Source organism: Ananas comosus, linkage group 14, assembly GCF_001540865.1.
Source record: "Ananas comosus cultivar F153 linkage group 14, ASM154086v1, whole genome shotgun sequence".
Taxonomy (NCBI): domain Eukaryota; kingdom Viridiplantae; phylum Streptophyta; class Magnoliopsida; order Poales; family Bromeliaceae; genus Ananas; species Ananas comosus.
In genome coordinates, this window is record NC_033634.1 from 168,565 (window position 1) to 231,556 (window position 62,992).

Genomic DNA, 62,992 nt, shown 5'->3' on the forward strand with positions numbered 1-62,992 from the left:
TTCTAGAAAATAATTTTTGCGATTTTTCGATATCATTTACCTAGCAATCGAAAGGATTCAAAATCAATAATTTTTAACGGCTGAAAATAAAAATAGTATAAAAAGTGGTGATATAGCACTAAAATTTTCGATCAGAAATATTGATCGTGTTGTAGATAGTATAAAGAATTTTGTATTAAAATTTCATATCAAATCAGATAAAATTTTGATACAAAATTTTTTATACTATCTACAACAAGATCAATAGTTTAAATAGTTTAGATCATGTTTAACGGCGCCGATCATCAATTTGGAAGCTCTATCATCGAAAACAAATCGGTAGTAAACCGAGCCGTTTACTACCAATAGTATTCTAGCAAAACTCACTCTCTCTCTCTCTCTCTCTCTCTCTCTCTCTCTCTCTATATATATACATATATATAGCAGGGCTGCTGTGCTCTCAAGAGCACGAAGGCCTCCGTGCTCCTGAGCCGTTTTCGATGATGAAATTTTCGAATGGACGATCGGCTCCGTTACACTTGATCTAGGGTATTTGAAGTGTTTAGAAAATAATTTTTGCGATTTTTTCATATTATTTACCTAGCAATCGAAAAGATTCAAAATCAATAATTTTTAACGGCTGAAAATAAAAATCCTATAAAAAGAGATGATATAGCACTAAAATTTTAGATCAGAAATATTAATCTTATTATAGATGGTATAAAAAATTTTGTATCAATATTTAATCTGATTTGAATACTTCTATGACGAAGGTGGCGAAAATAACAATGTGCTGGTGTTGACGATAACAATATGCTACGATGTACTGGTGCTAGCGATGGGGATATATGAAAAATATTTCAGAAAAATATAGGTGAAAATAAAAAAGATGTTACTAAAAAAATATTTAAGAAACCCCGTAGATATGATATAATAGATAATTTTAAGTTATGACGGGAATTACGTTTGAGAAAATGCGTAGATAGGAGATAACAGATATTGAGGGTATTTTTGTCAAGAAAAGTGACAGATACTTTTATTATTAATCGTTGGATGAGATCCAATGGTAAAAATTTAAGATCTATATTTGAGAATAAATTATTATTTGAAAAATTATTTGAAATGAATGGTTGCAAATTACTCGACATAAAAATATTAGTAGAAAAGATAGAGGTATTTTTGGAAAGAGGACAAAATTTAAAACTCACACTTTTATAAGTAGTATAGATATACATATATATATATATATATACATATATGTATATGTATATATATGTATATATGTATATATATATATATATAGAGAGAGATATATATATATATATATATATATATATATATATATATATATATATATATATATATGAGTGAGCTACTATGCTATCGAAGCACGGAGCCTTCCGTGCTTCCAGCTCGTTTTCGATGTTGCGACTTTCGAATCGTCGATTGTCTCCGTTAAACTTATCTAGAGTATTTAAGGTATCTAGAAAATAAATTTTATGATTTACGAATATCATTTGGCCTAGTGAACGAAGGGGCTCAAAATCAACGCTGAAAATAAATCTTACAAAATGTAATAATATGACATTTAAATTTTAAATCAAAGATATTGATCTAGTTTTATATTAGTATAAAGAATTTTCTATCAAAATTTCACGTGATTTAGATATTTCTACACCGTTAAACTTGCAAACCGGCTCACTACGGCCATTGAAATTTGTGATTTTGAGCCATTCCATCACTAGGCAAATGATATCAAAAATAATACAATTTATTTTCTATGTACTCCAAATACTCTAGATCAAGTTTACGGCAGCCGATAGACGATTTGAAAGTCGCCAACATCGAAAACGAGCTGGAAGCACGGAAGCTCTGTGCTTTCCGATAGCATAGTAGCCTCACTCTATATATGTATATATACATGCTCATATACATATACATATTACATAGAGTGGGCTGGTATGCTTATGGAAGCACGCAGCCTCCGTGCTCCAAGTTGTTTTCGATGTTCGACTTTTGAATCGACGATGCTCTCGTTAGAGTTGATCTAAGAGTATTTGAAGTACTAGAAAATACAATTTTTGTGATTTTTGCGATATCATTTGCCTAGTGATCGAAGGGGCTCAAAATCAAAATTTTAACGGCCGGTGTGGCCGGTTGCAAGTTTAACGGTGTAGAAATATCGCAATCACATGAAATTTGATAGAAAATTCTTATACTATATAAACAAGCATAATAACTTTGATATAAAATTTTATTGACATATCATCATATATTGTTAAGATTGTTTATTTTCAGCCGTTGATTTTGAGCCACTTCGATCACTAGGCAAATCATATCGAAAAATTGCAAAATTTATTTCTAGATACTTAAATACTCTAGATCAAGTCTAACGGAGCCGATCGTCGATTCGAAAGTCCGAACTCGAAAACAAAGTCGAAGCAGGAGCCTCCGTGCTTCCATAAGCATCCTAGCCGCACTCTATATACATGTACATATATATATATATAATAATAATATAGAGAGAGAGAGAGAGACGAGAGAGAAGAGAGAGAGAGTCCAGCTGCTAACTATCGGTAGCACGAAGACCTCACGTGCTACCAGATTGTTTTCGATGATGCGGCTTCCAAATTGACAGATCGCTGCATTAGACTTGATCTACACTATTAAAGTATTTGGCAAACTAAATTCTCATAATTTTTCGACATCATTTGACTATGATCAAAAGATCTCAAAATTGACCATTTTAATGCCGATGTGGTGTTTGAGTTTAACGGTGTAAAACAATCCAAATCGATAAAAATTTTATAGAAAATTCTTTTCACTATTTAGAGTAAGATCACGTATATCTGATCTTGAATTTAAATTTTTTATCATCATTTTTTATGAGATTTTTATTTTCAGCCATTCAATTTAGACTATTTGTTTGATAGTAAATGATATCGAAAAATTATGAAATTAGAGTCTTCAAATACTTAAAATAGTGTAGATCAAGTCTAACGGCAGCGATCGTCGATTTGGAAGCCGCATCATCGAAAAAACTTGTAGCACGGAGCACCCGTGCTACGATAGTATAGTAGCCGGACTCTATATATATAATATATAGTATCTATATATATATATATTATATATAAATAATTAGCTGGAATACTATTAAAGTAAAACGTTCTTTTGCTATCCAAGTTTTTCAACCCTTGGATGAAAAATTGTAGATTATAGATTGATATTAGTCCGTTAGATTGAGCTGTCCCCACTGGTTGTAGTAATGAGGTTTTGTACTAATAGTAGCTCCAGTCCTACCTCATATATATATATATATATATTATATTATATATATAGCTAATTCTATATATATATAGAGTTGGACTGGGCTACTATTAGTAGCAAAATTTCATTGTTGCTATCAGTTTTTTAGCCTTTGGATCAACTCTTTTCATTATTTCTAACCATTGGATTAAATACTATAACTCAGTGGGGACCACTCAACCCCAGGGGGACCACTCAACTCTAACCGACAAATATCATCCTGACCCTACAAATTTTCATCTAAGGGTTAAAAATTTGATAGCAAAAAGAACGTTTTACTGTTAATAGTATTCCAGCCTAATTCTATATATATATATATATATGTATTGAATTTTACTTGGGGATGTATTAACGGGACAAAAGTACAGGAATAGGAAATCAAGGTTTCTGGAACTTGTTCCCATTTCTTCCTGAAGCATCTGCTAGCATGCAGAGCTTATGGAAAGCATTCTGCACTTAAATTTGATTTAGATGTCTATCAAGAGTATCCAGTGGCCGCAGATTTCCTGGATACAAAAGGAAGGAGATAACAATGCTGCGTTGAATAACTTGAAAGGCATCAAATGTTATACTTTTTAGCTGTATAAGGAATTTTGATATCTTATAATGTGGTAGTCGCTAAATCGTGCTACAGCTGCTCTGATTACTAGAGCAAGGAAGGTACCCAGCAACCATAACAGGAATATAATGAGGATTTTACAAGAACCGAAAAATGAAAGGATTTCTATGTTCTGAACATGTGTAATTAGGGGGAAACTACATATATAAATAGGGAAGCATGTTCTGTCTACTACATCTATTATTAGAGGGAGTCTAACAAAGGTCCAAATTAGGAACCGTACCTAATAACTGTTTTGAGATATAAGGATGATCTTGGATAAAGAGGTTGTAGCGCCACAAGACAGGAGAAAAATGTTGCGCCAAAAATAACCAAATGCACCTGAGGTATCTTTCCAAATATGGCATTCAACTGTACTCCTCATTCCGCCGAGAACAAAATTAGATTATGGTAGCTTTTCCCTGGTCATCATATCCGTTGATGGATAATTTGGCCAGCTATCACAAATTCACCGCGTCTTCTTTATATATATGTACACCCACATATACATCCTGTTCCCCATAAGCATTGGACAGAAGAAAATCAAAATCCTCTCCTCTCCATTTCTGCTTCTTCCCTGCCCTCTTTGAATAGAAGAGGAATTTCGACATCTGATCCAATGGCGGGCNTATATATATATATATATATTTCAAATTTCGATCTGTCGGCAGATCTATTTTTTGGCGGAAAAAAAAATTGATTCCTCTTTTCTTACGTAAAATAAATAATAGAATTAAAAAAACTTTTATTTCCTCTTTATTTCTACAACATAAAAAAAGTTATGTTTATCCAAATTTTTACCAATCTGAGAATATCTACTGTGAATTTTTATTTAATTCGTTTTTATCTCTAACTATAATATAATATCTATACTATCTAGCACGTATTTCAAATTTCAATATGTCGGTAGACCCATTTTTAGGTGGAAAAAAAATTTGATTCCTCTTTCCTTACGTAAAATAAATAACATAATAAAATAAACTTTTAATTTATCTTTACCTCTAAAATAAAAAATATGCATACTTATTCAAATTTTGCCAACTGAAAGATATCTATTGTTAATCTATATTTTAATTCAAAATTTGCTTAATTTCTTTTTATCTCTAAAATAGAAATAAATTCATGGTTATCCAAATTTTTGCCAGAATATTAATATACTCTATCCATTTAATTTACATTAAAATTTAAATTTGAGTTTAAATCGTGAATTAAATTTAATTTTTGATTTTGGATATCAAATCTATCAATCTATTTTATATTAAAATTTAAAATTGATATTATAGATATGTTTTAATAAAATATAACATATCAATTTATAAAATATTTTATTCTAAATTTTTTAATAAATATGATTTACAAATTTTTACTGATTTAAAATAAATTAAAATAATTGTTACGTGCATTTCCACGTACGCTCAACTTATATATATATATAGAGTCCGGCTACTATACTATTATGAGTACGATCGTCCTCGTACTCATAAGTTGTTTTCGATGATAGAGCTTCCGAATCGACAATCCACACCGTTAAACGTAGATCTAGAGCATTTGAAACATCTAGAAATCAAATTTCATAATTTTTCGACATCATATTACTTACGATCAAAAGCTCACAAAATTGACAGTTTTTAACGGCCGGTATGGAATACTTGCTAGTTTAACGGTGCAAAAGAATCCGAATAGATTGAATTTTTGATAGAAAATTCTATTCACTATCTAGATAAAGGTCAATAACTCCGATCTTAAATTGAAGGATCCGATCATTCATTTTTAAGACATCGTTCGATTTTGACCGTTCATTTTATGCCTGCTTGATGGACTTTATTATGATTTCGAAAAATTACGAATTTTTTTTTCTAGAAGTTTCAAATACTTTAGATCATATTTAACGGAGTGGATCGTCGATTCGAAAGCTCCATCATCGAAAACAACTTATGAGTACGAAGGGCCCAATACTCATAATAGTATAGTAGCCCTACTCTCTCTCTCTCTCTATATATATCTATAGAGTCCGGCTATGGTGCTTCTAAAAGTACCAAGCACTTGGTAATTGTAAATTTTTTACCGTTAGATCTCTGCCTTTGATCATTTTTACCCATTAGATTATACTATTCAACCAACCACCCACTCAACTCTAGGGGGCCCACATTATCTTAACCGCACATCCTTTAATCCAAGAGCCGAAAACTTACAAGCACCAATAACTTGGGACTTTTAAAAGCATAGGAGCTCAATTATATATATATAGAGTCCGGCTACTATGCTATTAATAGCACGAAGCACTTGGTGCTACCAAGTTTTCTGCCGTTAGATCTATCCTTTTGATCATTTTTACCCGTTAGATCATACTATTCAACCAACCACCCACTCAACCCTAAAGGGCCCACATCATCCTAACTGCACATCTCTTAATCCAATGGCCAAAAACTTGGTAGCACCAATGACTTGGTGCTATTAATAGCATAGTAGCCTAATTCTATATATATATATGAGTCTCGCTACTATACTATTAGTAGCACGAAGTACTTGGTGCTATCAAGTTTTTCGTCATTAAATCTACGCTTTTGATCATTTTCACCCGTTAGATCATACTATTCAACCAACCACCCAATCAACCCTAGGGGGTCCACATCATCCTAACCGCACATTTTCTTAATCCAATGGCCAAAAACTTGGTAGCACGAATGATTTCGTGCTATTAATAGTATAGTAGTCTCTCTCTCTCTCTCTCTATATATATATATATATATATATATAGGGAGAGAGAGAGAGTGAGGCTACGATGCTATTGGAAGCACATAGCCTTCTATGCTTACAGCTTGTTTTCGATGTTGCGACTTTCGAATCGTCGATCGGCTCCGTTAAACTTGATCTAGAGTATTTGAAGTACCTAGAAAATAAATTTTTTGATTTTACGATATCATTTGCCTAGTGAACGAAGGGGTTCAAAATCAACGGCTGAAAATAAAAATCTTACAAAATGTAATAATATGACATTAAAATTTTAAATCAAAGATATTGATATTGTTTTATATAGTATAAAGAATTTTCTATCAAAATTTTATGTGATTTGGATATTTCTACACCGTTGAACTTGCAAACTACTCACTACGGCCATTGAAATTTGTTGATTTTGAGCTCATTCGATCACTAGGCAAATGATATTAAAAAATAATAAAATTTATTTTCTAGGTACTCTAAATACTCTAGATCAAGTTTAACGGAACCGATTGACGATTCGAGAGTCGCAACATCGAAAATGAGTTGGAAGCACGGAAGGCTCCGTGCTTCCGATAGCATAGTGGCCTCACTCTATATATATATATATATATATATATATATATATATACTACTTATAAAGTGTGAGTTTTGAATTTTTTTCCTTTCGAAAAATACCTCTATCATTTTTACTAATATTGTCATNAAAATATTATTAATAGTAAAATTCTTATTTTGCTATTAAGTTTTTAATCTTTGGATGAAAAATTGTAGAATTAAAATGATATTAGTCAGTATATATAGAATTAGACTGGAATATTATTAATAGTAAAATTCTTATTTTGCTATCAAGTTTTTAACCCTTAGATGAAAAATTGTAGGGTTGAGATGATATTAGTCAGTTAGAGTTGAGTGGCTGAATGGTCCCCACTGAATTATAGTATTTAATTCAATGGTTAGAAATGATGAAAAAAGTTAATCCAAAGACTAAAAAACTGATAGCAATAATAGGATTTTACTACTAATAATAGCCCAGTCCAACTCTATATATATATATATATATATATATATATATAGATATAGATAATCGTCCATTATTAGTGTTCTTGAAACTTGCATGCTATCGCTAATTCTCGCAGCAGCGGCACAGAGCAACATCTGAAGATACATATATATATTCTTCTCTTTCAAAACAGCAAACTAATTAATATGCATGAGATTAACTTGTTTCTAAGGCTGCGTGCGTGCATACTCTATATATATCCGCCGGCACACGACTGCATGCAGTCTGCAGCTCAATCTGGGCCCCAACAGCTCACGTAGAAAACCATTCGTAATGACTCGTCGCCTGCCGCGGGCTGCCTTGAGCCATCAGCTTCGTCATTATTCCTGCATGCCGCAGCATCGGTGCACGGGAACCGCACTTGCGACGCCGACGGCGAGCTCCATCGGAGAGACGGGGAGAAATTCCATCTTTTCGCCTTTTCTTCAAGCTCGAGGACTGCACCTAGTGCGACAGATATTGTCCATACCTTGTTTGCAAGCCTCTTCATCTTTTATTTATTTTTTCTTTTCTTTTTTCTGTGAATTAATAAGCTAGCTGGATGAGCATGAACCCAGAAGAAATACAAAGAAAGAAGGGTGACTGGGATAAGAGTTATGGATGGATAGAGCCGGAGTAGCTAGTGAGCGTACAGACACGTGTTTTTGTATTTATACTCGAAGCTAGCATTATAATTTACTTGTGTTGACAGGTAAGATACGTGGTTGAGGGACACTGGTAGGTTGAGGAAGGGGGATTGGGGGAATCTTATGATCTCTTTGCCTTGGAGGATTACTAATAATGCTTATAGAAGATAGCTAGACAGATATATACGGTGGGTATGTATTGGAGCGTGGGGAAACCACTGGAAACAGCACGTTGGTTTCCTCAAAACCGGGAACGGGTTGAGCGGGTTGGTTGGATGCGGTTGTCCTTCTTTGTTACGTCCTTTTCTTTGTCCCCTCCGATTCCTCTCTCTCTCTCTCTCTCTCTCTCTCTCTCTCTCTCTCTCGGTATATACTAATAATAATAATATATATATATAAATTAGACTCAAATATAGTAAAGTAAAATTCTTAATTTGGCTATAAAGGTTCTTTAATCTTTCGACTGAAAAATGTAGAATTAAAATGAATTAGTCAATATATAGAATAGATACGAATATATTAATATAAAATTCTAATTTTGCTACAGTTTAACCCTTAGATGAAAAATTTGTAGGGTTAGATGATATATCATTTGAAAGTTGAGTGGCTGAATGGTCCCCCTAATTATACGTATTTAATTCAATGTTAGAAATGATAAAATTAATCCAACCAATAAAAAACTGATAGCAATAAGGATTTCAACCTACAATAATAGCCCTATCCAACCTATATATATATATATTATATATTATAATATATAGAGAGAGAAGAGAAAGAGTAGAAGAGAGAAAGTAGGGAGTATGTACCTAACTAGCTATCGGAAGCCGGAAACTTTCCAGCTCGTTCGATCTTCGGATTTTAATCAGTCGATCGCGCTCCGTTAAACTTGATCTATAGTATTTAAAGTACCTAAAAATAGAAATCTTTTGATTTTAACGATATCATTGCCTATAAGCTTAAGGGCCTCAAAATAAACGGCTGAAAACATAAAAATTTATATAAAGTAATATATGACATTAAATTTAAATCCAAAGATATTGATGCTGTTTTAATTGTATGTAAAATTTTCTATCAAAATTGTCATGCGTATTTGATATTTCTAATATCCGAAATACGTCTTGCAACGCTTACTAACTCAATTGTGTAGCTATCGAATAATTTGTGTTTAAAGCCCAGACATGTTTGCGATCACTAGCAAATAATATCGAAAAATACATAAAATTTCATTTTATAGGTACTCTCACATACTCAGATCAAGTTTAAAAACCAAGCGATCGAACGATTTCGAAACCGCAACATCGAAAACGACTAAAGCACGGAAGGCTTCCATGCTTTCGATACAATGTATACGAACTCTATATATATGTATATAATAATAGCGCTTTGCGTACCCGGTTGGCAACGGGCTTGCAAGCGGCTTGGTTGAATGCCGGTATGTCCCTTCCTTTGGGTCTACCGATCCGTGTCTTTGTCCTCCGATTCCGTCGCTCTCTCTCCTCCGTCCCGTGGTTTTCTCTCTGTCTCTCATATATACCTATACTATATACATTACGTATAGTATCGAACTATATATAGCGCACATGTAGACTCAAAATAGTTCAGTAACTCGACGCACGAAATTCTTATTTGGCGTATTAATTTTGTAAATCTTTGGACTGGAAAAATCTGTAGAATTAACAATGATATTAGTCAGTATACTAGGAATTACACGACCTTGGGAATATTATGTAACCTAGTAAGAATTCTTATTGTTTGCTACCAAAGCTTTTTAACCCCTTAGATGAAAAAGATTGTAGCGAGTTGCACGATGATTCCATGTACGTCAGTTAGAGTTGAGGTGGCGCGTCTGAAATGGCCCCACTGAATTAGTCGATTTAGATTCATGGGCTGTAACGAATACTGAATCGCAAAAACAGACAAAAAAAAACAAAGAAAAAAGGGTTTTTGTAAAAAGAAAATCCCAACAAGCACTAGAAAACTGATGCAATGAACCTGGAGGCATTTTACTACTAATAACATACCCGCCCAGTCCCAACTCTCAATATACTAATATATCCAGTAATATATAATAATAACTCAAGCGGAAGAGAGAGAGAGAGCAGAGAGAGAGAGACGACCGAGAGTGGAGCTGCTGACTATGCTATCCGGAAGCAGGACCTTCGCACGCTCGGTTTTCGATGTTCGCCGACTGTTCTGAAGCGTCGATCGGCGCCTCCGCTTACAACTTGATCCCAGGAGTATGGTGTGGAAGTACTAAGAAAATAAATGTTTTTGAATTTTCCCGATATATGGTAGGTGAGTAGAAGGCCCGCTCAAAAATCCAACGGGGCGTTGGAGAAATAAAAATTTTATAAAATCGTACAATAAATTACGACATTAAATTCTTTACCTCAAGATAGTTGACTTTGTTTTGATATAGCGTACTGAAGAATTTTCCTATCAAAAATTGTCACCCGTGATTGTGGATATTCTACTATTACCGTTGTTAAACCGGCTTGCAAAGGGCTGACTACAGCGTTATTGAAATTTGTTTGGATTGGTATAGCCCCAGTTCCTGATCACTAGGCAAATGATATCGAAAAATAATAGCAAATTTATTCTTCCGATAGGTATCCAAATATCCTAGATCCACGTTTAAACGCAGCCGGATAGAAGGCCGATTCGAAGTCGCAACATCGAAAACCGACTGAAAGCACGCGAAAGGGTCCATGCTGTTCTCGCATAGCATGAGTACGCATCGACTCCTAGTAATATCTAATACCATATAAGATTCGACCGTGACCCTTTGACTCTCCCATTTCCCTTTGAGGTTAATTTAGTTTCTCTCATTGGTCGCGATCTCTTCTTACCGTCGGTCCGGCAAAAAAAAAGAATAAAAGAAAACAAGGCCTTATTGATTACGTTATCCTAATTTGACCAGTGTTCTTTGTCTCGAATTGCCGCAGGCAACGAAAAAAACAGACAAGAAAAACGGAAACGGCCCAATGACGTTACACTGAGACTGGTGGTCCCGTTCTTCTGACTCGGCCGAAGCACTCATGAACACAAGTCTTTCTTCATACACAACAAGTAGAAAAATTCATCCAAGCCGATAAGGACTGACACTGCTTACGTCTATCTCTCGTCCCGACCGAATAAAATTAGAAAAAAAAAACCGTGTTTCTCCAAAAAAGAGAAATTAACTGATACCGTGCTCTGAACACGTGGCCCATATTTGTGGGCATTTCCAACGATTAATCATTTAATCTGATCACTGCGGAAGAAAAGGCGGATGCGACAAGGATGCCCGCCAGCATCCGCAGCGGACACAAAGTTTTGCTCACTTAGACACCATAAGCAGCCGAGCGTCGTCATTAACTCTATAGTGGACCGACCCGACCTGTCGCATTGAACTCGGCCCTGACCCGGCTGATGACCAACCTCGATCCGATCGCCCCCTGCCGTTGAAAACGGGCATATATCACGATAATAGTATTATATATAATACGTATATAAGTACATATAATATAGGCACGTATAACTATATATATAGGGTAGGAGTAGCGTAGTACATCATAGACCCCGCGGGTTGCAGTATCAACTATATCACTATACACCCGTAAGTAGGTACCTATATCAATATACGGCGTACACACCTCTCAGTTGGGGCCGAATGGTCGTGTTCGTTGCCGAACTCAGATTTGCACATACTCACAGAACCGCGAGACAACCGGCGAAACAAAAGACCACAGTTAAATCTGTACAAACACCACCAATGCGTGCTTAAAATTATGCTATGTATTTTTGTATCTGCCAGTAAGATATTATTCGACGCTAGGATAGGATTAGGCATACCGATACGGGCCGTACGCATCGGCGAGGAGCTCCTTATTCAACCGTTCACATACACTTATGTAAGGCGCTTATTAGGCACTTCTCAACGTTCAAAACACCACGCATATATAGTAGGTAGTAATCAAGTACTCATGATCACGAGAGAGAGAGAGAGAGAGACGAAGAGTCCGCCTAAGAATCTGTCTTGCTGCTGGCTGGCTGTGCTGCTGCTGCTCGCTGGCTGCTGCTGCTGCTGCACCGTCCAGAACGCGGGCTCTAACAGGCAGTCGCGTGCATGCTTGGCACATGATTGCTGGAGGACGATATATATTCACAGCAGCTCTTTGCAACGTGGAACTAATTGTCTTGCTCTCCTCCTTTGCCCTCCGGAATGGAGGAGATCGCGCGAGGTACCACTGCCATTGGTCGCTCCGTATGTATGCAGATGCACAGCTGGCCATACGTACAGTACGTATGATAAATACATGAGAACCCGTTGGCTTCTGCTAATCAGAATATTCTAAAAGGGCTGTTTTCTAATGGTTGTTTTTTAAAATTAAATTAATATATACGGCTCTACTGCTAGCTTCGACCTCTGAATTCTGATGGAGGAGGACTTAAAATTAACGAACTTTGTCCGGAGTTCAGGCCGCTTGTATACATACATTTATTATTATTATTATTATTATTTCTTTTTATGCATACAAGCTAGCAGGCTAGCTGGCTCGCTCTGTTTACATAACTTCAAGTTTGATAGATTGCGCCACCAAATAATAAATACATAAATAAATAAATAAACATTTAGAAACTGGGGATCAATTAATATTAAGTTTTGAACATGTGTATATGTGGCAAATTTCTTTCTTTTTTTTTAAAAAAAAAAGTAGCATACTATTCGTTCCATTTAATGGAGAGGTGAATTAGACTATATGAGTGAGACAGCAGGGCCTCAAAAAGGGTGAGAGAGTAATAAAAAAAAAAAAAGAAAAAAAAAAGAACCGATGATCTATTTAACCGGAAGTAGACCGTCAATCTGTTTTAATCGCTGTCAATCTGTTTATTCAAATAATAACAATGATAATAAAACGGCAGCGAACCACGAACCATTTCATTTCAGCATAACTTGATGACGCGTATCCTATTAGCATGGAAATGCAGCAGCAGCAGCAGCACACATAGACAACTATTTTAACCATCAAAATCGGAAATTAATTAATTAATACAATAAATGTGCAAGCAATTTGTTTGAATAGAATTATGATCCTCACTAATCATCAATATCTGGACAAACAATCCTTCCGTCTGTTAAGAGCCCAAAGTACCAGAACCATAATTAACCGGGCAATAATTAACCTCCATCTCTTTAACTGAGATGAGCAATGTCAATCTCTTCGGGAATTTTGAAAGTCTCCGCCGCACCAAATTTCCGCCTCTCTCCCTCCCATTCATCCTCAGAATCTTCGCAACTGTCTTCATCAAAATGACCACTGCTGCTACCCGCCGATGGCGTCGAGGGGTCGTTGATGCTTTTCGCTTTGCAGTGCTGGGCGGCGAGCATGTTCACCTGACCGAGGTGAGAGATCTCTACCACTACGGTGTCGTCGTCCTCGGGAAGCGGCTGCTTCCACGGCTCCCCATCAATCCTCATGAATGTGTGGTCTGCTGCGCCTTTGTGGAACTCGAAACGAATCCGATGCGCCTTCAACAAGCAAATACATTTGCATTATTGTGTAACACGACAACACAAAATAATGAAAACTATAGATACGAAATTCAATCAGCAAACTCCAATTCTAGAGGATAACTTATATTTCTCGTCGCATATATGAGAGTGACAGCTGCTTTACCTGTGCAAGACGAGTGCCATGACCATTGGGAGCAATCAACACCAGCCCATGCCAAGCATCTCGGAAGCCGACAACCTCGAGAAGGCCATCATCAACATACGGTGCGGTAAGGTCCCTCTAAAGATTGTGATAATCCAATTTTAGAATATGCACACAATACCAGGAAAAGGATTTGATATGACAACACATGGATACGGGAAATTATGAGGACATCAGACTCACATCTCGCACTTTTTTCTTATTAGGAGTTCCCCAAGGATTTAAACCTCCAGAAAAGCTCGGTAAGTTGAGGCAGACGATGGATCTAATGCTGTAAAGGATTGGAAAGCGTTAGGTGAAAGGCCCGGCTATTGGCGTCCTCAAAGTATGGTAATTATCATTCTTTGGAATTGCTAGTTATCAAGACTTTTTCGTTACAGAAACTACTGTATGATGGGCGGTGGGGGGGGCCGGGGGGTGTGTTGGGCATAAAGAAAGTGACCATAAGCTACAATCAGCTTTGACACCGTATACTACGTCGCATGCTTACAGAAAGAAAAGGCTATCCATATTTCATACTACGTATTCAGTAATTATATGAGAAAAATCCAAAAAAACTAATTAGTCACCTAGACATTTAATTTTCTACAGGACTAAGGGACCTCTCTCTACATTGTTAATGGTAGAACAAGATGAAAGTAAGAACAAAATATTCTCTTCGAATGAAAGAGACCAATGTGCATTAAGTTCATCACTGGTTCCTTTTGAGGAGTTCTAAGCTCATCCTGAAGTACAAGTATAATTTTACAGTCAAAGTGAAAATATTAGAGAAGACAAATGAATGAATATATGCGAATATCACAGTCAATTTAAAACAAAGTGCCACAGTAAAATGTACCTCCGAGGGATGTGAAGATCTTCCCACTGACTAGGCTTTTTCATGATCTTCACCTTTGCAAGTTGAGCAATATTCCTGCAAGTTAAGCACTTTCATAAACAAGAACTGAAATAGAAATAGACTGATAATTTCCCTATACCATTAATCATAACGTAAAACATAAAGACTTCTTCTTTCCTTGAAGTGCGAGTAGCGTAACTTTGGAAAGCAACAACAACAACAACAACAACAACAACAACAAAAAAAAAAAAAAAAAAAAAAAAAAAAAAAGAAAAAAAAAGAAGGAGAAATCTGATTTGGAGTAAAAAAAAAGATAACAGCATGCCGAATTTTGGGTTTATCAGGGAAGAAATGAAGCACAAAAGAATAACTCAGTAACGGAAGTTTTTATGATTTTATCATGTGGATAACCAACAATGAGAAAGGAGCCTAAAACTATTAGTGGATTTAACCAATTTCCAATCTGTCATAACTTTTCAACTTAATCCCTTAAAAAAGAAACGTTTACCTTCTGTTCAATTGTACATTTCTCTTTATCTTCCTAATCTTATTGAGTGGATGAGGTTTGCAAGAGGTGATTTACCACACTTGCTATAAGTCGAGTATAAATTTGTTATCATCATCTGAGTTATTATAGCAAATAAGAAAAACAATAGATACCTTGAAGAAGGATGAAATAGAGAAGCCAAAAACCATCCTTGCGTGCATCCAAGCTTAGCATATGTACCCTGCATTGAGAAGATGCACTTTAAATAGTATCTTCTTTAAAACCTATTAATTGTGCATGAGGCAGCTTATTTAATTTCATTTTCTGCAGACATATTGTTCCCTAGATCGGAACCCACAATCACAAAATAAACATGTTGCAAGTACTTAGTTTCTACTATTAAATAGTCCAATATGAAGGATAACAAATAGGATAGAGCTTTTTGAACAAATTTTGAATAGGAAAATCATAAACCTGATTGATTAGCTGATTTTTGAACTTCTCAGGGTGCAGCTTCCGCTCAGAATGAAATGCATAGGATACTTGGGCATCCATTCCTGCAACATTACACAATAGATACTTAGATGCATCTCAATGTATCTCTTAATTAGTTTTATATATATATATATATATATATATATATATATATATATATATATATATATATATATAGTGGTAGCTAGGATGATTTTTGTTACACCTAGAGAAAGGAAATCAAACTATAGATATGAAAACAAGAGAGCATGATTGTCAGCCTAAAATTGCACGTTTACACCTAACCTACTTCGAATGGATACTTACACTTTTCATGGTTTATATGTGAATAATCATTGATATTATCTACTATTTCTCTTTAAAGATTAGGACTTATAGATATAATCTCATACCCATACTGAAGTAGTTCCAAAATCCGCCGCGAAATGTGTGATAGCCTTCCTGGAGGAAACAAAGAAGAGTGACAAATTAATATAAATGAGAATAAGTTAATAAAAAAAACAAGACGTATGTAATAAGAGAAGGGACTGAGAGAAAGTAAGAGAAGAAAACTGACAGAGTGAGAAAACTTGATTTCAAAAATAAAGTAGAACATAAAACAGAAAGTGATTGCATTACCACATTCAATGAGTCTGCACTTGACACACGCTGAAATGCATGCAAGGAATGTGGTAATTCAAGCGGCGCGATTGGATCACAGGTACCTTCCTTGGGAGCCCTCATCCTCATAACAATATGCCAACTGAAAGAAAAAATAAAAAAAAAAAAATCAAGTAACTAAACATGAGTTTTCTTTTAAGTTATGAAGAAATTGTTAGCAGGCCAGGCTGAGTGGACTGTATAGTTCCCTAATGTCAGATAATAGGAATGTTCATCCTGGCATTAAGCGCTTAAGCAATGGTTTTTACCAAAGAAAAAAGTTGCAAGCAATGGTTTTTCTGTAGTACAAGCTGGCATCAAACTATAATTACAAAATCACAATACAAACGAGATCACGTTGGCCCATCATAACATTATTATTCTGCATAGCATCATATGATTCGGTAAGAGTTAGAGCTGATACCTGTCAATTTTCATGTCTGTTGCTTTCTTCACTTGAAAGAGGAAAGACTTTACAGACTCATGATCTGTACCAGGATTTTTCTTACCCTGCAATTGTAGTCACCAGTAAGAGAAAAATTAAATCTCATTCCATCAAATGAGAAGGAAATTGGAAACAATATCCATGAACACTATAGAAAACAACCAGAAGAAACAGTGCAAAAGAACATTGTGGAGCACATTCATGAAGAATCAAACACTCGGATAACAAAATCAGCTTCAAACACAGAAGAAGTTTGGCAAATCATTTTCATATTCCTCTAACTTTGCTTTTCAGAGTTTTTTGGTGTTTACTCACTAATCATTACAAATGACAGGAAACAGATGCTAGAATTTAACATAGAGAAAGGGAGAGCAGACAGAACTTATCCATCATTATGACAGTGCTATAAAATAACAAGATACTACTTTGACGAAGCTCGCAGGAAGTACAAAATTGTTCTTGGCCTACCCATCCGAAAGAAAAGGGAAGGTTGTTTCCTGTTCCCAGAGGCACTGTAGCAATGGGAGGTGGTTGAGCAAGTTTAAGATCGCTGACCACTCCAAGCAGCCAACTTGCAGTGCCATCACCACCCGCAACCTATTAAGATAATAGTGTGTTGATAAGAAAATCATAATAAGCTTCGTGGATGCCAGCAAATATTAATATTTCAAGTAATAACTAAATCTCAATTCAAGAAATATTCCACTTTATTCCATCTTAGAGCCTTCTCACTAACAATTAATCTCAAATTCTTCTGAATATTTGCAGCACCAATATCTCCGAGGGACTTGAGTCTTTCGAAGTTGCGATATAATTTGTGCAGCACCTTATCTGGAGCCTCCTCTCCGAGGTCAAAAACCTGGCAAAAGACCAAAAATATGTAAACGCACCTATAACACGGAGGCTTTGGTTTGATTATGATCTTTAAAAAATAAAAAGCAAACCCAATCGTCTAATGCAATAAATCAGTAGGTACCTGTAATTTATTAAGAAGCTCGCGATATGTTTTAATTAGATCACCTCCAAGCTGACCACCGCTTTTAGAGTTGATGAAGACTATCACAGGGCAAGAAGGTTCGGAACTAATGCTTCCTTGTTCGGACTCTGGTACCAGTATGTAATCAGGGATATAGAAGTCCTCCAATGGATGGCATGTCCCAGCACCGTTGTGGTCCACTTCCGAATCCATCCTGTATAAAGTACGTCAAACCAGTGAATGGCATATTCAGTATTTAACCCATCAGGTGAAGTAAAACAACGAGTAAATTAATTTAGCAATGATTTAACAACACAGGAGTGAACAATAATCACATATTCACACGCATCACTCGTCAGTTTCTCAAGCATTCCCAAATGGTAAAGTGAGAAAAGATAAGAGCAAATAGTGGAGTTGCAGTTCAAAGCTTAAAACGATTCACTAGTTCCTAAGGATATGATTTGTATGCTCTTCTTTCAACAGAAAATCAAAATATTTTATTGAATATAAAAAAAATCAAATATTTAACAAGAGACTTAGCACTAAGATCCAGCCATCATGAACACCGACACCCTGGAAAAATTCGATCGTGCATGTCGGCGTCATTAAGATGCCAGAAATTCTACGTTTGATTATGTCAACCGTAATTCAGAGCCATGATTCGTTATAATAGCAAAATGAAGATTCTGGAGAAGTCCTAAATTCAGAGACGAGCATGCAATGGCGATACCGGCCATTCAACTACTGGAAAGAACGCAATCAAATTCAAGTCGAACAAATGGGAAAACGAATTACATTAAACGTTCTTCTTGTAATGCAGGTGAGTAGTCAAATTCAGCAACAAAAAAAATGAAAAAAAAAAAAACATTGGTAAAGCGTTCTTCGAATAGTAAATATTGGACTGTTGGCAGTCGAACTTATGTTCTGTTGATCAAAATGGCGATGTTATATAAATAAGCACAGAATTAAACAATAAAGGAAAAAAAATAAACAAAACAAACTTGCATTTCGTTTGCAAAAATCTTATTTTCCAAGTTGTAACAAACAGAGGAAGAGGGGGATCGAGCAGTAGCGTGTGCGGGATACGGATCAAACAACAGATCACTGTGACAACAACATCAACGAATCCATTAAACGTATACGCCCAAAATCCTCCTCCCTAATCCCCGGAGGTCGATCGATTCAAACACCGCAAATTCGACGGAATTCCACTGAGACGCCTTGGATCCCCAGATCCGCAGAGGAAAATTAGGAGATTTTGTTTTTTTTAAAAAGAAACAAAAAAAACAAAACAAAAGGGGGATCGGGAATCCTCGGACGGGAGAAAAGCTTACCTGGAAAGAATCTGGTTGGGGGATTCGCAGAGATGGATCGGGCGGTTGAATCGACTCGCGTTTCGGTGCTGCGGATACGAAAGTCGCAACGCCCAACTAAACTGCGACGAGGGAGGGAGCGAGGGACGCGGAGTCGCGGACCGCGACGGGTTTGGCCACCTCGATTATTTTAATGTGAGAGAAAAATATTAATATTATTATATAGAAAATACATGCGTAAACCCGCACACGTAAGTTTTTTACTTTTTAAAATTTTACTCTTAATATTTATATTTTATATTTTATTTATATTTTATTAAGAAAGAACAGAGAAGCACTCACCAGTCCAATTAATTAAATGCAACGAAATACTTTGAAGTGACGAATCACGTCCGCTGGTACGTAATTTTAAGCACAGAGCTTTGCCCAGCTATTTTAACTCAAAAGCAATTTGATTGCTTGTTAAAATCATCAAATTGATAAATCCATTTAGTAATAAAAATATATATTTACATATTTAGAACAGATTTTCTGAAAACATAAAAGCATGCGGACCACACCATCCGGGAGCAAATAGCCAGAAGGTCCCTTCATTAATAAGAAATTTCTGCCAATCAGCTGAAAAGGGTCATTCAAAAGATTATACCCCCCACCCAATAAGCTTTTATAAAAGGACGATTCATTTCGGACGCTTTCATCAGTGCTTGTGAGATTGTCGGATGGAGAGCTAAGAATTTTGTGGAAAGCGTAGGTGTGAAAGCTGATTTCAAGAAAGCTTACGATAGAATTAACTAGTCATTTTTACTACAGATTATGGAGTGGTGGGGTTTTGACGAAAAATGGCACGAATGGATGATGCAATGTGTCGGTAATGCTAAGGTTGCGGTTCTTGTAAACAGCGAGGCGACTAAATAGATTAAGACTAAAAGGGGAGTACGACAAGAGAACCCTATTTCACCATATCTTTTTTTGATGGTGACAGAATGTCTAGCTAGAATGACAGAAGAGGCTGGTAGGAACAACATGTTAAGAGAGGTCGAACCTTCGGACGCGAGTCGGATAACGCTCATACAATACGCAGACAACACGATTTTTTTCTGCGAGGCCAAGAAGAGATTTATTAGGAATCTCAAATTCTTATGGAATCTTTTTGAATGGGCTTCTGAATTGAAAATTAACAAGGAGAAATCGAAGTTTATTTTACACTGGGAGAAGAGAGAACAAAGCATTTAGGTTGGCCAACATAATATCATGTAAGGTAGGTAGCTTCCCAATAAGATACCTCGGCTTACCATTATCAAATAGGACTATAAAGAAACATGATTGGCAAGGGGTTATCGATAAAATTTATAGAAGAATCGACAGATGGCAAGCAAAATTGTTGTCAAAAGGCGGTAGACTTATGTTACCAAACTCGGTCCTTTCGAATTTACCGCTATATTTTTTTTCAATTTTCAAAGCGCCCAAGTGGGTAGTTAAACTTATCGAGGCACTACGAAGGAATTTCTTTTGAAATTGGGGGACGACCTCAAAAGGTGGAGGGTATTTGGTAACTTAGGAGGAATTTATGCAAAGGAAGAGAGGATGGAGGACTGGGAGTGCTAGATATTAAATTGATGAATGAAGCTCTTCTCGTTAAGTGGTGGTGGAGATTCTTTTTAGAAAGAGGCTTGTAATGGAATAAGTTGGTTCAAGCGTTGTATTACACTAAAAAGAGGCCACTTAATAAAGGAAAGATATTGTCACGCCCCGGGACCGGCGGAAGCCCTCCCGGTAGCGTGCCCAGACCCGCCATATGTCTACACATATAAGACGTCTAGAAGAAAAGCGGAAGTAAAAGCAAGAGATGGAACAAATAAAAGAAGTGAAATAACTAGCAACTAATGATATCAGAGCGAGCAGTACTAACATCTACATCAAGGTAGAGAAGTAAAGCTAGACAATAAAAGAAATCATAAGCAGTACAATATCTGTCACTAGCACAAAAATGGTGGTCTCTAGTACACTGGTAAAACTCTCAACCTCTCCAAAATAAAATACAACGAGAGGTAGACCACCTAGCAAATCGTCCTCGAAGGAAGCTAACTCGAAGCAACTCCCTTCCCGCGGTCCCTGGCCTCACCCTGCGTGGAAGGCTCTGAAAAATATCGAGAAAAAGAGGGCGTGAGAACTATAATTTATAGTTCCCAGTGGGCAATTACTGACCCCAGCTCCTGCTCCACTAGGCCCCAAAAACAAGGGTAAGTACAAGATAGTAATAGCAATAAAGATAATAGTAACACAGTAAGAAAGCATAAAGAAGTGCTAACCCATATGTCTCAAGTAAGCATGATGCCATGTGATGTACATCTACATTATCATAAGGTAACATGTCAATGTATAAGGGTGAACTCTATCCAAACAACTGAGTATTCTACGATGCAATAACGAAACCGGCAAGTATACTAAATGTACCAATGCTATATCATGAGCGTGTCCAAGTAATCCAACTACTATTCCTATCTAGTAGTGATTGTTCGTATTCAACACCGTGTCGATTTCCATTTCCAATTTAAGGATCTACCCAAGGTAGTCCAGCTTGTGCCGCCTAAGTGCCTGTGGTAGCCCAACATCCCCACTCTTGGAATGTGTCTGTCCCACTCGACCCCGTAGGCTTCTCAATACCGCACGAGCGAACAAAAGTCGCGTAGGCTAACTCCGGAGTGCCGGCTTGTAGGGAGCGACCCTCACAAGTATGTGCGAATGAGCACAAATGACAAGCAAGCAAAGTCCAAGTCTCAAGTATCCAATCCTCATGTCTCTAACATGGTATAGTCACTAGCATCCCGAAGATCTAGTTTAAGTCACAATGTGAATTTTCAACTTTTGCTACGCCTAGTGCCCCTTGATGACACTTAGGCAATTTGATATCCAACATGTATCCCAAATCCCTCAATGGCCCTATCCACTAGGTTCACACATGTCCCGAGCTCAATGCCGCTTGATGACATTAGCTCGCTAGTTCACATACTTCTATATGGCAATTTTGTCATCTTTCATGTCACAAGTAAACTTAAGTTTAAATACATGAATTCGAACTCATTTACACTATAGAAACATGAAACCAAATCTCGTATAGAATGCTAAATGCAACCAACTCTCTCTCAAGCAACTCTCTACTACATAGAGGTCCAAAATTTCATTACATATAACATGGGCATTTTAAGCATTCTAAAATTCACAATAAATACATGTAACAAGAATATGCATGCTTTTTCATTTAACGATACTTAATTAAGCACAAATGAGAATTTCTCATAGTGTGGCTAGGTCAAACCCACCGAACCGTCGCGTAGGGTCTCGATTCGCCGAACAAAGTTGTCCCCGAGTCTCAAAATACCCTAAAAGTAATCAGCGAAGAGATACGAGGGCATTACGACCATCTTATAATATCAAACATTAACCTAGAAGCAAAAAGGGCCAAAACTAACCTCAAGAGTAGAAATCTCTTCCAAAGCTCCAAAAGAGAGCTTGAACCCTTCCAATCCAAGCCCTAGGAAGGTTCTAAACCAACCAATCAAGCCTCAAAAGCCCTAGGTTCAAAAAGCCCAAAATAAACCCTAAGTCCCAAAACTAGGGTTTCATCTCCCAAAAAAATCACCAAAACAAGAATCTAAAGGAGGAAACATGTCACTAACCCTTTGGAAGCTTCAATCCAAGCTCAAAATGCCCAAGGTTGAAGTTTGGTCCACCACCAAGCTCCAAAAGTAAGCTCCAATCCACCAAAAGGGAGAAGAAAGGGTGGAGGTGAAGCTCCAAGTCCTCTACAAGCTCTTCTTCTCCTTCCTCTCCCACTCTCTCCCTCTCTCTCTCTCTCTAGAAGCAAGAGAAATGGTGAAGTGAGGAAGGGGAGAAGGAGAAGTGGCCATATAAGCCTTCTCTTGTAACAAAATCCTGTGAGGCCCCTCAAAAATCTAATATTACATCAGCCCGGTCTGGGCAGTTTTCGCCCAGAGGGACCGGTCTCTCCCCAGCAGGGACCGGTCTCTCGCTGCGAACCCGAAAAACCAGCGTTCGGGAACCGGTCTCTCCCTGCGCGGGACCGGTCTCTCACTGTGAAGACGCGTTCGGGGACTGGTCTCGCCTGCCAGGGACCGGTTGCCTCAGGCTGCCTCAACACTGCTCACTGGGGGACCGGTCTCTCCTTCCAGGGACCGGTCCCCGAGAGTAAAAACTCTCAGGACATATCCAGAATTCCGATTTTCGAACTTTTTAGGTCAGCAAACATTCTACCACCCTCCACCAAGTGTGAAAAAGCTCGAAATACATCCAAACACTCGAACCTCGCAATTTGCAAAGGTCTAGTGTGTTACAGATATTCAGGCCAACATCCCAGTGGTGGAAAAGTGTGGTCCCTCTAAAAGAAGTGTTCAAATGTGGAGTAAATTATAAGTTGCAAGACGGTCAGTTAATAGATTTTTAGAATGATAAAGGTGTACGTGGGAAAGTATCACTACAGTCAATCTTTCACGATATTTATTTTAAAGTGTCTCGAAAGTCGTCGAGAATTAGCGAGTATTTATCCGAGAATGGGTGGAGGTTGAGAAAGATCTTGCGAGGAGCGACGGCAATGCACACAGAACTACGTATGAGAATACGTGATCTTAAAAATTTAGTTTCTAATATTAACGTGGAGAGTAGACCTGACGAAATTTGGTGGCGATGGAACTCAAAGGTGCGGTTTACAGTCAAATCTATGAACACCATGCTAAATGATGGAGGAAGAAGAGATACACAGCTGGGGAAGATATGGAGTTTGAGAGTACCATTAAAAGTAAGGATTTTTCTTTGGATAGTACTCAAGAAAAGATTCCCTACAGTGGACAATTTATCCAAGAAAGGTTGGACGGGAAACCTATCTTGTGTGTTCTGTGGATCCTCTTTAGAGACGGTAGATCACATCTTCACAGACTGTATTTTTAGTAGATATCTTATGCTTATGATGATGGTTGGTGAAGGGGATTTAAAGTGTAACCTTAGTGAAAATGTTCAGGAAGTATGGAAAAGGGCAACTCGGGAAGATCGTAATAGAAAAAAGGTGACAAGAACACATATTACTTATAGCTTACTGGTGGGTTATATGGACAGAAAAGAACATTTTTATTTACAGAGGGATCAATATTGAGCTGTTGGCGGCAGTAAATAGGGCCAATTCGCTAGCAAAGTAATAAAAGAATTTTCTAGTGGAATGTCATAAATTACCTAGCTTGTAATTGTTTTTTTCTTTTTTTTCTTTTCTTTTTTTTTTCCTTTTTCGGGCTTTTGTTTGGGACTTTTTGATTCTTGGGGTCAATTGTCTTACTTCTGTAGCTCAGTTCATATTCGTTATGAATGAAGTAGATAGTAAACCTATCTTTTTTTTTTTTCCCCTCGAGTCAAAAGCATCCTGTGTTTGACCAAAAATATGCACCCGATCGAGGAGTAAATTATTATTATCGTTTACGTTTACGGGTTGTAGTAACACTCTCCGATATGATGTAAACAAATTATTTTCTTTTTTTTGAGAGAAATAAACAAATTATTTTCTGCCAGGATTGATAAGCGGTAGCTAGATTGGGCTGCATATCTGGGGCGAAACTCACAGGGCCGGGCCTACCACTAAACAGGCCTTTTTAACCACGAGGCTCTGATTCAAAGGCCTCGATATTATTATATTATAAATAATAAACCACCACGTAGGCCCATGCTACCTATCTCCGGTGGCATAGGAAAGTTGTTTCGTGTATAAATTTATAGTGAGCGATTAATTAATCGAAACGACTTGATGAACAAATTCAGCTTTCATGCCCTTCTCCGACCATTACGCCCGCAAATAAAAAACATAATTGATTGCAACGCTGGTTGGTGATCACCGCGGCTATAGATGATTTGACTACGGTTCCACGTCGATGTTGCAGTACGTTAACAGTGTTTTCGATTCACATGGTTATTAATTCTCCTCCTCCATGTTTGTTCTTCTCCATGCACGACGTTAATGATCCTTCTTAGTTATTCGCATACGTTTTGCCTTTGCCAAATACTATCCCTTCTCACTTAAAATTTAATTTCTATATATTTTGATGTATTGGCGATCTAATTTGGCACCAACTATTCCTAACATAAAGGGTAATGAGCTTACTTTTCTGGAAGCCTAGTTGCTTATGTTATAATTTCAACATTGACTACAAGGTACAAGAACGATCAAATTATAAAAGCTATTGCAAAAGTAGTATGAAAAACTTTAGCGTTACTCTTTGCCCTTGCGAATCACATATATAGTATATCAATAATCTTCTTTTGATGTTGTTGAAAGAGATATTAACTAGGGTGCCCTGCCTAGCTACTACAATGAATCTGTCGGTCTAGGAAAAGGCTGGACTACACCTACTGCACTAAATAAGTTATTAGTATAAAAGTAATTCCACCTCAACTCCAAAGGAAAATTTAGTATTATCTTTTTCTTTTTTCTTTTCTTCGTGCTCGGTTTTTAAGCAGCAGCAATTACGTAAAAATTTAAAAAAAATGGAGCATATTATATCATATATTATGATAGTAAACTACAAACTTACAATACTAAAGAAGAGCTTCTAAGTTTTTTTTTTTTTTCTGGATCAATTTAATTAATTACATGATCGACTCGAGGTGCCGACTTTCTGGTCCACTGGCTTAATTGTCAAAATAGGTGCTCTGTTGCTTTGCATTTTAATTAGCTGCTCGATCGTGAGAGGCCCTATAATATGCTTCATCTTCCTGTGTATCTCATAGCACTCACATCTCCTCCTCTTTTTTTTCTTTGTTTTTTTTTGTTTTTTTGCTTTTTGCAGTTTCTTATTAATTTGGAAACTCCTCACTTGTAACCTTTACGGTTAATTGAGTGCTTGATGGTTGATATCCGAAATCTTAAATTTTAAATTTAATTGTTTTATATTTTTAGCTAATTTTTTTAAAAAAACTTATCTCTCTAAAAAAAAAAGAAGAAGAAGAAACTACTCATTTGCAGACTCGTCAGCCTGAAAGCATTTGGAAAAGAAATGAAGGTATTAGCCAACAATATTGGGACTCGGCGGTCCGGACGTCTCTTAACCTAACATTCAAAACATGCACATATATATAACAGAATTGCAATTCATGCCAACTGATTAACGCGCGCTTAATATAAATTACTTTCGGACCATTTCCTACTTACATGGATTAAAATTAACAGCACGCAGACTTAGCAAATTAACTGTCAATACTGATCCTATTTAAAGGCCAGCTTTTCTCTAATAATTTTATTGTTCTTTTTTTTTTCTCTCTTTTACTAAAAACTAAAAAAAATTAGTAAATCTTAGATGTACAGTCTTTTGTAAGGGGTCACAATATATTTTTAGTTATACAGTTAGTATTTCTCTATTATTATAGAAGCGATATTTTGAGTGACGTACTTGCAGGGGTAGCACGCCGTGCATAAATGTAAAGTATAAATTATGAAATAATTATTGTAATTCACAATATAAAGAATAAACTTTGATAATTAAATATTAAATTTTATAAATTAGTATAAAAATTATTGGAAGTAAATTATTTTCCCATAAATAATTAAAACTGTGGTAGGTGGAGAGCTTGCGGTCTGCGTCGTCACATGAACATTATTAGTCTGTGAGACGGCGAGGTGCAGGATTTCCCCGCAGGCGAGTTCCACGTTCTTCACGGCCGGCTACCATCCCTGCGGCCGGCGTGCTGCTGCTCCATTCCTCGGAACCTCAGCCCCGTAAGCTGTTGTTAATGCAGCAACCGCACGTGATCCACGGCAGCTGCACGTACTGCTGCTTGAAAGTTACAACTGCTGCATGCTGATGGAACTCGACGGCCGGTTAGACGTCCTTCTGACAAGTGCCGAGGCCTACCATTCTTATTCATGCATGCACGTGAAAAATTAAGTTCTAGAATACGTCAGTTATATTAATAACGTGATATTTTCAATCAATTAAATATATTTTTTAACGTTATTATTGTAAAAAAAACATTTTTTATATATTTTTAAAAAATAAAAAATATATATAATTGATTTGTTATAAATAATATGGTATAGATGTGACTCGGCAGACTTCTTCCTTCCATGCACCCTCCACGTAGAGCGGAGGGCCCTTTCCCTCCCTCGTCATTAATTTCCTTGCTAGCTGCTCGCTCTCGCGGTTCCGATCTCCTCTCTGCCCCTCTGATAGTCCCATATTTACGCCCATACCCCACCCCTGTACACCCCGCTCTCCTTAATTTCCTATCTATATAAACGAGAAGTTGCTAGTTTTTCTAAGCTCAGCGCCTCACCGTAAGTAAATAAATTAATGAAACGGCGCCTCCGGCTAGCTCTTTCTTTCCAATATCATCATCGTACAACAACAACAACAACAACAACAACAACAATAATAATAATAATAATCATTATAATCATAATAATAATGGGGAGCATCGACGCCAACCTCGCCACGTCCTTCCTCGGCGGCTTTAAGCCGTTGGATCTGGACGACCTCAGGACCCAGCTCCACCAGGCCGTGGACTTCATCACGGACTACTACAAGCACGTCGACTCCCACCCGGTGCTCGCCCAGGTGGAGCCCGGCTACCTCCGCCGCATCCTCCCTCCGACGCCGCCCGGCCCAGCCGCCGCCTTCGACTCCGTCCTCCACGAGCTCCGCCGCGGCGTGCTGCCCGGGATGACCCACTGGGCCAGCCCCAGCTTCTTCGCCTACTTCCCCGCCACCAACAGCGCCGCCTCCCTCGCCGGCGACCTCGTCGCCTCCGCCCTCAACCCCGTCGCCTTCACGTGGCTCGCCTCCCCGGCCGCCACCGAGCTCGAGGCCCTCGTCCTCGACTGGCTCGCCCATCTCCTGCGGCTCCCGCAGCGCTTCCACCACGGCGGCGCCGGCCGCGGCGGAGGCGTCCTCCTCGCCACCACCAGCGAGGCCATGCTCTGCACCCTCGTCGCCGCGCGCGACGCGGCCCTGCGCCGCGCCGGGGGCGGTGCCGGTGTGGCCGCGCTCCCCCGCCTCGTGGCCTACGGCTCGGACCAGACCCACTCCACGTTCGTCAAGGCGTGCAGGATAGCCGGGTTCGACCCGGCCCTCGTCCGCTGCGTGGCCACCCGGCCCGAGTCCGAGTTCGCGCTCGAGCCCGCGCGGCTGCGCGAGGCCATGGAGGCGGACGCGGCAGCCGGGCTGGTGCCCGCGTACGTGTGCGTCACGGTGGGGACCACCTCGTCCACGGCCGTCGACCCCGTGGGGCCGATCGCGGAGGTGGCGTCCCTCTTCGGCGCGTGGGTGCACGTGGACGCGGCGTACGCGGGCAGCGCGTGCATCTGCCCGGAGTTCCGGGGCTACCTGGACGGCGTGGAGCGGGCGGACTCGGTGAGCCTGAGCCCGCACAAGTGGCTGCTCACGTGCCTCGACTGCACGTGCCTGTGGGTGCGGGACACGCGCCCGCTGACCGAGGCGCTGGAGACGGACCCGGAGTACCTGCGGAACGGGCCCAGCGAGTCCGGGCGCGTGACGGACCTCAAGGACCTGCAGGTGGGCGTGGGGCGGCGCTTCCGCGGGCTGAAGCTGTGGATGGTGCTCCGGGCCTACGGGGCCGACAACCTGCAGGCCCACATACGCGGCGACGTGGACATGGCCCGGGCGTTCGAGGGGATGTGCTTCCGGCTGAGGCCGCGGGGGGGGATGGGGGAGGAGCAGGCGGCGGCGGAGAACCGCAAGCTGCTGGAGCTGATCAACGCGAGCGGGAGGGCGTACATGACGCACACGGTGCTCGGGCCCAAGTACGTGCTCCGCTTCGCCGTCGGATCCACCCTCACGGAGCACCGACACGTGGCGCAGGCCTGGGAGCTCATCAAGGAGATGGCTCATGCTGTCATCATGAGTACTACCGTTACCACTACCACTACCGCCGCCGCCGCTTTGCCGCCACCACCACCAATGCTGCTGCTCCTGCTGCTGCTGCAGCAGCGCGGTCGGAGCCTCACGATCCGCCGCATGAAACCATATTGTTATTCACGATTAATTAGCCAGCTCGGTGACTATTGATTAATAACTGTCATAATAATAATAATAAAGAATTATGAAGGTTTTAATACATATATGCTTCTACGTACTAGAAAAAAAAATAATTTTATAATAATATATATATATATATATATATATATATATAGAATTAGGCTGGAATACTATTAATAGCGCCAAGCTGTTGGTGCTATTAGTTTTTTAGTCCTTCGATTGAGAAATAGGTGGTTAGGATGATGTGGGCCCCCTAGGGTTGAGTAGGTGGTTGGTTGAATAGTATAATCTAACAAGTAAAAATAGTCAAAGGGTTAAATCTAACGGTGGAAAATTCGATAGTACCAAATCCTTGATGCTATCGATAGTACCCCAACCGGACTCTATATATATATATAGAGAGAGAGAGAGAGTTGAGCTAGAATACTATCTATAGCAAACGGGCTCCATTGCCACCTATTTGTTTTCGATGATGGAGCTTCCAAATCGACGATCAGCATCATTGAACATGATCTATACCAATTGAAGTGTATAAATAAAATTTCATACATTTTCGATATTGTTCTCTTATCCATCGAGTGGACACAAAAATGAACGGCTGAAAATGAATATTTTTTAAAAATAATAATAGAAGTCTTGTAATCAAGATCAAGAGTATAGATCTTGTTTTAAATAGTTTAAAAAATTTTCTAACAAAAATTCAATTGATTTGGATATCTTTACGCCGTTAAACGAAAAAACGCCTCATATCGACCATCAAAATTATAAATTTTGAAACTCTTTAATCATTAGGCAAATGATGTTGAAATGATTTGAAATTTAATTTATAAACACTTTAAGTAGTATAGATAATGTTCAACGGTGCCGATCGTCGATTTGGAGGCTCCATCATCGGAAACAAATGGGTGGCAACGGAGCCCGTTTGTTATCGATAGTATTCTATCTCAACTCTATAAGTCTATATAGAGAGAGAGAGAGAGAGAGAGAGAGTCCAGCTATGGTGCTTGTAAAAGCACTAAGCACTTGGTGCTTGTAAGTTTTTTACCGTTAGATCTATTCCTCGGATCATTTTCAACTATTAGATTAATTATACTATTCAACCAACCACCCACTCAATCCTAGGGGGCCTACATTATGCTAACCATATATCTCTTAATCCAATGGCTAAAAATCTACAAGCACCAATAACTTAGTACTTTTAAAAGTATAGAAGCTCAATTCTATATATATATTTATATATATGGAATTAATCTTACTAAGGTATTATGTGAATATATATATACTTCTCTCCCGTACATCAAGTAGCAGGGGAAAAAAAAAAAACTAAAAATAAAAATGTGAGGCATAAATCTGAGATACGTAAAAGTCCTTTCAAATTAGGAGGCGTTTGGATTGACGAATCTGTAGATCCAATGTAAGTCAAATATAGTGGTGTTTGAGTTTCCCTGAAGTGTGATTATTTTTCTATTGTTTGTTTTAGCGTAACTCGTACGGTCTGAAAGTTAAATTCAATTACTTCTTCTATTTGTTTTGATATAACTTGATACTGATAAAATTAGTTTTTTGAGTTTCATTGTTTGTTTTGATGTAAGTAAGTGGATCTCATTATTTTCTAACTATAATAGTAAATTTACCACTATAAAATTTAACTTATTATATAATTAAATTTTTTATTATTATTTAAAAGTAATCCTAATTTATTATAAATAAGGTAATTCTAATCCATTACAAAGGAAGTAAAGTTTAGATTTTACTATTTAATAAATTTTTTAGAGGAGGTTGAGTGTGGCGGAAGTCGAGTTCGGGACTTTAGAGGAGGAAGTCGAAAGTAGGTGAAGTGAAGCTCTAACGTAACTTGAGTTACATTATATTTTTCACTTGCACCAAAACAAATAACGAAAGTGATGAAATTTGAGTTCTATCACTCCACGTATACCTAAACAAACAGGCTCTTAGTGAGCTCGGTCAGAGGAGAATTCGATCGATCTTATCCTACAAAGTTTTGTTCAGTTAGCTAGCTTGCTGGCTTTGTACACGTTGTGCTCGCAAACCAACTCTACACGATTGTGCAACGGATTCCACCCTCAACGTACGTGCACCATGTTGCAAATTAACTCTGCTGAAATTTTGTACTATCATAAATCAAATAGAGTGCAATATGCCAATATGGATACGTTCTGAAAAAATTATGATCAAAATATTAAACAGTGCCCAGGCTGACTGGATCAGTCCGAGAATTAGTGACCTACTAGTGAATTACCCGCACGATGCTGCGGATATAAAATTATTTTTATAATAAATTTTATTTTTTTAATATTTTTATAAAGTTTTATAAGTCTAATTATAATTAAACAAAAATTATATAAAAATAATTTAGTAGTTAAATCTATTTAAATAAAAGTCATTAAAATTGATATATGCGCAAAGTAAATTTATATAATCATTTATTTTATAAAGATAGGTATGAAAAGAATTTTAGATAAATCTATCAAAATAATTTTAAAAAATCAATAAATAGAAGAAAAATAAAATTGTAAATGAAATTGTTTAATAAATTAATTATATATACACAAAAATACACTATATTTCTAAAATTTTACTCCTAAAATTTAAATACTATATTTATTTTATACAACGATATTTTACGTGATTTAAATTGTATCTATCAAGTTAGATTTTATTATGTGATTTATTACGCATATTATTAATAAATTAATTAATTATATTATAATTTAATTAATTATTATAATTTAGAATTTAAAATTAAAATTTTGAAAATTTTAAAATTTGAAAGTATCAAAACTTTAAATTTTCACATCAAAATTTAATTACTAATAAGCTGTTATACAATTTATTAATAAAATTAATTTTATATATATATATATATATATATATATATATATATGTGTGTGTGTGTGTTTGTGTGTGTGTGGTGTTTGTGTGTGTGGAAGAGAGAGAATGAAGTGGAGTTGGGGGAACAGTGTCAACCTAAGGTTTCCCACCCTCCTTTAATGTAATAGAAATAGATATAATATAATATATATATATATATATATATAATATATATATATATATTATAAGAATAGATTATTAATAAAATTAATTTTATAATTTTATAGAGTTTAGAGATTTAAAATTTTAAATTTGAAGTTACAAAATTAGAAATAATATTATAATTAAAATTTAAATTTAGAATTTAAAATATAAAATTAAAATATAAAATTTAAAATTTAAAACTTAAAAATTAAAAATATCAAAATTTAAATTTTGATATCAAATTATAAAATTTTATATATATATATATATAATATAGATATATACCGTATTATCTGATTTATTACCCATATTATTAATAAAATTATAATTTTATAATTTTATAGAGTTTAGAGATTTACAATTTAAATTTGAAGTTACAAAATTAGAAATAAATATTGATGAAGTTAAAATTTAAATTTAGAATTTAAAATATAAAATTTAAAATTTAAAACTTTAAAAATAAAAAATATCAAAATTTTAAATTTTGATATCAAAATATAAAATTATATATATATATATATATATATTGGGAAAGAGAGTAAAGGAGGGTTTAAGAGGGTGACACGTGTCACTCTCTGGGCCTCCCAAACCCTCCTTTAATGTAATAAGAATAGATATATGGCCTTGCATTTCTTGTCCGCATTTTGATGCACCAGCTGCTTTGGATTGCGTGACCGATTCTACAGTAGTGCAAAAAACGTGGACGACATAAAAGAACAAAAAATGAAAGACTTGAAAATGTGAGGATGAGTTATTTATTTAATTATTTTATTCTTTTTCAAAATTGAGAATTTTACTCCCTGCGATTCTATCTAAGGTGTTCCCACCTGGGATGAACTCACATTAACCCCCAGGGACGTACGGGGCCAAAACGTTTACGTGAGCGGGGCACAAGAGAGAGCAAGTCATGCGCATGATTGGTCTAATCTACTTTTGGAAGAAAATTAAATCGAATCTAGACAAAATTTTGTCGAGAATTTTTTTTTTTTGAGCAATTTAAACATTCTTTTTATATTTGAATTTAAGTTTGACGTACGATAGCTAGATAGCACTAGCAGATTGTGATGCTCGAATTATACAGTCTAGACACACCAATTAATTGTTTAATTTCCTCCTTAGTTTAAAATAGGAATTATTTAATTTGGCATCTAAAACTTAAATAGTATGTAAAGTCTACAAAATCTGAATTGTAATATATATATAGGTACGTACCTATTTATATATTGCCTATCTATTATGTCTAGAGCTTGCTGTTTCCAATTCACAGCATGCAAGAGCACACCACAAATCAAACTACCAAGCACTATAAGAAATCCATTTGTGAGGACGGCAGAGTGCGCGCACGCGTGAGAGAGGGAGAGGGAGAGAGAATCCAGTGCAATTTCTAGATCTCCAGTTCTTTGACTACTCATCACCTTTGTTAAATATAAAAATATTTAAACACCGTTCTCTAACAGCTTAAGCTTTTAGAGTACAACGGGTGTTTCACATGGTATCAGAGCAGGAGGTCCTAAGTTCGAGTCACGCCAGGCTCCTAGTATATTAATTTCCTCCCATTTAATTCAAGCCTACGTCATGGGCCGATTAAAAAGTCTCGAGCCCAAACGTGAGGGGGAGTGTTAAATATAAAAATATTTAAACACCGTTCTCTAACAGCTTAAGCTTTTAGAGTACAACGGTTGTTTCACAACCTTCACCTCTGAGGCTGTACAGATACAAAATTAAGGTAATTTTAGTTTTTTTTTTTTTTTTTGAGAAAGATTAAGGTGATTTTAGTAACTAATTAACTAAACAGAAGTTGAGGCACCCAAAGAGATTAATAGGGGATCCGCCGAGCCAGGCACACGCACGTTCCCACCCATGCCCGTGCTTGGCTCTGCATGTCCCTACGTACCACATGACATGAAATATTGATATGATTGAAAATACGCACAAAGAGATAGATTTTGTTTGCTTTTGTAGAAAAAGTCAGGCCGTGCCAATATAAATGATTGGTTGTTTAATTTCATATTGTTTAAGATGGTGTAAGAGCATCCAATCCAGCTATTACATTCTATTAAAAAAAAAAACTTTTGAAATTAATGTTAGCGAAATACTAAGCCTACCATCCAAAAAAGATTGTAGGATTACAATTAATCCCTAATCCAAGTGTTGCAATCCTACTCCTTGGATTTTTCTTCTTTTTTTTTTGTTTCTTTAAAAAAAAAATAATATGACTAGCTAGTGGATGAGCAAGTTGTAAAAATTACAACCAAAAGTTGATTGTAGACCTTGTATTGCTCTTAAGTTGATTGAGTGTGATAAGTTGCTCTTTATTTCCTCAATATATACTAATTTTCTTTCATCTCAACGTATTTTGTGAGGCGTCGTTCTTGAGCGTCACAAATATGTAATTCTATTTAGGATTCTCACTGGATGAGTAAAATTGATGAACGGCATTGCATCAATCATGCATTAATTGGACGCATAACTAGCTAGACATTCTTGGTAGTAGCGTGCAATCTACATATATACTCTTTCGTGGATCAAATTGCTTACGTAAACATCAATTTGTGGACGACAACGTTGTAAATACGTCCGTAATTAACACTCTTGAGATGGGGCGAAACGCAAGCTTCCCATAGTAGCGGCTCTTTAGTTTACATATATCTACGTACGGCCCAAATAACGCACGATCGTTTATGTCTAAATCAACACGGACAGGGACAAAGACATGGACTTGTAGGAAGAAGAGGTGTTCAATTGTGTTACGTACTCCAATAATTAATCAGCTACACCAACCGTCCGTAGTATATAATTAAGTGGCAAAAAATTTGATGGTTGGTATTTGAAGTCTCAAATTTGAATTCTAGTTGATTCATATTTTCGGTCAAATTTATTATTTCTAAAAAAAATAAACGCATTAAACGGATAGAATGCTATCTTTCTTTCAAAAAACAAAAAAAAACACCAGCTTCCCTCAGTTCTACTTTTTCATTGGATTATCCTTACCCACTTTTCAAGTACTTTAGCTAAAGGCTATTAATTAATTTACATTATGATGTAAAAGGAACCAATAACCTAATGAGGAGTGCTAGATTTAGGATCCATTTTTAATTGTAAAACTATAATTTTTTTTCTCTCTACTTGTTTATTATATATATTTAACTAAAAACGAAAAGAGAGTCGGTAAGTACTACATGGATAAGAGGTTATATATAATATAGGGATTACAAAATCTTTTGGTCTTTTACTAGGCATCTCTAGCTCTAAAGTAATACGTAAATATTACGACATCTAAATAATCCAAGGCCATTCACATAAGAGAGCAATTAATCGTGCGCGACATGTCAGCGAGGATGCGCATCGTGATTTTGAGAAAGTTTCTCTGCTTGAAAAGTACTACTACTACTATTTGGCACAAATTGACTAAAAAACGTGAATATCTTGTTTAGTATTCTGTACGCATGCGATTTGTTTTGTTTGTTTTTTTGTGCTCGCGTGTGTGCGTTTACATGTAGAGCAAGTGATGACAAGCTCGGTGCTAATCCATTTTCCATTTTCTTTCATTGATTTCAATTATTATTATTGTCGTTACCTTACAAATCACAAACTTATTATTAGGAGAGATGGGCCGCATAAATATGACGTCCATACTTTTTGCAGGCTTAGTTTTAACCTGGTCCTGGTCGTGGTCCCTCCCAATGGGCCAACCTGGCCCAGCGAAAACTTGCCCAGAAAACAGTAACTAGTGCTGAATGGTCCGGGCCAATGCAGCTTTGTTGGTTGCATCACAAATTTTAACCGCGATGAGGGGCCTAAATGAAAAATCTGCACCTCCTCATTACAGTTAACAGTGCTTCTCTCCCTCCCTCCCTCCCTCCCTCCCTCCCTCCCTCCTGATCTATAAATATATATATATATATATTGGCATCCACGGCAACATTCGCGCAGAACTACTTCATGTTTGTGTGGGTATTATATATAAATGGCGAAATTTCAGATCATTCATCTGATCTCTCTTTCTCTTTCTCTTTCTCTTTCTCTCTCAACACCTGTGAGCTTCTGAGAGTTGAATAAAATAAGATGGAGATAAGCTTATAAATACTCCCCATGAAGGTTTTAGGTCTAGTCGCCGGCTCCAATTATCGATTCGGAATCTCTATCATCAAGAACTATTTGATAGGACAAGTGCTACTATCCTATTAATAGAATAGTACCTCTAGCCTATATATATATATATATATATATATATATATATATATATANGATCATCAAGAACAATTTGATAGGACAAGTGCTCCTATCCTATTAATAGAATAGTAGCTCTAGCCTATATATATATATATATATATATATATATATATATATATAATAAAAGCTTTATTGACAAGTAATCAAGCTCTCCTCCGAGAAGTTACATGATATCGAAAGAACTATTAGAATAGTGAAATGCCTACTTAACACAACAATGTTTAATTAAATCTTCTCTTTTGACCTTATTTAGCCTCTGTAGCGGCATTATTGCCAGAAATTCCTTTTTTTTTCTTGACCCTCATTATTTTATTTTTTTTTTTGAGAAAAAGGTAGCACGCTACCCGTTTCATTCATTAAGAATATGAACTAGGCTACAAGAATGGGGCAACTCGGGTCCCTGAAAAAAAAAAAAAAATTTCTTAGGTTGGGAGCCGTGAATCCCACTTCTTCACCAACTCTTTGAGAAAAAGAACAGTCATCCCCGGATTCGGCTGAGCATTTCTAAAAATAGAGTTATTTCTGACTTTTCAAACGGTCCACCAGCAGCCTACCAAATCTGTTAGGCTAGATCTCTTAAACCGATGGTTCTTCCTAGCCGTCCATCTCTTCAACTGATGGTTCTTCCTTGCCCCTCATCATTAGTAAGATATTAGTTTGGTTGACCCAGAACTATCTCTCTCTCTCTCTCTCTGTCTGTGCGAACATCATGTCGTTCTGTCTTCACAGGTTTTTATGGAAGCACATCAGAAAGCAATTCGGTATCTTAATTAGCCTCTCTCTTTCTCTCTCTCTCTCTCTCTCTCTCTCTCTCTCTTTCTGGGATATCAATTTATGTTTGTTCTGATCTTATTATACCTTCTAGCTGTACTAGTCCCTACTATAGAGATGTGGTTGAGCATCTTTCTTCCCATTTCGAGATTAATTGATGAGACGCGATCGATACAAGCCTCCTGATTTATTAGCGTTCATTTGTTTCTCTTACTATTCATATTTGATGCTTCCGTACGCAACTGTTCTTTAACCTTGATTTAGCTTGACTCATTTTAAATTGCACAATATTCGCCTAATAATAAATAAAAAATTTTAAAAAAAACTTTAACACGAATATCGCTTTAGGTTATGTGCACTATGTATTTTATCAAAACCAACATTCTCTCAGGTTGAAGTGATTCTCTGAGGCTGAGCTGCTGTAGAGAAAATCACTAATTGTGACCAATTAAAACTAGTTAAAATCGTGCTGTTGGCTTTGCTGCAATTTGCTTATTTCTGAAATGTTCTCTATACTTCAACAAATAAAATGTGGGGTAATTAAGCCCGATCTTTGATTTATGCATGTAGATGTTATCCTGTGTATTATTGCAGCGAGGAGGATAGAAGCAGGAAGAATGGAACAACCCGTCGCGGAAGCACCAAATGTTTCTGCAAGTTCTCCCCATAAAGATTCAGAGAATGGAACAGGTTTAGAAGCGCCAATGTTTGATTTTAACATCATAGTAGCAGCGACAAACAATTTTAGCGATGTCCTCGGTGAAGGAGGATTTGGTCCAGTTTACAGAGTACTAGCTGTTGACTAGATCTTATTACCCTTTTCACCTTATTTTTTTCCAAATTTGGTAGTGTGTAGTGTTATTCAATTTTGGTGGCTGCTCCAGGGAAGGTTACCGAATGGTCAAGAGATAGCTATCAAGAGACTATCGAAGAGATCCAGCCAGGGCGTAGACGAATTCACGAATGAGGTGAAATTGATTTCCAAATTACAGCATAGGAACCTGGTAAGGCTTCTAGGCTGCTGCACTTATGGAGGAGAGAAACTATTGATCTATGAGCTCATGCCGAACAAAAGCCTCGACTTCTTTCTTTTCGGTTGGAATTGCCTCTCGCTATCGGTTCATACGGATATTATTCCTTTTCCTTCTTTGCCTGTTTGCATGTAAATTTATAGTGTTGATTGGTGCATATGCTTCTATAAAATTAAATTTGCATGCAAATTTATAATCCACTGTAGTGGATGATGACTCACTCTCTCTCTCAGAGCTTAAGTGGTTTTATCCTGTAGAAAATTACTTCTTGCTGCTTATGAGTGCCATCTCAATGCAAAAAAGAGCTATTGGCATGATTCTATGAAATTTAATCGTGTTTTGGGAGCAGAAACTACTGGGCATGAGTTCATCATCGACTACTGTGGATTTTTTTGACGAAACTTGTCAAATAGTTATCTATTGTTGACGTCTAATTGTGTTTCTACTGTATTTTAATCAGATGCAAACAAGAAAGGGCTGTTAGACTGGAAAAGGCGCTATAGAATTATTCAAGGGGTCGCTCGAGGTCTAGTGTACCTTCATCGGGACTCGAGATTAAGAATTATTCACCGAGATCTGAAAGCAAGCAATGTTTTACTCGATGAAGAATTCAATCCGAAGATATCCGACTTTGGAATGGCGAGAGATTTTGGCGGCGATCAATTTCAAGCTATTACAAACAGAATTGTCGGAACATTGTGAGTCAATTTCTAGTAAAACTAAGCATAGCTTTAAGGTTTATAATAAGCATGAATATAAGTACATATACATATATATCTAATATACGAATTCTGGTTACCGGTGGCAAGCTTACAACATATGATAAAGTCGAGGTTTTTGACACAAAAGTTTAGTTGGATCTCTTTAGCTGTATTCTGGAGTAAATAGCATGAATTGTTCAGTTGCCGACTCGCTCTCCCTGCAACACATACAACAACACTGTGCATTCACTTGACCTTTCTCAAGCAATAACTACTAGTGTTTTTCCATTTCCCTTGATAAGTTTTGAAGGTAATTTCATTGCGACAAGTAACGGTTGCCATCTATGTTAACAAAAGAAAGAAGATATGCATGAGCTTAGATTGGAGAGTGTCGTATTACTATCTGTCTCAATTAGAATGATATCCGAGACACTAAATACGTACTGCAATTCGTGAAAGGAAGTGGCTACATGTCACCGGAATATGCCATGGAAGGGAAATTCTCTGAGAAATCCGATGTCTTCAGTTTCGGTGTTTTGCTTCTGGAGATTGTCAGTGGTAGGAAGAATAGTTCCCTCCTCCCTGATGACGAGCAGTCTCTTAACCTGTTGGGACATGTGAGCACTATTTCTGCTTTATATCTGTTCTTTGATCAAGTACTTCCTTGTACGTTACAAAGTGCTGTTGGTGTAATTACTGTGGTGAACTTTGAGTATTTTCAGGCATGGATGATGTGGAAGGAGAACAGATAACTGGATTTGATCGATCCATCATTAGGTGACTCATCTTCGTCTGAAGAAGCGTGCAGGTGCATTCAAGTGGGCCTCTTATGCGTGCAGGAGTTGCCAAATGACAGGCCAGCCATGTCGTTGGCGGCCACAATGCTTACCAGTGATACGAGTCTACCTGTTCCAAAGCGACCTGCTTTCTTCGTGGGAAGACGTTCAGAGGAGATGAATCAGGAAACATGCTCTGTAAATGATCTAACATATACTGGCTTAGATTGCAGATAGAATGCGAGTACAAAACGAACTCGCGTTGTATAAAACTACAATCTACTCTTTGATTGATGTTGACGAGTTACCACCTTGTATAAATGTGAAGAACTTTTCACGATGACCTTTCCGCTAGTTTCTTGTGCTGTGCCTTTGGCTATTGAGTCTGTAACTTTTTGGTTTCGATAAATACCTGGGATCCGGAAGAATGCTAGCTTTTCAATGATACTTGATTTGACGGATTCCTCCGTCGGCTCATCTCCATTTTTTTTTTTTTTTTAAAAGCCACTCGGAACATCAACTAATCTTAATCTTTCATGCGAATGTATGAAAAGTAGTATCAACTTTGGGTGTATGAAAAGTAGTATCAACTTTGGGTGCACACTTCATGCGTCTTTTCCGGAGGTGTATACGCTGCAGGATGGCAAACCAATTTCGGTTAGGGATTGCGTTGGACGCGACGGCTGGAATTGGATTAGGATCCTGGGCGATGAGTCATCTGTTCCGCCAAACCTGTGCCCCATCCTATCGGAGCTCAAAGAGAGAGTTACTACTTTCAACATTCGGCATAGGGAGGACAGGATTGGATGGAGATGGGACAGTAACGGTATATTCTCAGTCCAATCGATCTATCGGATGTTGAACGACGGGGGCACGAGAGACGGACGGGCTAACCTGATTTGGAGTCTTCGAATTCCACTCAAGATCAAAGTGTTCTGTTGGCTAGTTCTTAAGAAAAAAACACTTACGGCTGACAATCTCAGCAAGATAGGATGGTCGGAACGTACGGCTTGTGTTCTGTGTAGGGTTTACGACGAGTCGGTGGACCATCTGTTCACTCAAGGTGTCTTTATCAAGTTTATCATGGCCACGGAACTCGAGGACGTACAGCCGGGAGAGTTGGATAACGATGTACATATTGTATGGGATAGGTGGAAAGGAAGGGTTGCTGGATAAAGTAGAAGGAACGGTCTATCTGAATTGGCTGCATGCTGGTGGACCATTTGGCTGGCCAGAAATAATCTTATCTTTCGTAACATTCAGTTTGACCCCGTATTAGCGTGCGAAAGCTCGAACAGCTGATTGATTCTTAGAAAAACATTTAATGATTTATTTATTTATTTATTTATTTATTGCTTTTATTATTGAGGCCCTGACTGCCTCACCTCTGTAGTCTAATTCATAGTTTCAATGAATGAAACAGGTAGCGTGCTACTTATTCTCAAAAAAAAAAAAAAAAAAAAAAAAAAAAAAAAAAAAAAAAAAAAAAAAAAAAACTTTGGGTGCACAGCTTTTTAACGCAATCACGATGCTACTGATGACTTCTTGCTGTTGTTGTTACATTGGCTTTATTCGAAGCGTTGCCGAGGTGGGCCCGCATGTTTAACCTGGGGCTTTTACAGTAGAAAAGGCCGCGGCCTGATTAGCCTTGCACATGTTGGGTCAAGGCCGGAAATGGTCAATCTGGCCCAATGAAGTTACAGTCCTTCCTTCAGGCCTACAAAATTAAGGCCCAATTGGAACCCGGAACACTTGAGGAGGATTTTTCTCACTTGTAAATCGCTCACGCTCAGGGACCTAAATGAAAAATGTCCACTTCATTTCCGCGCTCATCCCTCTTGCTCTCCCTTTCCCTCCCTCCCTCATCGTCTCTCTCTCTCTCTCAGTAGGTAGGCACGTAAGTAAGTAAGCAAGCAAGCAATGGAGGAGGGTGGTTCGGTTGTGGCGCGCCCGCCGACATGTACGACCGGGCCTTCGTCGGCGACCTTTTCTCCTCCGAGTCGTCCTTTCCCACCTTCCCGGCCTAGGCAACAGATCGACTTCCCCGCCCACAACAGCGCCGTCGAAACGATCCTCCCCTCCAGCCTCCAGGTAGTAAAAGCACTCAACCCTAACAACAACAGCCACTCTAATTCACCCCACCCTCACGCCCTTTCCCTTCAGGGTCAAATCGACAACCCTCCGAGCCTCGTGGATCTCGACAATGCTCGGTAGTGATAAAACTCTCCCAGTCGTGAAAGCCAGCTGCTTAATTTCGTTGTCGGAAGAAGCTCAGAGGAGAAGGAAACATGCTCTGTAGACGGTCCGAGGCGCACTGATTTAGATTGCACATAATATGCAGGTATAATATGCTTGTTAGCCGACTTGTTCTGAGGCTCTTTGAACTGGATAAAGCAAGCAAAACGTGCAATTTGGTTTGTGGCGATTCGGTTTCTGTTAACAACTTGGTTGTGTTTGGACTTGGCCGGGGGAGGGCATGAGTCCTAATTTTTTTCCATACGCGTTAAAACTAGGAAGGCCCAGAAAAAATAAAAAAAAAAGAAAAAAAGAAAGAAAAGAATGTCAAAGGCATGATGATAAGTCCATCCGAAGGTTCCGAGTAAAGTAAGCAAAACGTGCGTGCTACGCGCACTGGGTACCCAAGTCCATTATTTTCACCGTGCAACCCATGGAACTTATTTTTTACGAAGGGTCGCAACCATAAATCATCGTGGACGGAGCGCTCTTTCTCTTTAATCCATTCTCTGACGAGGAGTTAATTTGTTAGGTTAGGACTCCTTCAAACCGGTCGGCTTCTCCACCTCCATTCTTCTTCTAAGCCCACTTTGGTCCTTCTATATGCATGCCAAGGACTCGAGAATTATATGCATGTGAGTGACACAGTCCAAAAGGCCTATTTTCTTTCCTTTTTTTTCAAAAAAAGAAAAAAAGAAAAAAGAGAAGAAAAAGAATTATATTTCCTGCGCCGTCCAGGTGGACAACTTTTTAAACACCGGGTAGTCTCGAGTGTCGACTTGGGTACGTATAATCCACAGTCAAAGTAAACCCTATCAATTTTGAACCAAAGGATACGCGACTTTGTGATCTATTTTCTCATTCAGTTAGTTACTTATCGTCGACCTGCTACTACTAAATAAAAAAAAAAAGGAACACTCCGTCCCAACTCATCTCGATCGTGACTCTCGAGGGAGAGAGAGAGAGAGAGAGAAGCTATAGAGAGGCTGATGCGGAACCATTACAGTGCTCTAAGCACTCATCATCTCTCTTCTCTTCTCGTCATCTGTTGGTGCTGCTGCTTGTCTCTCCTATCCGGCAATCCAAATGCGTCGGGGGCGGCGGCGACCGACAGCCTCGTGTCGGGCCAATCCCTCCGCGACGGCGAGACGCTGGTCTCCGCGGGCGAGGTGTTCGAGCTCGGGTTCTTCAGCCCCGGCCGCTCCAAGAACCGCTACGTCGGCATCTGGTACCACAACTTCTCCGCCAACACCGTCGTGTGGGTCGCCAACCGGAACGCCCCGCTCGCCGACTCCTCCGGCGAGCTCTCCTTCTCTCCCGACGGCAACCTCGTCGTCCTCACCGGCGCCGGGACCGTCGTGTGGTCCTCGAACATCTCCGTCTCCGCCGCATTGCCCTCGAACGAGTCCTCAGCGGTGCAGCTGCAGCTGCAAAGCAGCGGCAACCTCGTCCTCAACATCTCGGGAGCCACCGCGTGGCAGAGCTTCGACCACCCGACCGACACGTACCTCCCGGGGATGAAGATCGGCCTGGACCTCCGCACCAACGTCAACCAGCTGTTCACCTCGTGGAAGAGCGAAGACGACCCCGCCGTCGGCGACTTCTCGGTGGGCATAGACCCGAACCGGTCGACGCAGATCTTCCTGTGGGAAGGGACCAAGCCGCGGTGGCGCTCCGGCCGGTGGAACGGCCAGGTCTTCATCGGAATACAGAACATGGTCCCCACCTACATCTACGGCTTCAGGCTCAGCAACTTCCTTCAAGAGCAGAAGATGTACTTCTACTTCACCGCCTTCAACAGCTCGCACCGCTACGTCCTCACAGCCGACGGCATCGAGCAGCACCTCATTTGGGCAGCCGACACCAAGTCGTGGTTCAGGTACTTCGCCGAGCCCGTCACGGCGTGCGAGCATTACAACACCTGCGGCAAGTACGCGACTTGCACCGATCAGAACTCGCCCATCTGCGCCTGCATGAGAGGCTACGTCCCGGCGGTTGAGAGCGAGTGGAACGGCGGGAGCTGGACCGACGGCTGTGTTCGGCGAGTGCCGTTCCTTTGCGATAGGAACAAAACTAGCGTTAACGGGACGGCCGCGGAGGCCGACGGATTCTGGAAGATGGAGCAGGTGAAGTTACCGGACCTGTCGGATTGGTACTCCGACATCGTCGATGCGGACGGATGCCGACGCACTTGTTTGAGTAACTGTTCTTGCAAGGCCTATGCTTACACTAGCGGGATCGGGTGTTTGATATGGGGCGTCGATTTGGTCGACGTTCATATTTTCTCCAGCGGAGGGAATGAACTTTATCTTCGGCTTGCAGGATCAGAGCTAGGTCGGTACATTTCTTAATCACTTCTCTCGTTTCTCTGAAATGAATTATTTTGCGTTGATTACAAATTTAATTAGTCCTCGAAAATGGTGAATTTTGACCTTCAAGTTTAATTGACCTCAATTTCGATCCTACCCTTAGTTAGTTAGTTATCAGTTTTAAGTCCAAAAACATGGCATTTTTTGATACGGTAGATCAAGGATGGATTTGATTGTTATGTGTGAATCTATCGATACTGTTACAGTACTTGAAACTGCGGTAATGAAATTGAAATCCAAATTGAAACTTAAGGGACCAAATTTTATCATTGTTAGGCGTAAATCTTGGGTTATGGGCCGATGAAATTGTTGAGAAATTTTTTAGAACATATATGAATAGGACATTTGTTTAACTGCAGATCAGAAGAAGACAACGGGGAAATTGTTTCTTATACCTGTTGTTCTTTCTGCGATTGTCATTTTGTCTGGATGCGTCTACCTCTGCTGGAGGTTCAGGGGAAGAATAAAAGGTGAAGGCTGACGCCGAAACTCGTTATTCTATCTACTTCTGGAAGTGCTCTGCATTAATTGGTGTCTAACTACCATTTTTACTATTTCTAATAGAGTTGCCTAAGAAGAGAAGCATTAACCGAGGAGCAAGATCAGTTGAGTCGAGCAGAGGTACAGAAGTAATCACAGCAGAGCTACCAGGGGTGATTAAAATCATAGATGAAGAGAAGGATGGGGAATGCAGAGAGCTACCTCTTTTAAGCTTTGATTCCATTGTTGCTGCCACAAACAATTTCTCCTATATGAATCTCCTAGGAGAAGGTGGATTTGGTCCGGTATACAAGGTATAGTACCCCTTTGTTGCTGTTCTTTTTCATATCAAACGAAGAATCAATTTTAAAAAATTAAAGAAAAGCAAAAGAAGAATCAATTATCGATGAAGCAGGTCGATGTGATGTAATTGCATATGTTTTTATCTGAATGACCTTAACTCTTCTTAACAAAGATGATTATCTCAAACAACCACTAGTAGGTTCCTGTGACCTGTTTTCATGTGTAATTACGTAAACACTCTTCTAGTCATAGACGGCCATTCTACATACTGTAATCTGGTGACTGGCGACGAAATTAACCCATTTAACTTAGGCTCCATTACTTTAGTTCGCATATCTTGGCATCAGAAAAATCAATGACTCCACGGCAAGATTTTTGGTGCCTCCTTTTGGTGATGAACAAAGTTGGCGCTTCTCTTAAATATGTAATGGCGAGACCATTATTACGCAATCCTTATTATGCATGTTTAGACACTAATGCTGTTACTATACTTAATTGTTTCCTCTCTGCAGGGAATGCTAGCTGGGGGCCAAGAAGTAGCTGTGAAAAGACTGTCTAGCAGCTCAGGACAAGGACCTGAGGAGTTCAAGAATGAGGTCATACTGATCGCCAAACTACAACACCGTAATCTTGTTAGACTCCTGGGATGCTGTATCGATAAAGAAGAAAAGATACTTATCTATGAATATATGCCCAACAGAAGCTTGGATTCTTTTCTCTTTGGTAAGTTTATTCACTATTTTCATTCATCTTGACTCATACAGACGACAAGCCTACAGTGCGATGATTTTGTTATGCTAATTTTGCACAGATGCAAGAAAGAAAGGTTTCTTGGATTGGAAGACGAGGTATAACATAATAGAAGGGATTGCTAGGGGCCTCCTGTACCTTCACAGGGACTCGAGGCTGCGAGTAATCCACCGCGACCTGAAAGTTAGCAATATACTACTGGATGAGGAGATGAATCCAAAGATCTCTGACTTTGGCATGGCGAGGATATTCCGCAGAGATGATAACGAATCAAACACAAAACGAGTGGCCGGGACTTAGTAAGTACTACCTTACCTTAAGTTAACGAGTGGCTGGCACACCTATACCCAAGTAAACAGTATAGTAGTGCAAATTCTGCGACACGTCCAATTTAGAAAGTGAATTCGTTAATTAGTCTTTGCATTCTGAATTCTAGGATGCATATTTACTTGCCTTGGTATTATGTCTAATAATTGTTTGAGTTGATTGCGTTATGCAGTGGCTACATGTCTCCAGAGTATGCTATGCAAGGGCTCTTCTCTGTGAAGTCCGATGTCTATAGTTTTGGGGTAATACTTTTGGAGATTGTTAGTGGGATGAAGAACAGTACTTATCTCCATCCAGAATTATCTCTAAACCTTTTAGGACATGTAAGTGTATAAAAAATGCGGTATTCTTTCAAATTTCTTCGTTACCAAACTGTTCTTACACATGACGCCGAATCAGTCAGTGTGCTAATCTTCTGAATCTTAATTTGGCGAAGGCATGGAAATTGTGGAACGAGGACAACGTGTTGGAATTCGTCGATCCATCTATAAGGGACTCGTGCTCGCTTAGGGAGGTATCACGGTGCATAAACGCCGGGCTGCTATGCGTGCAGGACCGGGCGAACGACAGGCCGACCATGTCATCAGTCGTTATAATGTTAGAAAGTAAAACTCCGGCCAGCTACTTCCCGCGACAGCCCACCTTTGCAGCTGAGAGGAACCTTGTTGATGATACTGACTCATCTACAAATGAGCCAGGAGCCGTTTCTGCTAATGCTTCAATCACTATGCTCGTTGGGCGGTAGAAACTCTGCTCGCAATTTGATTGGAAACTTGGATCTGCTGCTTATCTTTTTTTCCTTTCTTTTTTCCCGCTTTTTCTGCGACTATGATGAAAGATACATCTATACATAGAGATGGAATGTCTGACGAATATTGTTGAGCAGATTGTTGTATAATTTTATTCTACAAGTTTAAACTCTCCCTTAGTTTTGTTCTTTCAATTTTTATTTGTGTATTGTCAAAATGATTAATTTTTTTCTTAGACAATGTTTTTTCTTAAAAAAAAACTATAGAAGCAGGCTTAAAGGCCAGGCCAAGCAGTTCATTGAATCATATACAATGCTTTAACTGTTGTATATTATTATTCCACCAGCTTGTGCCTGGGATTGGGGACACAATATCACAGAAGAGTCGAGCACTCTTATGTTGTACTTTTTTTAAAAAAATATTAGCTCCTTTGAGCCACTTATGTTGTAAATGGTGGGACAAACGTATGAAATTAATGCTATGGTGTTTAACTGATAGGAGGTATATGTTAATTGCTGTTATTTAACTATTTTGGCCCGTTCTATTTACAAATTTCTTTTTCACCTAAGTTCGATTTATAAAATTTTAAAGGTAAATTGGTGCACTGATGTATCCTTCGGGTGTTATTGCCTAGCAGATTATACAAAAAAAAATAGCAGCTAGACCGGGGAACGCGCGCGTTTCCGAATAATCAAAGGGGGTCGGTCGAAGACTTGCTTATCATCGTGAGGACTCGAGGTTGATGATAATTCATAGAGATCTCAAAGCTAGCAATATTTTATTACACTATGATATGAACCTTAAGTATTAATTGCTTTACAATCCTTAGCTTTCCTATCATATTTAAGTACGCCTTAAAGAGATTAAACATAGTATTTGTTATCCCTCTTAGTACTCACATCTATTAATTTTGTAAACGATGCAGGACAGTGGTTAATTATGTCTCCTGAGTATGCAATGGAGGGACTCTCTTCTGTGTGTCTGATGTCTACAGCAGCTTTGGGGTATTACTCTTTTGGAGATTGTGAGTGGATTAATTGAGGAACAGCTCAATTAACCACGGCATGGACTTTCTAAACCTTCTAGCTTATGTAAGTACGAAATGTCTACAATAACCGACTGTCTCCATTATGTAAGCCTAGTTCATTTCTCTAATGAATGAAGCGGGTAGCTCGCTATCTATTTCTCAACAAAAAAAAAAAAAAAAAACCGACTGTCTCTAGTGCAAGTGACAATGGATTTGGTGGTTGATACCTGATGTTCCAAATTCGAATCCTAGTTGTTAGAGAAAATATTTATATCTAAAGATAATTGTAATCAAAATCTAACTAATTTAATTATAAAGGATAAAATTGAACTTACATATAAATATAAATATCCCAATAAAAATTTGATCTTATCCGAAAGCGTGCGAGGCACTGCCATAAGACGTATTCCCGTCCTTCATGCGGGATTATCCGGAAATAGCGTCCCAAAGTACGACCGAAACTCTCCTTCCTACGAATACGAACGCGAAAGAGGTTGACGGAGACTCTTTCAACACTCAGCGATAAAAGGATCAAATAAAGTGGATGAAGATTAAAAAAAAAATAAACATCATCAACTCTTGCAATTATCCTCTTTAATTTGTAGCTCCGGGTCCTCCTTGGTTGTGAACTTGCCATTAGCTCTTTTCTCAAAATCTGGGTGATAAAAAGCTTTCTCTACTAAGATCAGGTTGGTTGGTGGATCATTTGGAAAGTTTGTTGGACAAAAAACTCTTATTTCTTTCTTTCGTTGATATTGACAGGTCATAGAAGAAGCCGAATGACTTTTCACTTATACGTTCGACAATGGATAATGTGTATGGATTTATAAGTAACAAAATCAATTACAAAAGGTCCTCTTTGATAATTTATTGGATTTTATTCCTAACCAATAATCTTATATAAAGGCATCAACAATAAAAGAAGAAAAGTTTTGGCCAATATTCTCAGTTTTTGAGAGGATAAATAAAATGAAACATTATAATAATTGAAAAGAGAGAGAGAGATTCCTTTTAAAAATCAAAGTCTTCTTCTGGTTCCTTTTACGTAAAAGAATACCTACTGCTGATAGGCTTCTCAAACAAGGTCTGTTGGTGGAGCAACACTGTGTTTTTTGTGCGTTCAGTGAGGAAAATTGGGACCACCTCTTCTGTTACTGTGCGTTTGTTAGATACCTGCTCCTATGCGCGGAAGGTTCGAACATGACAGCAGAAAACTCTATCAAGGTTCGAGAACTTTGGATCAAAACTATTGACATAATCGACTCTGTATCGAGGCTAAAAGGTTTAACCCTTCTGACAACAATCTGGTGGGTCGTTTGGACGGACACGAACAACATCATTTTTCACGCGTCATCCCACAACCCTACCCTATCGCTGAAGCGAGTTACAGCCCTGCTAGCCTCTTGGAGTGAGATACACTGACCGCCGACCCTCTCTTTGGTTTTCTTCTTTTTTTTTTTTTTTTGGTAACTCTTTTTACTCGCTATTTTTTCTTTTGTTTTTCTCACTCCTTTATCCCTCTGTATCCTTCGGAACCTATCTATCTTGCTAAGTTCACTATTCCTATTGAATGAAGCGGGTATCTTGCTGCCTTTCTCTCAAAAACAAAAAAAAAAAAAAAGAAAAAAGAAAAGAGAGAGAGAGAGAGAGAGAGAGAGAGAGAGAGAGATTGCGCCTAGTTAGAAAATTCTTATATTTTTGCATAGGCTAGATAAAATTAATTGTGACATGTTATGTTGGGCTCAAGATTGACCCGGCTCGAACCTCAGGTCCCTCTGACGTAGATGACCACCACCTGATCAATTGCTCTCGTCATGATAACCTCATTAAAAATAAAAAATAAAATTGTACTCGTCATGCTACGCTGGCATTACGTGGGCCAGGGTGGACAGGATCGTAATTACGGAGGGGCAGTAAGGGGAGCCACGTACTTTTGAAAGTTTGGTTCAACTGAATTAATTAGTAATTTTCGCACTAATAAATTATAAATCTCCCTTTGCTGGTCAAATCTCCTTTTTTTTAAAAAAAAAAAAAGGAGTTTGCAAAATATTTTGCACGGTTCCAACATGCATTAACTAAAGTTAATGAATCTTTTTTTTTTTTGATAAAAAAAAGGAAAAAGTTAATGCATCAAATTTCACAACAGAAAAAACCATTAATTTTTTATCGTTTTTGTTTTTATTTTTTCAGTTTGTACCCAGCCCTCGAAACTTTCTTATATAATTTTCTTTTTGTGGAAAAAATTTGTTCACTTGGAAACAAAAAAAAAATTGTGGAGAAAATTTCCATTGAATTTCGATTATTTCGATTTTTTTTTTTTTGAGAGAATTTCGATTGAATTTCTAAACAATATGATCTACATACTATATTGTAATCTGTATAAGATTATTAAAAATTTGAAATATGTAATGTGAACCAAACGCAAGAACAGTAATTTTAAGTGAGGCCTAATTGAAGGGAGAAAAAAAAGGAAAAAGAATTTAAAAATAAGATAATTGGCACACGAATTTTGAAGCGGTCATTCGCACGGAGAATATTAGTCCAGATTGTCTCGTGTAAGTTTTAAAAAAATCTACAGTGTCTACAGTGTCATACTTGCATGGAGGATATTAGTCCAGATCGTCTGGCGTAAGTTTTAAAAAAGTCTACCGTGTCATCGTACTTGCACAACATTATTAGTAACAAGCAAATTAATTTTTTTAAAAATATATAATAAAAATATTTTTTTATTAATTATGATGGGACAAATAAACTCAAAGAGGATAATTTTATTAATTAAAAATATCATATCAGCAATATAATTGATATATTCTAAATTTTTCCTCTGGATGGTGTCAGCAATATCAACCACCTCTGCGGGGACGACGATGATTAGGCGTAACCTAGTAACCTATAATCTATTTCTAATTTAAGTTCAGAAGTCGGCAACGTCGTTGTTACAATGCACCGGATTCGAGTTAATTAACATCAAATCCGGTATTAATTAGGGCCTAATCTATTTCCTTAAATTTTATTATTATTGTTACGACCCTTTCCTTCTATAAATACCCAACAACCTCTCCGTAGATTCCCGTCGAAGAAGCAACGCGAGAAGTGCGAAAAATCCCTCCTTTCTTCTTCGTTTTCGTCTAATATCTCTCGTCTTCGCAAACCCTGGGAGGCCTCCATTAATGGCGGCGACGAAGGTCTATATAGTGTAAGCGTTACGTCGTCCTTCGACCTGCTCATTCTTTTTCCTGGCTAGCTTTTTGTGCTTATTTCGTCGGATTTTTCTGGGGGTTTCAATGCGCCATTGAGCTTCTAGGGTTATAAGATGAGAATGAGATCGACTGTTACCGCTTGTTTGTGGGTGTATTGGGCTCTGTAGAGTGCACCAAAATATCTTCTTCTCTCTCTATCTCTCTCTGCTTTTCTGATTTACTACTCTTTTCGAATTAGTAATTTCATTTTTCTGTTTTGGGTTGCAAAAAAAAGTAAATTTTTTGGTTCACTCAGTTGAGTTTTCCTAAATGATTGTTCTAATTGTTAAGAAATACCGATTCATCTAGAGTGAAAAAGGGGTTTACTTTAGCCTGATATATATGCTGCAACCATTTTCTCAGAATCATCCAAATAATATAATTTTTTTTCTGTTGCATTTATAAAGAAATTGCTCAATTTTAGTAACTCCGTTCTCGGATTATCTTCTCCGATGTTGTTGCCCTGCACCTACTGTCGAGTTGTGATTGGTGTTCATTTACACTCTTAGTAAGCGTTCGTGCCTAATCTTGTGGTAAAACTTTTCATTTACTGGCGATATTTGAGCTCTGCCCCTGTAATTTACTGACCATTGTTTTTCTTATTCTTTGTCCTTTTCTTAGAGACCTCACATCATTAGTCTGGATGCAGTGTGTATTACTTACAGCATCTTGGATTTGAATAATTAATCAAGAACTAAAGTGTGGTTGATTATGCGACTTAGCAAACTATTACTTTTAAGAACTTTTTCCTTTTTGACTTGGTTGTTGTTACTGTTGCTTATCTATAATGCTGTTACCTGGATTGGCAAAGGTGGTAAACTGTATTTACTGTAGATTGTGTCAATGCATGAATTGTACTTCTTTTCCCTGCTTTTGTTTCCCATGCTTCAATCTTCTTCTCTTTTGCGTATCTTGATCACCGAGATAATACCAGCTTGGTACTTTTTTTTTTTTTGAAATACCAGTTTGGTACTTTTGACTTATCAATGAGAAGACTTTGTGAAGTTGCATCTTCTTCCAGACACAAACATTAATATTTAATTCTTATGTCTGTTGTATTCGTTCGTTGAACAACAATTGCAGAAATTGACTATTCCATGGCCGTTAGGATTTTATTGTTCTTTTCTTTTTTTTTTGTTTGAATGTTTGATCCATGTTTGTCTTTCATGTCATGAACCACAAGCACTCCTATGTTTTCGGTGTACCACCAACTTTATGCATGAGATGCCAATTTTGTCCTTTCTTAACCTTAGATGCTTTTTCAGTTGATCAATGATACAGCTTTGTCCTCCTTGAAAATGATCACTCTACTATTCTATGTTGACAAAGAATCCTCCAAAAAGAGGGAGCGAGAGAGAAGAAAACAAATAATTTATGCTTAACAAGAGCTATTTATATAATGTGTCCAAGATGTAACTCTTTCTTGCCAGTAATTTCTGTATTCTATATGTCTATGTGATGATGTCAATGAAACTTTCTATTTCTTTCTACCTAGCGAAAAGCAATAAACTGCAGAATTCATACTTCCTCCATCTGTCTGTATTTGGGGTACTAAAATCATGTCATACATCAAGCAATTGATAGAAGAAATATTTTTCCTTGTCTTATTGTTACGCCAGTAATAAAATAAGAAAAGATAACATTTTATTATTTTCTGCAGGTACTATTCCATGTACGGTCATGTCGAGAAGCTAGCCGAAGAAATAAAGAAAGGTGCTTCATCAGTTGAGGGTGTTGAAGCTAAGCTGTGGCAGGTCATCATCAATTCCCTTCTCATAAACTAGAATAAGCTGAGAAACCTCGTCTATAAGCAAAAAAAAATGACTGATACAAAGAATTTACGCTGTTAATCTAAGTCATACAAAAGGATCAAGATGATTACCGCTTCAAATATGTAGAGTTAGAGTGTTAGCGCTTCAATTGAGATTTTTTCAATTCATTATTCCAAGTGAACATTTATCTCATAAATGGGCTCTCCTAGCCCAGTCTCCTCTTTATATTAATATACGTACCAGAGGCAAACTATTTTCACGTTTAGCACAAATCAAAATGATATTTCGATCAACTAGGTTCCAGAGACACTCCCTGAAGAAGTGCTTGCGAAGATGAATGCGCCTCCAAAGAGCGATGTACCAATAATTTCGCCAAATGAGCTTGCTGAGGCTGACGGTATTATCTTTGGGTTCCCGACTAGGTTTGGAATGATGGCTGCGCAATTCAAAGCATTTCTAGATGCGACTGGCGGGCTCTGGAGGACGCAACAGCTTGCAGGCAAGCCGGCAGGGATCTTCTATAGCACTGGATCCCAAGGCGGTGGTCAAGAAACTACTCCGTAAGCTTTTATAATCCTTCTATACTTTGATTTATGGTTAATTGCAAATTTAGCCCCTAAAGTTTGGCCCAGGTCTCAATTTTGTCTCCAAAATTTGTGACAACGTACTCCTTGACTTTTTGAAGAGTTGGATGGCATCCTTGTCAGCTGATTCTGCTAATGGAAGCTCCTAGAACGCCTTATTAAGGTGATAGGTGATGATGCAATTCATTTGTAGTCATGGATGTTAAGTGACATTTGACATCATCGGATCCTGCTCACAACTCATACTAAGAGGAATTCCCTACTGGTTTTCTCTTTCTTTCGATAGTCTTAGTTCACTCCTTACCTTTACATACATCTATCTGATATAAAATCCAGTTTTGGTTCTAAACATATCGAATAATTGAACTTAGTAATAGTTTCATTCCTATATGGCCAGGGTTTCTGCCCTAAACTTATCGGTTTCTGCTCTTAAATTACCATGGTTAAACGTATTGTTGTTATATTGCCAGCCTGTTGTCTTGTAATCAGTCGATATAGTTCCTTGGCACTCACTCCAGAGCAATTCCCATGAGTATTCTTTTCCCTCTTCTTGCAGTTTGACGGCAATTACCCAACTGACCCACCATGGAATGATCTTTGTGCCGGTGGGGTACACGTTCGGCGCTGGAATGTTTGAGATGGAACAACTGAAAGGTGGAAGCCCTTACGGAGCTGGTACATATGCTGGTGATGGATCAAGACTCCCTTCTGAGCTCGAACTGGCGCAAGCCTTTCATCAGGGGAAATACTTTGCTGGAATTGCGAAGAAGCTCAAGGGTTCATCCTGATCCCCCTCCTACATGGATCTTGTTTTCAGTGCAATGTATGGTTTTCACAAGTTATTTATTTGTCTGCCATTGTTACAGCCGATGAGATTTGGAAAACTGTACTGATGTTATGATAAAATTTTCATGAATAAAATTGCCTATGCTTGGCATGATCTTTTATCTTTATTGTCCTAATAATGTATTTTGAAGCGTCGGAAAGAGTCTTGATGGAAAGATGAGGAGATTTAAATTCACCTTAGGTATTGTTTCTTTTTTTCATTGTTCTTCTCCCTCTTAAGTTCTTTTGGATTAAAAGCATTTATGGCCTGAAATTTGTTTCTGAAAATTGTTTGCAGACTCTGTAATTATTGGTTTTATTTGACAAACAAGAAACCGAAATGTCTGTAATTGTAACTTTTCTTTGTTTCTTCATCTTTCTTTAAAGATGACCCTGCAAAACTACCAACAAAAGGGAAGACAAAAAGGAGAAAAAATAACCAAGACTGCTAAACATCTACTTGGTTTCTACACCAAAACAAATGTGCCTGGCCAGTGACATCTTTCCCATTTTGAACAACCATATCCTATGCGTTGGTTCCTGTGTTTTAATAAACCTGAAATATATACCGTTGTAATGTGTAGAACTTTTGCTGCTGCTAGCTTCTGAGCCAGTCTAATGTATGTCTTGAATTCTGCAGTTGATGAACAAATTCCGAAGCACTCTCAGATTGTTTTCAGAACATATTGGTTAAGCATGAAGAAAATGATATATTGAGCATTTCAATTTTTAGTGTTCCACAACAATCTGGAGTTACACCGCTTCTGGTTTTTATTTGCTGTCGTACATTTCAGACCTTCTGAAGCAACATGTTCAGTTCTTGATTACCATTCGGTCCTATACATTTTACCTTCTAATCAATGAGATACAGATGATGCTAACTCTGTACAAACTCTCTGTAAGCCAAAATCTTAACTCTGTCGTACTGTGCATTATGATTTGTTGTCAAATTTACATGGTCGCAACAATCTTGCTCGATGTTAGTTCTCCATCTGTTTTAGTTCTCCATCAATGATCACAAATCGCATCATCACCATTCTTCGACTGTACGCTTATTCTCCATCAATGGTCACAAATTGCATCATGAGTTGCATTGTTATACTTCGACCATACGCTAAATCTTTATAGAATACCGGCCCATTATTATCTTCAGTCTGAGTCAAAAGCAGGGTGGGTCTAGTAATTATCACTCTAGATGGTCTCTCAATTCCTTAGTTTGTTTCTCCAGCTTTTGAATATGTGGTTTGTTGACTCAAACAATAGCTAATACTTGCTTTTCGAACAAAAAAAAATTGTGGTTAAGAGATCACGGATTCCAATTCTGAAAAACAAAAAAAGAAGAAAAGGCACTTGTTTCAAGTCACATAAGAAATTTTGGATTGGAAACATATAAGAAACACGGCAACTTTATTGTAAGATGCAGAAAATTGAGTTACAGCTAATAATTGTAAAATTAAGTCTGCTTGTTTGTTTATTGCAGTCTTGCAGATGCATGGTTCGCTCCACATAGAAATGTGCATAAAGAATCACAATTCAAAGCTCAAATCTTACTTTGCATGAAATTTTGAGTTTATCTACGTGAATTTTTATTGAACAAATTAATCAAAGATTAAAGACTATACGGCAATTTCGTAATAATAACAAAATACAAAGAAAGGGGAAGAAAGAAGTGGCAGCAGTCCTCAATAACACGGAATAAGCATATCATATATAATAAGATACACACCATCTTTTAAATAACCGGCCTCCACTATAATCAGCATCAAATTCCTTTGTTTTCAATTACGCAACCAGCCATTAGGAAAAAGGAAAAAGTAAAAAAATAAAAAAATTAAAAAAAAAGAGAGAAGATATAATGCTGGAACTAGCAAACCCCACACTCTAAATTAATCTGTTATACTACTCCAACAGAAATTATTTATTGCAATTTTAATACTACAAGTGCATATATAGCTACTCCTCAACAAGCACTAACTCTGAAAAAGGCCTATTAAAATTTACCTATATCACTACATACCCTACTGTAATCTCTCATTCTTTATGAAAGATTAGATTGAACGAACAGTTTTGGCTATTTTTACACCATGTTTTTTGTAGATCAGCGCTTCAAACCGTATAATCTTCGCTGTTAATTAAAGGTTCCTCCGAACGTAGGAGCCCAGAAATCGAAAGGTATTTCGCTAGCGACAGCATGCGTGCTCGATACTGGCATCAGACATAGCCCTCGGCTTCCGAGGTCTCTCTTTGGCCCTTGTGTACCGTTTAATTTCTCCAGGCTCTGAGTATACACAAACCCAGTAATTAGAAATATTTTACACTGATCTTCACAGTTGTGTCACAAAAATCAATCAAAAAAAAAAAAGTTAGTACATCTCCAATATATATATATATATATATATATATATAGATACCTTTAGGTGCAGCATCTGGTTGCCATTGTTTAGATACGGAGCAGTAAGGACCTGATCAAGTCACGAAGATGTTTAGATAATAATGTCGTTTATTGTAGCTAGTTTTTCTGTAAACTGAACAAAGAAGCTTGGAAGAAAGGGGACACTTACGCCGACTTGATCGTGAAGAAACTTGATGTATTCTATAGCTTCAGTGAGTACTGATGCTGTGTCGGTCTGCGGTAAGAGAAAAACTTTTAAGCGATCGACAAGAAAATAATCTTTTAGGCATGCAGTACGTATGAGCTAGCTAGATGTGGAATTAACTAAAGCAAAGCATCGAAAGCATTCGCACCTTTCCGAACGGCGAGACCAGCTGCTGAAGAGCAGTGATTCTGTCCCCCATCTTCTCTTTCCTCACCTGGAGATAGATAGATATGCATGTTAATTAAAACTTGGGGTTATTACGTTATGTATATAAGCTCTTCATTGTGTTTCACATATATATATATGTGTATCTAATGAAAGAGGGATTGGATCTCAAAGGTTAGTTATCCAAACCAACTTACTTACCTTAAAAGTCGGCAACGGCGACGGTGTCTCAATTCTAGGCTTCTTGAGAGCAGGCTGCTGCGCAGCGATGTCTGGGCTCAATCCGCCAGCTCCTTCCGATACTGACTGAAAATTATGCATCAAATTTAGACCCAAAACAAAAGATTTAAGGGCTTAATTACTTAAATAATCAATCATTAAATTATTAATGATCAGTACGTAGTTATGTAATTAGAAGATATATGTATAGATATATGTATAGATATACACTACTGACCTTCGTGGCACGGTTGCTGCGATTCAAGTTGATCTCCTTGAGAGCATGATGTGAGACTACTACATCATTACGGGGCGATGAAAGGCGAAGATCCTTGCTGATCGGAGTCGTAGCCGGCCGAATCGCGGAGGATGTGTTAATGTGAGTAGAGAATTGAAGTGGCTGCTGCTTCGGAGGTGAGGGCTCGGGGAGCGGCTGTGTGTAATAAGGTTCCAATATCTCAGGTTCCAGGAGGCTTCTTAACAAGGACTCGTAGTGGTGTTGGTATTGGGGGAGCCCTTGATTGATGTTGTGTGATAATGAGACTGATGATGAGATGTTCTCATCGCACATGTTATTTTTCTGATTGGGATTGGGATTGGGATTGGGATTGGGATTGGGATTAAGCAGCTGGAGATCATCTCCTCTCAAACTACTACTCTTGTTGCCTTCTTGAAACAAGCCATGGTACCCTGATTCCCTACTCCTGTCATGTCACCCGAATTACATTAGACATGCATCATAGAATAACTAATTAAGCCACCCCAAAATTAAATTAATTAATTACCGAGCCGCAAAAATAATATATATATATATATTTTTTAATGTATGTATGTAGAACTCTGAATTTAGGAGGCTTACTTACAATAGAGGTTTTTGATTCCAATCAACTGCAGGAGAGGATACTGCGGCCAGATCCGTCATCTGCGCGGTGGCCGCATGATAAGTGTCTTGGAAAGAAGATAAGGAGTTGTTCGAGACCGCCGAGCCGGGCGACTCACCGGAGGAGGACTGCGACTGCGACTGCGACTGCGACAGCGGCACGTCGGCTGCCAAGGCCGCCCAGTTGAAGCCGCCGCCCATGACGTCGGTGAACTCCGTCGAGCATGATATCGATGCCGACATCACGGCAGAACCGTTGAAACAGCTAGTCCTTGGAATATTGCTATTCCACCACCCCTCCTGGCCACTATACATTCTGCTATAAATGACATCCTCTCCCATGGTCCTCTTTTTCTTTTTTCTCTCTCTCCTTTCACACACACACACACACACTCTTTGGTTTCGTGTTGTGAGTTAGTGGTGGATATATAGGCTTGTTGATATAGAAAGAAGTTGGGGATGTGTCTGCATGGGGCATTTATAAACCTTTATTAAACCGGTTCGGACCGGTCTAACCGGTTCGACATTTGTACAGATGTTGGAGCAGGGTTTAGGTGAAACCACCAAATACTCTATTTTGAGCATGTAAAAAAAATGTAATTTTACTTACAGTAGCCCCACCACAGTGTATGTATGAGTATGCTCACTTCCGCCTAACAGCGGATAATATGAAAGAATACCACCATATAAATTAATATTGGCAACTTGAATTTAAAGTATTTTAAGCCGATAGTTAATTTGGGTCTAATATGTTGCTAGTACTAATTAATGTGTCAACTCGTCGCAATTTTAATTTCATATATGCTATATATTGTTTAGGAAGTATGTATGCTAATTGCTACAGTTAACCCAAAAAGGAGGGACTGGTTAGACTTGTGGATATACTACAATAAAAACGGTCTATAGCGACACTTTTAAATGTCGGTATAGGTCAAAAAAAAGTGCTGCTAGCTAAATTACCGACACTTTTAAAAAGTGTTGCTATATGTGGGGTCGCTAGATATATAGCGACAGTTAAAGAGTATCGCTATAACCTAAAAAAGTGCTGCTAATTTAGTAACACTTATTTAAGCATCTAGCAACCGTCGGAACTCTACCTCGTTGGCTGCGGTGGCTGAGGAGGACGAGATGAAAGGACCCTTCGTCTAGAATTTCAGTGGATTAAGTGAGGGGAGAATGGGAGATAGTAATCGATTTTTCTTTTTTCTTTTTCCTTTCAGTTTGGAATCGGGCCAAATGGGTTAGGTTGGGTGGGTTGAGTTAGTAACCTTTTATTTTTTTATTGGATTCGACTTTTTATTAAGGCATTAGTAGATGTTTTTTTAAATTTTGACATAAATGAGACACTTAGATAAAAGTGTCCCAAACATGTGTCTCTGTAAGAATTTTATAGAAAGGATTAAATTACATATGTATGATATAATTTAGAGCAACGCAAAGCCATTGACCTAATTACGTACAAAAAGATGTCCTAGATCCGAATAAATTAAGAAACAGAAATTTGAAGAGAATGTGGGATGATTCACCCAACCTTTAACTTTTTAAGAGGATGTGTTGCATCGAACTCGTACCTAATTTTTGATGCCTAAACCTCTATGCATTAGTCAACTTAAAATATGAAGTAAGAGAGAGAGAGAGAGAGAGAGAGAGAGAGAGAGAAATAATTTTCAAATATCATCTTTAACCAACAATTTGGAGCACTATAAGAGAGAATGGATGTCACACCATTTGACTCATCATTATTCCATTATCTTAAGGCCCAGCAAATCCTTCCAACAACCCCTTCTTTATTTTTTATCTAGTTTTCCTGATAGAATCACACCTTAATTTTCTTTTTTTTTCTTTCATCTGCTGCATGCTTTAAGTTATATGGCAAAAAAAATAGATAATGCACCATTGTGTTCAAAAACAATTTCAAAAATCTTTTGAAGTCCGCAATAAAAGACTTCAAAAATATCATAAGCTAGCTGGATGATTGTGCTGGAGAAATTATTGTTTACGCTAACATTTTGAAATTGAGATAGCTATCAACAAAATAGTAATATATAAAACAACATAAACTTTCTACAAAAAAAAAAAAGAAAAGAATGTTCCACTAAAAATGTAGGCTTTACAAATGTCAAATGGTTGGTGGGGGTGAACTTATCACGTTCGGTGTGCTGACTTTGCAAATTCCCTCGAGGCGGCGCCAGGTAAAGCAGCAGCACTAACAATTATTATTATTATTATGAAAAACTTCGAAAACTCTCCCTATGGTTTCGTAGTTTCTTACTTGACCCTCCTGTGGTTTAAAATATATCAATTTGCATCCCCTCGTTTTTATTTTTTCGGTAGCTTTTTCGTTAATATTTCATTAAATTATATACAAAAAAACTTCAGATATCCATCTAGATTTATCAAATATTCACTTTAGTATTCTTTAATTTTAACTTTATCACTGATTTAAGAAAATGATGATAGAAGGCTTGAATTTAAGATTAAATGTGCTAATCTTACTCTAAATAGTGGAAAGAAATTTCTATAAAAATTTCATCAGATTTGAATTGTTTTACACCGTTTAATTCACAAACGCATCATATCTAATATTAAAATTGTCAATTTTGAGACATTTTGATAACTAGCCAAATGATGCCGAAAAATTATGAGATTTAGTNACTATCGGTAGCACGGAGACCTCCGTGCTACCAAGTTGTTTTCAATGATGCTGCTTCCAAATCGACGATCGGCTCCGTTAGATTTGATCTACACTATTGAAAGTATTTGGAAACTAAATTTCATAATTTTTCGGCATCATTTACCTATCAAACAAGTAGTCTAAAAATGAACAGTTGAAAAATAAAAATTTCATAAAAAATGATGATAAAAGACTTGAATTTAAGATCAGAGATATTAATCTTACTCTAAATAGTTAAAAGAATTTTCTATAAAAATTTCATCAAATTTGGATTGTTTTACACCGTTAAATTCACAAACGCATCAAATCTATCATTAAAATTGTCAGTATTGAGACATTTTGATCACTAGCCAAATGATGTCAAAAAATTATGAAATTTAGTTTCCAAATATTTTCAATAGTGTAGATCAAGTCTAACGGAGCCGATCGTTGATTTGGAAGCAGCGTCATTGAAAACAACTTGGTAGCACGGAGGTCTTCGTGCTACCGATAGTATACCAGCCTACCTCTCTCTCTCTCTCTCTCTATATATATATATAGGAGTCCGGCTATTATACTTTTATGAGTACGATCGTCTTCGTACTCATAAGTCGTTTTCGATAATAGAGCTTCCAAATCGACGATCCATACCGTTAAACATTTTTTAGAGCATTTAAAACTTCTAGAAATTAAATTCTATAATTTTTCGATATCATTTACCTTACAATCAATAGCTCACAAAATTGACAATTTTTAACGGCCGGTATGTGATACTTACTAGTTTAACGGTGTAAAAGAATCAGGATAGCTTGAATTTTTTATAGAAAATTCTATTCATTACCTAGATAAAAATTAATAACCCCGATCTTAAATTGAAGGATCCAATCATCCATTTTTAGGACGTCTTTCAATTTTGACCGTTCATTTTACATCCGCTTGATGAACTTTATAATGATTTTGAAAAGTTACGAAATTTATTTTCTAGAAGTTTCAAATACTCTAGATCATGTTTAACGGTGTGGATCGTCGATTTGGAAGCCCGAACATCGAAAATAACTTATGAGTACGAAGGGCTCTATACTCATAAGAGTCACTACAACAATATTGATATTTAGCAACATTTTTCTAGCAACACTTAGGTATACGTTACTATTTATTTTATTTAGTAACACACAAATGAAAGTGTTGCTGAATATATAAATTCACCAACATTATATAATAAATGTTGCTAAAGGTTATAATTACCAGTATATATTATTATATGTCGCAATAAAAATTAATATTTAAAACTTATATACAAACATAATTATAAAATAATTATGAAAATAACAAAAATATAAAAAATGTTGGTAGTTAATTAAAAAATATCTTAAATGCACAAACAACAGTATGAAAACTTATTAATTAGTGGTCGAACCACTTTGCCCTCATGTGCAAACTTATATATTTTTTAATTAATTTATAGTTTCACATTGAATCAAAGGTTAGATAGAAATTAAAAGTTCAATTTTTAAACATAAATTTTTAATTAAAAATTTTAAAATCAAATTTTAAATTTATATATGAATTAAAATTATAAATTTTATAATTGTTTAAGATTTGAATTTCAAATTTTAATTTTCAATTTAAATATAAAATTCAAATTTAAATTTGATTTTGAAACTAACTTTAGTAATGCATTTTAACTTGCATATGAATGTTGTAGTAAATTACATATTTAAACTTGTATTATTAATTTTAATTCTAAATTTAAATTCAAAATAGAATTTTTTTAATTTTAATTATAAATGTAAGTTGTTAGTTTGATCAATCAATCAAAACCACAAATTAATACTATATTTGTTATTTTTAGTCATTAAATAGGAAAAGATATTTAAGATTAACCGAAACCCAAACCCAAATCCGACCAAACTCAAATGTGCCAATCTAATCGATAGTAAAGATGTATTGGTTTGATTATGGTTCTAAAAAATAAAAATCCAACTTATTCGGATTGGAATTATTATTTTTATCTGTACTCATTACTCGTTAAAAAAAAAAAA

The 62,992-nt window shown here is 37.6% G+C and overlaps 5 protein-coding genes and 1 pseudogene across 7 annotated transcripts; 4 read left to right on the forward strand and 2 right to left on the reverse strand.

The window, feature by feature from the left end:
* On the reverse strand, positions 13,185–19,372 carry LOC109720631 (diacylglycerol kinase 5-like). Of its 2 annotated transcripts, none has more exons than XM_020247871.1 (13): positions 19,204–19,372; positions 17,870–18,083; positions 17,630–17,752; positions 17,362–17,490; positions 16,873–16,958; positions 16,428–16,551; positions 16,202–16,250; positions 15,789–15,871; positions 15,488–15,555; positions 14,828–14,902; positions 14,173–14,260; positions 13,951–14,067; positions 13,185–13,802 (listed from the first exon to the last, which is right to left on the reverse strand). In XM_020247871.1, exons 2-13 carry the CDS (start codon positions 18,080–18,082, stop codon positions 13,467–13,469), a joined length of 1,491 nt encoding a protein of 496 aa, XP_020103460.1. In that variant the 5' UTR covers position 18,083; positions 19,204–19,372; the 3' UTR covers positions 13,185–13,466. The 2 variants fall into 2 exon arrangements, with proteins under 2 accessions (XP_020103460.1, XP_020103459.1); XM_020247870.1 differs by lacking the exon at positions 19,204–19,372 and adding an exon at positions 18,875–19,144.
* LOC109720093 (aromatic-L-amino-acid decarboxylase-like) lies at positions 27,637–29,309 on the forward strand. Its single transcript, XM_020246979.1, has one exon. It carries the CDS (start codon positions 27,639–27,641, stop codon positions 29,256–29,258), a length of 1,620 nt encoding a protein of 539 aa, XP_020102568.1. The 5' UTR covers positions 27,637–27,638; the 3' UTR covers positions 29,259–29,309.
* Positions 36,991–40,253, forward strand: LOC109720163 (annotated as a pseudogene).
* Positions 42,973–47,159, forward strand: LOC109720160 (G-type lectin S-receptor-like serine/threonine-protein kinase B120). 2 transcript variants are annotated; one of them, XM_020247058.1, is made up of 7 exons: positions 42,973–44,345; positions 44,740–44,850; positions 44,945–45,174; positions 45,676–45,886; positions 45,975–46,212; positions 46,413–46,563; positions 46,677–47,159. In XM_020247058.1, the coding sequence occupies exons 1-7, from the start codon at positions 43,001–43,003 to the stop codon at positions 46,983–46,985; spliced, it is 2,595 nt and encodes an 864-aa protein (XP_020102647.1). In that variant the 5' UTR covers positions 42,973–43,000; the 3' UTR covers positions 46,986–47,159. The 2 variants fall into 2 exon arrangements, with proteins under 2 accessions (XP_020102647.1, XP_020102648.1); XM_020247059.1 differs by lacking the exon at positions 44,740–44,850.
* Positions 51,069–54,628, forward strand: LOC109720169 (probable NAD(P)H dehydrogenase (quinone) FQR1-like 1). Its single transcript, XM_020247081.1, has 4 exons — positions 51,069–51,212; positions 52,916–53,009; positions 53,325–53,587; positions 54,168–54,628. Exons 1-4 carry the CDS (start codon positions 51,187–51,189, stop codon positions 54,397–54,399), a joined length of 615 nt encoding a protein of 204 aa, XP_020102670.1. The 5' UTR covers positions 51,069–51,186; the 3' UTR covers positions 54,400–54,628.
* Positions 56,167–58,695, reverse strand: LOC109720162 (transcription factor bHLH112-like; the record flags this gene model as incomplete). The annotated part of the gene is given in 7 exon segments (XM_020247066.1): positions 56,167–56,714; positions 56,848–56,898; positions 56,998–57,063; positions 57,182–57,247; positions 57,400–57,504; positions 57,656–58,121; positions 58,281–58,695. Coding segments are annotated over 7 exon segments (1,263 nt in total). The 3' UTR covers positions 56,167–56,564.

Coding starts and splice junctions, on each gene's coding strand:
- LOC109720631 (XM_020247870.1), bottom strand. Junction 15,872..16,201: donor TTGGAACTACTTCAGTATGG/GTATGAGATTAT, acceptor GTAATGTTGCAG/GAATGGATGCCCAAGTATCC. Junction 14,261..14,827: donor GATCTTCACATCCCTCGGAG/GTACATTTTACT, acceptor AATCCTTTACAG/CATTAGATCCATCGTCTGCC.
- LOC109720093 (XM_020246979.1), top strand. CDS start 27,639: ATGGGGAGCATCGACGCCAACCTCGCCACGTCCTTCCTCGGCGGCTTT.
- LOC109720160 (XM_020247058.1), top strand. CDS start 43,001: ATGCGGAACCATTACAGTGCTCTAAGCACTCATCATCTCTCTTCTCTT. Junction 44,346..44,739: donor GCTTGCAGGATCAGAGCTAG/GTCGGTACATTT, acceptor GTTTAACTGCAG/ATCAGAAGAAGACAACGGGG. Junction 44,851..44,944: donor GTTCAGGGGAAGAATAAAAG/GTGAAGGCTGAC, acceptor TATTTCTAATAG/AGTTGCCTAAGAAGAGAAGC.
- LOC109720169 (XM_020247081.1), top strand. CDS start 51,187: ATGGCGGCGACGAAGGTCTATATAGT. Junction 51,213..52,915: donor GCGACGAAGGTCTATATAGT/GTAAGCGTTACG, acceptor TATTTTCTGCAG/GTACTATTCCATGTACGGTC. Junction 53,010..53,324: donor TTGAAGCTAAGCTGTGGCAG/GTCATCATCAAT, acceptor TCGATCAACTAG/GTTCCAGAGACACTCCCTGA.